General features: G+C 50.8%; 1 protein-coding gene across 1 annotated transcript; it reads right to left on the bottom strand.

Moving 5' to 3' along the window:
* Positions 1-15157: 15157 nt before the first annotated feature.
* Vav1 (vav guanine nucleotide exchange factor 1) lies at positions 15158-65362 on the bottom strand. Its single transcript, XM_036170880.1, is given in 28 exon segments — positions 15158-15488; positions 18687-18838; positions 23059-23173; positions 25324-25411; positions 28933-29049; positions 31153-31184; positions 34040-34105; positions 34720-34856; positions 35532-35577; positions 35746-35768; positions 35855-35952; positions 36287-36388; positions 37103-37212; positions 39052-39184; positions 39973-40058; positions 40161-40247; positions 40389-40457; positions 41026-41121; positions 43039-43138; positions 43953-44056; positions 44216-44284; positions 45486-45581; positions 45669-45777; positions 46136-46204; positions 46291-46349; positions 46796-46912; positions 65087-65227; positions 65229-65362. Coding segments are annotated over 28 exon segments (2538 nt in total). The 5' UTR covers positions 65292-65362; the 3' UTR covers positions 15158-15434.
* Positions 65363-72089: the final 6727 nt, after the last annotated feature.

The raw sequence follows: 72089 nt of genomic DNA, 5'->3' as shown, positions 1-72089 counted from the left end.
AAATGCAGAGTTGTGGAGCCCAGTCCCATTGGATCCTTCTACAAAACACTCCTGCACCTAAGGCTCGGGGGACGTTGTAGGAGAGCGAGCAGAAAAGTTGGAAGAGCCAGAGCATCAGGGGGTTTGTTATAAGATCGAGTAATGTCAGAAGCTGTACCCAACATGACTGTCTAGACATGAGCCGAACAAGGACAACTGACGTGCCAAAGTGGACAGAGAAAAGACCATGGGGCCTCGACCCCACACAGAGAACTACAGGCACTAAGGGACTCTGAGAGCAGGAGAAACAGTCTTCTCTAGGGAAGAGCACACTGGCTGGCTGCCTGATATCATGTGATCAGCCCTGAAAACATACATACAATAACATTATACAGACTGAGCAGGTTATGGTTAGGAGTGTGTGTGTGTGTCTGTGTCTGTGTGTGTGTGTCTGTGTCTGTGTGTCTGTGTGCCTGTGTACACACATACGTACACATATCTGCATGCATGTAATAACAGTTAATGAAAAGAGAGTCCATGGATCTGTGGAAGAGCAGGGAGCGTTATATGGGAGGGTTGGAATAGAGGAAAGGGAAGGGGGAACTGGTGTGATTATATCATAATCTCAAAAATATAAAAAACTAAATGCAACCCAAGCACTAAATGGAAGAAAACAAGAGGAGGTGGGAGGAGGGAGAGAGGGGAAGGAGGGGAAGTACGGGGAGATCTGGCGGGACTTGGAGGGGAAATGGGAGTAGAGATCATCATATTTTATTGTGTACATCTCCAAAATTCTCAAAGAACTTTTTCAAAGGCTTGGCTTAAATAAAGGACACAGCTGCCCATGATGGTTCATGCACCCAGGAGGCTGAGGCAGGAGGATTGCTGAGTTCAACTCCAGTGGAAGCCAGACAGGGCTACAGAGCAGGACCCAATCTCAAAAACAACACACCAAGCAAAGTGCTATATTTTCTGGGTTTGCCGGGCTAGGTTTCCAGCCAGGATTAGTTACACTGTAGGAGTCTGCTCCAGTGGCTATAACCATTTGTCCCATAGATAGAAAGGCCAGAAATGAGGTAGCAGCAAGTCTGTTACCGGAAGAACCAACCACTTCTTGTTCGAGTTGAGACTCGCAGTGCGAGGGTGTTTCATGTCTGACACTGTTAATCCAGCCCAAAGCCCACGCTGGGGGGTCTGGGTCTTGGAGCAGAGGTTGCTGCTGCTGTCGTACTGAGTGGACACGACGTGTCCATCACACCGCCTCCTGAGCAGCTGTTTGTGTGCCCGTAGATTGCTGTAGCTCTCAGACGAGCTAAGAGAAGCCTCTGTGCCGCAGGAGGGTAACAGCAGAGAGTGGTGGCCAGTCAAGACCATTGAGTCTCAGGCATAAATAGGACCCTTATATCACCTTCCCAAGACCGGAGAACGCTGTGGGAGGGTCGGCAGAAAGAGTGTGAGTCAGAGGAAGAAGAGGTGCAGGCCCCTGGCTCCTGGGGGTGCAGTGAGCACTGCACTCGAACTCACAGCAGCTTTAGTGCCCTTCACCATGCCGTCCCAGAGGGCAGAGGGGCTCACTGGCCCCGCCCCCGCCGGGGGGGGGCTGTTGTAGGCAGTTCGTGGTTGCTGGAGGAGGAGGAGACATTTTCTTCTTCAGGGGCGTAGTCATTGGTGAGGTGGCCACACTCCTGAATGACTCCAGTTAAACTCATCGGGTCACTGAAAAGTAAGGACGTGAAAGCAGAAAGGGAATGGCTGAGAAAAGAAGGAGAGCCGCAGGAGTCGGGGCAGGGGCAGGAAGGGGCCAGGGGGTGACTCTGATCAAAATGCACTGTATGTGTGTGTGAACACATCATAAACCCAGTATTGTAATGAATATAGTAAATAAATGCTAATAAATAAATACTCCAGAATCTGGAGAGAGAGAGAGGAGGAGGAGGAGGAGGAGGAGGAGGAGGAGGAGGAGGAGGAAGAGGAAGAGGAAGAGGAAGAGGAAGAAGAAGAAGAAGAAGAAGAAGAAGAAGAAGAAGAAGAAGAAGAAGAAGCAGCTGCCTAAAGATGCAGGATTATAGAGAGGTCACTCGATGAGCTGAAAATGACTGGACAGGGCATGGTGAGACATTACTCCAGGAGATGATGGTGATCAGGAACAGGCCAGGACACGCAGGGGGGAACTCCAGAAGAGAGTTAGTAAGGCCACAGGCTGACTGGGAACAGGGCACAGGAGGACTGTGAGAGCCCGAGGTCAGGCAGGACCAGAGCAAACCAGTGTCTTCTGGACAGGACACGCACGCACGCACGCACGCACGCGCACACACACACGCACTCAGGAACACACAGCCGCTGTGGTGTCTGCACCAGATCAGGACAGACAGCCTTGCAGCACAGAGCGGGAGGGGCTCATGGCCACAGGCCTGACTGAGGAGCTGTGGACAGTTGATGGGCAGTGAGAGGCAGCTTTCCTAAGAGATGTGATTTGTAGTAGGTCAACCACCCAGGAGTAACTGGACAGTTCAAGTTGGAGTCAAGGGGTTGTGAGAGAGAGACACATGGGGGGGGGGGGGGGGGGGGGCCTGAGGGAAGTAATAGGGATGAGTGAGGAGTGAGTATGACTGAAGTACACAGCAGGAGGGGCTGAGGAGATGGCTCAGAGGGCACACATGGTAAGCAAAACACTCATAAAATTAAAAAAAAAAACTAAATGTCTTAATTTCTAACAAAAAAAGGTACATTGAAAAATACAGAAATGAAATTCTTGAAGAATCAATTAAAAAGTAATTATATTTTGGGAAAATGAAAAAGAACCAACCAAGGAAAGAGGGGCCGTCCAGAATTCTGGGGGAGAGCTGTCCCTTTTTTATTTGGAACCACAGTCGCCTGGTTACCGGACACTCAGAAAGAAGAAGTTTGCAAGTCCTGGTTACCGTTTGTCATCTTTATCAGAGCGAAGCAGGAGGTCATGACCCACGATGAGGCAAGCCTTCTAAGAATCAGAAAGGACTTGGGAAAATGAAATAGAGCCCATCCTTCCCAGGGTGTGTGGGGCGGGCTGGGTGTGCGCTCAAACACGCTGCATGGGCGTGCGCAGGCCAAAAGTCAACCTCAAAGGCCTCCGTCAAGCACCGACCACTTTGGCTATTTCGTTGTAGTTTTTTAATTTATTGATCCTCTTGTTTTCAATACATCCAGCCAGAAGGTCCCCTGCCTCCACTCCTCCCAGTCCTCCCACACCTTCCTCCTCCCCCAGATCCACTGCTCCTCCATTTCCCTTCAGCAAAGGGCGAGCCTCCCAAGGACATCAACCAAACATGGCATAACAAATTACAATAAGGCTAGGCCCAAACCCTCATCTCAAGGCTGGACGAGGTGACCCAGTAGGAGGAAAAGGGTCCAGAGAGCAGGCAAAAGAGTCAGAGACACCCCTACCCCCACTGTTAGGAGTCCCACAGGAATACCATGCTAACAACTGTAACATACGCAGAGGACCCAGGGCAGAGACGCGAAGGCTCCATGGTTGCCGTTTCAGGCCCTGTGAAGCCCTATGAGGCACGCTCAGATGGTTCTGTGGGCCGTGTTGTTGTGTTTTTACCAGTTCTTGAGAATTTCCTGCATGCGTGCAATGACTTCTGACCACGAGCATCACCGCCGCCTGCTCTCCCCTAACTCCCCTCATTCACCCACCCTTACCAACTCGGTGGCCTCCTCATTGGCTGGCCTCCTTCCTTCCATGTCAAACTTGACCTGCTCACATAAGAATGGGTACGCTTCCCTAAGACGGGGTCTCTCACCAGCCTAGAACTCAACAAGTAGAAATGTGGGTCCTCATGCTCGAGAGGCAAGTGCTGGCCGGGCTGGTCTACTCTCCAGTCCCCACTTTGCCCTTTTATGCCACAACCCTTGGTAAAAGCACACCATTCAGAGAGACGCTGGCTCCTAGTTGCGACTTCAAAAAGATCCAAGATCCCACATCCGCATCCCTCTCCTCCTTGCGATGCCTCCAAACCACACAGGCTGTGTGGTTATTCTGTTCTTTGTTTTGTGTTTTTTTTTCCATTGTATGATGCATACCATAGTAATTTGGGACACATATTCAGCGTGAAATGATAGAAACTTGAGGCAGTTAGCATCACCAATCCCTTCAGCGGGTTTTTTCCTTTCATTTATTTATTTGAATGTGCCACTGCGGAGCTCAGAGGACAACTCGCAAGAGCGGGTTCTCGCCTTCCACCTCGTGAGTCCCTGAGATCGAACTCAGGTCGTCAGAATTGGCAGCAACACCTTTACCGTAGAGCCATCTCCCCGCCCGCCCACACCCCTTGGTTTTGGTTTTTGAGACAGGGTCTCTCTGTTTAGCTCTGGTGTCCTGGAACTCGCTCTGAGCCCAGGCTGTCATCGAACTCACTGAGAGCCGCCTGCCTAAGGCGTGTGCCACCGCGGCCGGCTCAATACACTATTTTAATGACGTTTTGTGTGTGTGTGCCACCACGCCCAGCCCAAGATTTTATTAACACATAAAATGCTCCCGTTAGCTCCCCCTCGTGGTACAGGTTTGTAATCCCAGGTACTCAGGAGGCTGAGGCAGGAGGATATAGAAGTGCAAAGCCAGCGTTGATTGGCTACATGAGACCCAGGTTCACAAGACAAGGGAAAGAGGAGCCGAGCTCAGTCAGGAAAGTGTTTGCTGAGCAAGCATGGGAACCTGAGTGTGCTCTGCAGACCCTCATTTAGAAGCCCAGGTTTGTAATCCATCCCTGGGGAGGGGCGTGTGGAGAGGTGGATCCTGGAGGCGCAGGCACGGGGCTGCGGACTCTGTAATCCAGCCCTGGGGAGGGGGAGGGGGTGGAGACCCAAGCATCCCACTGGCCGGCCAGCCTACAACGCCGGACCCCTGGAAGAACCTGTCTCAAAAAATAAAGTGGAACCCTCTTCCCGAGGCTTAGGAGACAGGAGGACTGTGAGGGCCCGAGGTCAGGCAGGACCGGAGCAAACCAGTGTCTTCTGGACAGGACTGGACCCCAGCACTCAGCTGTGGTGGCTGCACTGGATCAGGACAGACAGCCTTGCAGCACGGAGCGGGAGGGGCTCGTGGCCACACCCGACTGAGGAGCTGTGGCCAGTTGATGGCTGCTGGGGGAGCGAGAAGCAGCTTTCCTAAGGGTGTCCCCAGACCCCTGTAGGTGGACCATACTCCAGTGGATTGTCACTCACCAAGGACTACGTGGATGCACCAAATTGGACTGGACGGGTTATTTTAAATTTAAAATAAATTTAAATTTAAAAAAAAAAAAAAGGAGGAGGGCACTGTGTTGGGAGAAGGTTGCGGGGTGTGGATCTGGGAGGAGCTGGGAGGGGTACAACCCAGCCGTCATACCGCTCATGGACGCTAGATGACAGCACACAGCTGCAAGAGAGCACGGTGGGGGTAGACATCTCTCAGTGTCCCCGAAAAGAAACCAGGGCTTCCCAGCACTAGAGAGGGAGAAAACACGCCTGCCCGAGTCCTGGGGACAAGCCGGCCCCGCGCCTGACTCCATCGCGTGGAATTCCACCATCAGATGGGTCAGTCCTTTGATAAATGCACTTCTCTTAAAAAATATAAAATTGCCCAGGGCACCAATTCAACAACTGAAGCTCAGACTCGCCTAGAAGTCACTAGAGACAAAAGTAAGTTTTAAATGCTTTTTAAGGAAAAATATGTAATGTTAAAATATTTGGAGGGCGGTGTGATGGCCCGGCGAGTAAGGAAGCTTGCCACCCACCTAGTGACCTGAGTTCAGCCTAGATGGGGGGAAGAGAGAACTGACCCCCACGAGTTGTCCTCTGACCTCCACGCGCTCCTGTGACAAATGGAGGCGCCAGAAGTACCAGGGTCCCTTTCTGACGGCCTCCCTGGGCTCATATACAGACTTGTGAGCACACAGGTGTGCACACCCACAGATACACCCACAGACACGCGCAATCTCTCCCGTTTGTGAGCGACCGCCCCGCCGCTGCCGTGCTAGTTACCGCACATGTCCACCAGGGGGCGATGGTGCCTTTAATTTCCTGCCGTCTGCCTTGGACGCGTCCTGCCTGCATCTGCATTTGAAGACTGTATCTGGATTTCCCACGTCTTCATGCATGTTTTTAAATCCCTACAATGAGTAGATTTGTGTCTTTGAGGCTGTGTTCGCCAGCTATGCACACATGCATGTGTGTGCATGGGGGGGGGGGGGGGGCGCATGCTCACATGTGTGTATGATGCCATTCCTCAGGCTCCTTCCTCTTGTTTCTTTGAGGCAGGGACCATGCTTTGTCCACCTCACCAGCTCCAGGATTGCAGGAGTCTGTGTCATCACACCTGGCTTTTTTATGTGGGTGCTGGGATCAGCTCGGGTCCTTTTATGTCCATGCAGTGAGCACTTTACCCTCTGAGCCCCTTATGTACTTTGTGAACCTGGTTTTGATGGGGGGGGGGGAGCGACAAGTACAGAATTGGAGTCTAGAGGCTTCTGACTGGTTGCCATGGGGACAGGGCTTTTGATCTATGTCTCTAAATTTCTATGGGCTCTTGTATGTGTTATTTTTCTCACCAATGGGGCAAAAGCGACATCAGGAAAGATTTACATAAAGTCTCACCAACATGGCCGCATAAATGTGATAACGTGATGATGTAATGGCCTGAGAGTGGGGGCACCCCAAGGCCTCCACGCTACACAAAGAACTACATGCAACTAAGGAATGCTAAGAGCAGAGAAATATTCTTCCCCAGGCAAGAGTGCAGCAACTGGTTATGCAACACCAAACGGTCAGCCCTGAAGACATACATTATACAGACCGAAAGGGATATATATGTGTGTGTGTGTGTGTGTGTGTATATATATATATATATGGGGGTGGGTGGGTGTGTGGGTGTGTGTGTATACATATATATATGTATGTATGTGTATATATGTATATATATGTGACAATTAATTTTTTAAAAAGGAGATAAATTTGAAAGGTAATGAGAAGGTATATGGGAGGATTTGGAGGGAGGAAAGGGGAGGGGTGAATGATATAATTATATTGTTGGGGATTTAGTTCAGTGGTAGAGTGCTTGCCTAGCAAGTGCAAGGCCCTGGGTTCAATCCTCAGCTCCAATATATATATACACACACACAATTCTAGAACAATAAAAATAAGAAGGAAGGGTTTGTCTGGGCTCACGGTTGGAGACTACTGTCCACAGTGAGGAAGGCATGGTGACAGGGGCTGGTCACATTGCATCTGTGCTCAGGAATCGGATGAGAGACGGATGCCAGCCCACTTTCTCCTTTTCACACTTCCTGCCTCTGTCCACTTACTCTTGAAACTCCTCTTGCATGCATAGAGATGCTTATCTCCCAGCTGAGTCCAATCCTGTCACGTCGACAGTGTTAACATCGGTGTTTGGCTGTTGTATCCATGCGAATACTTGGAACTTGTCTGGATCTGTAGCCTCCACGGCATCTGGCTCCAGATGTGTGGGGTGGAGTAAAGGACCTTCCACTCTGAAGGTGTGTTTTTGCTGAATGAATGTACATGCCCGTGTGTATTTCTTTAGGGCTGTGTGTCTTATACTTAGATAATGACCGCCTCTGTGCCTGGTGTGTACAGGTATTTTTATGAGTGCCTTTGCATACTGTGAATCTGTGTGATGTGGTAAAGCTGCATCCCTTCCCTACATAATCCCCACAAAGTCACACGTTGAAAGCCCAATGTAGGGAGTCTTTCTTTGTACCACCAGCTCCAAAACAATGACATGGAGACTTACTACTAATTATGAAAGCTCGGCATTAGCTTAGGCTTGTTCTCAACTAGCTCTTCTAACTTAACACATTTATATTAATCTACGTTCTGCCACATGGCGTTACCTCATCTCCATACTGCCCATCCTGCATCCTCCAAGTCTGGCTTGTGACTCCCTGCATGCCTAGATTCCTTTTCCTCTTCCTTTTTTTCTAGAAATCCCACCTATCCTCTCCTGCCTGGCTATTGGTCACTCAGCTTTTTATTACAGCAATCACAGCAACACATCTTTACACAGCGCACAAATACTCCTCAACAGCCCAAGGTCCACAACCTGGGAATGTGACTTCATTTAGAACAATATCAATGGCGGCTGGCTAGATTGTCGTTGTTCCAAATATCCATCATGTTGCTTGGGATTCTCATTGCTGGGATGAAACACACCCCAAGAACCCACTTCTGGGAGGAAAGATCTTGGATGTGTTTGTTTTGCTTTGTTTTGGTTCTCAGCTCCAGGGGACCCAGTCCATTGGGGTGGAGGAGGCATGGCTGCAGGAGGAAGAGGCTGCTTGCAGTCAGGAAGCAGAGAGTGGCCAGCCCTAGTGAACTAACTCCCGAGCAGGGGCCCCATCATCTAAAGGTTTTCGACCTTCCCAATCAACGGGAGCCCACACAATGAAACACTGAGATAACTAACACAAATTTCTGCCGGCCTGAGCCTTAAAGATGGAGTAGACACCCCAGGTGTGGCTGGAGTTGCTCCAAGAACAAATCCATGGCCTCCTCAACATCACATGGTCCAGTCTCTGCTTCCCATGGAAGTACCACGGAGAAGGGCAGCATCCATTGCCACGATCCTTGCAGTGATTAACTTGGGCTGTCAACTTGACTAGAACTGGAATCAATGCTTCTGGGGGAGTCTCTGGGGACATTCAGGATCACCTTGGGGTGGGAGATCCCGGACAGGGGCTGGCAGCTCCAGAGGGAAATGCTACTGATTTTTGCCTGTTTGTTTTTTCCCCTTGCTGGCTAGTGCATCTACTCTGTTGCTACCTCTGTGTTGCTCCTACTATCCTCTTCTGATGTGGAATGAAAACTTGGCCCTGTCCCAGAATCCTCCAGCCCTTCAGATCTGGACTCTAAGACATCCACCTTGTAGACCGAGCTGCTACCAGGTTCTCAGCCTCTGCAGCACGCAGGAAGCCATGGTGGACAGCCTGGGTTATACTGTGTAAGCCAAACTGATGAATCCTCCCATGTTCTATATTCCTTCTGTCAGTCCTGTTCTCCCTGAGAACTCTAATGCAGTCCTTGATGCTTGTGAAGCCATTGCCTCGCCCAACAGGGCCTTCCCAGGCCCCTCAGACACAGCAAGCACTTCATACCAGACTCCTGAGCCAAAGCCTGTCCTCGGCCAGGTGTGTGCATGAGGCACTGGCCTTCCGGAGAGAGAACCAGGCAGTGCTGTGGCCTGGTAGCCACTAGAGCCGTGGTTCTCACCCTTCCTAATGCTGTGACCCTGTAATGCAGTTCCTCAGGTGTGGTGACCCCCAACCACACAGTTATTTTGTTGCTCCTTCATAACTGTAATTTTGCTATTATTATGAACCATACTGTAAATATCTGATAGGCAGGATATCTGATATTGGACCCCTGTGGTGGTCATTTGACCCTCAAAGGGGTCATGACCCACAGGTTGAGAACCCCTGCACTGAAGTGATGAGAGAGTAACTTAGCACTGAGATTTGGCTTTGTGTGTGTGTGTGTGTGTGTGTGTGTGTGTGTGTGTGTGTGTGTGTGTTGTTCACACCTATATATGTAGGTGCCCACACCCTCACAGGTGTGCAGGCCACAGGAGGCTGTCATTCCCAATGTATTCCCCTGACACGTGGTCTCTTGCTGAACCCAGAGCTCAGCTGACAGTCAGCAAGCCCCAGCAAGCCCCTGCCTCCACCCCTCCGAGGGCTGGCACTATGGATGTATATGACCAAGCCCAGCTCTTTACTCATGTGTCAGGGATTCTAACTCAGTCCTCATGTTTGTGCAGAAAAAGCTCTCAACCTCTGAGGCATCTCCCTGGCCACACCATGATGCTATGTCTTCAAAGAGTATGACTCTGACTCCCTGGTACAGAAAGGCACGGTCATCCCCCAAAATGTGCAGTTAATTTCCCAGGGGGTGAGATGATCTCCGAGTCTCCATGACGTCTCAGCCACCATTCTCCACGGCCTACAAAGTTGGATCTGACATTGGGCCACAGGGACGCTCAATACAGTGGCACCTTCCTGCTTAAAGTACACTCTGAGGTCCTGTCCTATCCCTGACCCCGCACACTAGCCCTTCTGTTATTTGTGCATGGTAAGGGTGATCCCTGCCGATGGAAAGAAATCCACACAAAAAGCCAACTTCTGAGCTGGAGAGATGGCTCAGCCGTTAAAGGCTAGGCTCAAAACCAAAAAGCCAACTTCTGGCTCTTGACTTAGCCTTAAAGTACTGTGGATAAAATCTAACCAGATAGGAACTGCCAAGACCTAGGGGCAGAGGGCAGAGGGTTATGTAGCACAAATGATGAGAAAGTTCTGGAAGGTGGGCATTGGTGCTGGAGGCATATATATATTGAATATAACCATTGAATATACTTAGCAATGGTTAAAACGCTCAGCATGATAGGGGTGGTAAAGTGCATGCTCTGTTTAACCACAATCTTAAAAATAAAGTATTCAATAGCAAAGTGTCTCCAGGGCATGAATAATATATGTTGAAGAGAAGCAGTCTGATGCCCAGGGCCTTTTCTGAAACAAGACCAACAGTGCACAGCCCCTTGCTGATGCCTGATGGAGTTATCAGTTTGGAGGGGAGGGGCTTGTGAAGCCCCGCCCTTTCCTGGGATTGATAGACAGTTGGTCTCCTGGAGAAGGATAAACATTTCTTGAGTGGTGTAAACACTCCTGTAAACAGCTTCTCATTTCGACCCTGATGGAATTCAGTGTTCCATCAAAAACCAGACCTGAAAACAGAAAACCGACCAGGTGGGAAGAGGAGGGGATAGCAGGAGTGGGCGGGGCAAGGAGGATGATGGAGGATACAATCAAAATACATCATACATGTAGGGAAACGTCATAACAAAACCCATCGTTTGGTATAAGTAAGAGCCCTAATAATAACATGTAAAAAAATAAATAAATAAACAGACAAACAGACCGGAACCTGAAGCCAAGGGGACAGACAGACAGACAGACAGGAGAAAATGAGCTATAGTATGAGGTGGTAAAGAGATGGAACCCTGTACCCACAACCCAAAGAGGGCGTCATGAGAAAAGACATTCCTCTGGGCTGGGTGAGGCAGGTAGAGCTCTCCCAGGAGAGCCCTGTTTCAATCCCCAGCACACAATAAACTAGGTGTGGTGACACAGGCCTGTCATCCCAGGAGTTCAAGGTCATCCCCAGCTACATAGTGAGTCCACAGCCAGTGTGAGACTCTTGAGACCCTGTCCCCAAAACAAAGGATAACTAAATAAATAAAAGTTAAGTTCCCTTCCACGGGAACAATTTCCTGCCTAGAACTGTGACCCTGATCAAAAGCTCTCAGCTGGGAGGTCATGGCTGAGGAAGGGATGGAAGGTCATGGCCCAGGGCTTGGAGTCACAGCCCACAGCTGGGAAGTCATGACCAGGTCATGACCCAAGTCTGGGCGGTCATGGCCCTGGACCATCACCGGGCTGCTGTTGTTTTCCGGAATGGTCATGTTACCAATGTACCTTCTAAATATTTGTGTGCACACCACAGACTGGGGCAGCCCTCAGGCTGGGTCACAGAGCCTTGTCCCTGCAGTGGACTGGTCAGTACAGAGATGCATTATTGGTCAAGGTGATGGGAGTGCAAAATGGAGTTCACTCCTAAATGGAGCCACCACATCAGCCCACCACCGAGGCTCAGTGAACATCAGAGCATCGGGGTGGGGAAGAGCGCACTGAGATGCTGTCTTGGACATGGCATGCCGATGACACTCAGGAACTCACAGCAGCAGCGGGCACCTGTGAAAGACCAAGCCAGCCACAGTCCCAGCTCAGACACAGAGTTCTCCAGGCCTCACCCCTCGCTGAGGGCCTCTTGGCAGTGGGGCTGCTGGGGGAGGGAGAGTCATTCCTTGCTGAGAGTGTGGCTGCCCACAGGTGTTCTACACTCCAGTGGATGGCCACACGGCCCTGTACATACAGGCAGCAGTAACTGGACTTGGTGGTGGATTGTTTGTTGTTTGTTTGTTTGTTTGTTTGTTTTGTGACATGAAGTTAAGAGGGGGAAATGTGCAGTCAAGTATGGATGGAGTTGGAGGGAGGATGTGGCAGGGTAGCCATGGTCATATCTCATTGTATGCATATATGAAATCCTCAAGAATAAAGAAACGTGTTTAAGGCTGGGCAGCAGTGGTACATGCCTTTAATCCCAGCACTCAGGAGGAAGAGGCCGGGGAATCTCTGTGAGTTTGAGGCCAGCCTGGTCTACAGAGCAAGTTCCAGGGCATCCAGGAGTACCCTGTCTCGAAAGAAAAGAAAGAAAGAAGACATTTTTGAAGATTGTTTTATGGGTGTGTGGGTGTTTTGCCAGTCTGTGCACTGTGTGTGTTGTACCTGCAGAGGCCAGCAGAGGGCATCAGAGCCCACGAACTGAAGTTACAGGTGGTTGTGACTTGCTGTGTGGGTGTGGGGAATTAAACCCGGATCCTGTGCAAGAGCAGACAGTGCTCCTAACCGCTGAGCCAGTTCTCCAGCCCTAGAATAAAGAACTTTTTTTGTTGTTTTGTGACAGTGTTTCTCTGTGTAGCTCTGGCTGTTCGGGATCTCGCTCTGCAGTGCTGGGATTAAAGGTGTGCGCCACCACTGCCCGGCTAAGAACTTTTTAATTTTTTGGAGGAGCTTTGCCATCCCTCATCCTCCCTGCGTGAAGAGAAAGCACCAGGGCTGCAGCCCTCCCGCCTAAGATGTCCTCCTGCCTGGCAGCTTGCTAGCAGCAATTCGGACCAGTGAGAGACCCTACCTCAAAAAGACAATGGATGACACATGAGAAACAACATTCGAGGCTGTCCCCTGGCCTCCACACAGCCACACACACACACCTGCAAGCAGATACATTCATGTGTGCACTGGCATACATATGAACACACATATGCACATGTGTGCATACATGGACAAAAAGGAAAGGAGACCGAGTTCATATGGCATTCTCCAACTCTATTCTGGAGACACTGTGAAGCCTCCCAGAGAAACCTTATAACCTCAAATCCTTGTCTTGGGGTCTGACTGCAGATGAGATAGTCTAGGATAGCAAAACCGTGATGGTGACACTGTGGACTTGCAGGGCTCTAGCATCACACGTGAAACCATTCTCTGGTCATGCCTGTGAGAGACTATCTATGTTAGGTAAACTGATGTGGGAAAACCCACCCTGAATATGGATGGCCCCATCCCAAGGGTTGGGGTGCTCGACTGAGCACCAGCACTGCTGGGGATGTATGAATGTGTTGTTCTGATTTATGGATAAATAAAATGCTGATTGGCCAGTAGCCAGGCAGGAAGCATAGGCAGGACAAGCAGAGAAGAGAATTCGGGGAAGAGGAAAGCTGAGTCAGGAGTCACCAGCCAGACACAGGGGAAGCGAGATGTAAAAGTATCAGTAAGCCACAAAGCCACGTGGCAACTTATAGATTAATAGAAATGGGTTAATTTAAGATATAAGAACTAGATAACAAGAAGCCTGCCACAGCCATAAAGTTTATAAGTAGTATGAGTCTCTGTGTGTTTACTTGGGTCCAAGTGGCCGGCTGCAAGGCCACAGGAGCTGAACAGAACCAGGAAAACTTTAGCTACACAGCACGCATCTCTCCACTTCCTGGCTGTGAATGCCCTGTGACCAGGTGTCTCACACGCTTGTCACCATGCCTCCCCTGCCATGAAGGACTGTGCCCAGCAACCATGAACCACAACAAACCTCCCTGCCCTAAGCTTCTTTAGCCAGAATGTTTTATCCCACCAATGAGAAGAGTACGTGCCACACAAATGTGACACTCTGGAGACTGAAACAATGTCCTAGACAGCTTAGCTGTCCACTGACACAGCTACTCTCAGGGAGTCTAAACTGAAGGACTAACCAGATCAGACTGACCCGTGACTGTGTCTGAGAGAGATCATCTTGATTGGCGGTGTCTGCTGTGGGCAGCACCATGCCTAGACAGGAGGTCCTGGGTTATAAGAAAGCCAGCTGAGCCATAAGAGCATCCTCCATGGCTTCTGCTGCAGTTCCCAGCTCAGCTCCTGCCCTGACTTCATCAGTGATGGACTGTGACCTGGAAGTGTAGCCAAACACAGATCCTTCCCTTCTAAGTAGCTTTTGGTCAGGTTGTTTACCACAGCAATGAACGTCAGGCTAGGACACAGGTTGTGGTTAATAACCACACCAGGGCAACAGAAAAACGAGCCTGGGTAAACCAGAGTACAGTTGTTCTATGAGGCAGGCAAAGAAAGCTCTGGGTCTAGCATGTGCCAAGGGCTCCAGTGCAACCAGTGATGTCTCTGCAGGAGGCAGTATGATAGAAGAAAGCCAGACGTCCCCCAGCACGCCGCGGTCACTGTTTGTAGGATTCAAGCTGGATTTTTGGAGAGTATATATTGAGACTGCTTCCCTTGCTCAGTGTAATGTGGAAGGAGGGAATGAAAATCATTAACTCTATTACTACAAAAGCAAGTGATGGTGGAGTCCTGTCATTTAGGCCCTTCGAAAGCTGAGGCAGGAGGATGACAAGTTGAAGGCCAGTCTGGGCTATAGAGTAAAGACCCCGATTTTAAGGTGACTGGAGTTGTGGCACAGCAGTGGAAGCCCCGCCTAAAATCAATCCCCCAGTGAGGAGGCTGGAGGAGTGTCAGGGTGGAGCCCCGCCTAGAATCCCCAGTGAGGGGCTGGGGGCGTGGTCAGGGTGGAGCCCCGCCTAGAATCCCCCAGTGAGAGGGTTGGGGGCGTGGTCAGGGAGGAGCCCCACCTAGAATCCCCAGTGAGGGCTGGGGGCATGAGAGGGCTGGGGGCGTGGTCAGGGTGGAGCCCCACCCTAGGGGGGTAGGGACCCTACCCCAGTGAGGGGCTCAGCAAGAGTGTCTGCCCACAAATACTGGCCACACCCTCCAAAAGGTCCATCTTCAGCACCAAGGACAGAAAAGAAGAAAGGGAGAGGTGTAGACTTGATCTCTAATCCTGGACCTGTAAGCACAGCACTTTCGCCTGCTAGGTAAGAATCCCAGGTCTCCTTCAACCTGCACCATAAAAGGCAGAGAAAGGAGACCTCGCTGTGAGGGGGCAGTGCTGAGTGAACTTTTGTCGGTGTGCACCCTTCCTGTAGCTCCCCTTACAGACGGTCTGGAGCACGCCAATTCCTGCTCTCCTCATTTTATTAGAAGCAGTTGCCTCAAGCCCCATCTTCCTTGGGGGACTGGAGACAATCAATGTGTTATAAATTAACCATCTGGGCTTCATCCTGGGAACCCTGCCACGTGGCTACCGGCTGTCTGCTCTCCATCCAGATGCTCTGTCATCGAGGACAGCTCATGGCCCCTCAACCCTGCTGGCGTCCTGGGCTCAGCATGCCTCTGCCTCTTCTCTCTCTCTCTCTCTCTCTCTCTCTCTCTCTCTCTCTCTCTCTCTCTCTCTCCTGCAGGGCACCAGGCTCAGCAGTATTCAGAATAGTCTTCCTCCACGTAGTTGGAAGGGAACCAGCCAATCTGGAGACAGAAGAAAACCCCATGAGAAAAATCTGTCATCTTCACCCCTCATCACAGCATGCTAGACCCCTCATGCCTTGAGGCCTTCACACCTGCTGTTACTCCACTGTGCATGCCCAAGGATGGCCCTCTGCTCATGTGCCACCTCGTCAGTAAAGTCTTCTAGTCACCCTGCTTAACACAGTAAGCCCCACCCACTCCACACACATCTAGCCTTGCCCTGACTGTCCTCCACAGAACTCATCATCGTTGTGATATAATAATGAATGATTATGTATTCTGCTGCTTGACAGGATTAACTGCTAAGCCAACTCCTCTTCCATCACATGAGGGTGACAAGGGCAGAGTTTATCTCCTACTCACCAGACTCCCAAGAGCCTAGAACGGGTCCCAGCACTCAGTAAACACTTCATTAATATTTCTTGGAATGTTGAGTAGACAGATGGATAGATGGGTGGGTAGGTAAATGATAGATGGATGGATAAATGGATGGATGGACGGATAAATGAGTAGATGAGTGCATGAATAGATGGATGGTTGTAGATACATTAGTGGATGGGATAGATAGGTAATGAATGGATGTATGGGTGGATGGATGCATGAATGGGTGGATGGATGGATGGATGGATGGATGGATGGATGGATGGATGGATGGATGGATGGATGGGATGGATGGATGGATGGATGGATGGATGGATGGATGGATGGATGGATGGATGGATGGATGGATGGATGGATGGATGGATGGACTGGTGGATGGATGGACTGGTGGATAAGTGGATGGGTGGGTGAATGGCTGGTGAATAAATATGTGAGTGGATGGGATAGATGGGTGGCTAGGTGGGTAGGTAAGTGGATGGATGCTGAGTGAATGGATGGGGTGAAAGATGAATAAATATATAGATGATTGATAGATAAGTGGACATATGGATGGTGGTGGATGATAGCTTGATGAATACATGGTGGAAGGATGGGTGGCTAGAGAGACAGACACATAAATAGAGAGAATGGTTGCACAGACATGGGTGACTTGTAAATGAATGCTTGGATGAACCCTGTCTGCCCCAGACCTGCTTAAACACTCTAAATGACTCTCGATGCCTAGCTGTGCACCATAACTCACTAAATGTGACAACAAATGTGTTTATCATCTAAGCATTTCTCTAAATCATGGGAGCTTTGTGACATGTTCCCCCCCAATAGAACAGAAGTTCCAACCAGTGTCCTTATCTTCACTCAAAAAATACTGAGAGAACTTTCGAGCAAAGAAGAACGCTAAATGCTCAAGTTCATCAGAGGATGACATGGGGAAGGGCCTCCGGCCACACAGTACAAAGAAGGAACTTAGCCAAAGCAAGCCGGCCTGCAGCACCTTCAGAAACATCTTTCTCCTTCCTACTAGAGCCAGAGTGGGCAAAGAACCCTGTGGTTCACCCCAAGTCTACCTCTCCACACATCCAGTAGTTACTGAGCACCTCCATGTGCCACAGCAGTGAGGGGACAGCATCCTCCTCTGCATCCCCCATCTTTGTCACCACCCTCTCACTCCAGGGCCTTCGCATACACGGGGGAATTTGCCTTCTGTATTTTCCCCAACCTTACTGTACTGGCTAGTTTTATTTCAACTTGACACAAACATGAGTTATCTGAAAGGAGAGGCCCTCAACGGAGAAAATGCCTCTTTAAGATCTGGCTGGAAGGCATTGTCTTCATTAGCGATCGATGGGGAGGGCCCAACCACTGAGGGTGGGGCCACCCCTAGGCTGCTGGTCCTGGGTTCCAGGAAAAGCAGGCTGAGCAAGTCACAGGGATCAAGCCGGTAAGCAGCACCCCTCCATGGCCTCTGCATCAGCTCCTGCCTCCAGGCTCCTGCCCTCACTGCTTTTGATGATGAACTGTTATATGGAATTGTGAGTGAAATAAACCCTTTCCTCCCCAATTTGTTTTTGGTCATGGTGTTTTATCACAGCAATAGTGACCCTGACTAAGGCACTTGCTGATAGACTTGTGTGTGTGTGTGTGTGTGTGTGTGTGTGTGTGTGTGTGTGTGTGTTAACATGGGGTGTCCTTCCTTGGGTACTAGCCACCTTGTTTTCTAAGACAGGATCTCTTATCAGCCTGGAACTCACCAATTAAGTGAGGCTGGTTGTTCAGTGAACCTCAGTTATCTTTGCCTTTCCAGCACCGAGATTGCATGTGGGTGCCTCCATACTCAATTTTCCTCTTGTGTGAATGATGGGTGGAGTGGGAGGTAGAGGGGGGAGTCAATGGATGGATGTACACATGGGCAAATGAGTGGGTGGATGGAAGGGGAGGGTAGGCCAATGGATGGACATACACATAGGGTGGGTGGGTTCTGAGGAATGGCTGAACTGATGGATTGGGTGGGTTCTGAGGAATGGATAAGCTGATGGGTGGGTGGGTTCTGAGGAATGGATCTGATGGGTGGGTGGGTTCTGAGGAATGGATCTGATGGATGGGTGGGTTCTGAGGAATGGCTGAACTGATGGGTGGGTGGGTTTTGAGGAATGGATCTGATGGGCAGGTGGGTTCTGAGGAATGGATCTGATGGGTGGGTGCGTTCTGAGGAATGGATCTGATGGATGGGTGGGTTCTGAGGAATGGATCTGATGGGTGGGTGGGTTCTGAGGAATGGATGAGCTGATGGGTGGGTGCGTTCTGAGGAATGGATCTGATGGGTGGGTGGATTCTGAGGAATGGATCTGATGGGTGGGTGGGTTCTGGGAGATTGAACTCAGTATTTAAGTTTGTAATGCAAGCACTTTTCCAGTTTAGAATGTTTCCAGCCCACCGGCAGCCATTTTATCCCTTGGACCTTTTATTCCTTATCCTCCTAACCTCTCATCACCCTAACCTCTGGAGGGGTGGGTGAGGAGTTCCCCACTTTGGGTCCTCTTTCCCATCACCATCCTGACCACTCCCTGGGGTGACTGCCTGGTTAAAGGTCACATGACCTCACTGCTTCACAAAGATAGCCATTGGACAATACTCCCTTTGCATTCAGAAAAATCTCCAGCTCACAGTATGTTCTCAATAAATAGATATGTGTGGGAAAATGTGTTAAGTCTCAGTGTCCTTTTGCCCCTCAGACTAAGGGTGACCTGCATGGGAACCACACTCCATCCCACCACAGCCAAGCCACACCCCACCCAGTTAGCCATCCCCCTCCTGCCTCACCCGGCCATAGATTTCCCCGCGCCACCAGCCCTGCTGTCCCTTCTTGCTGAGGATCTTGATGATGTCACCCTCCTTAAGGGACAGTTCCGATCGGTCCCGGGCACAGAAGTCATAGCGGGCTTTGGCGGTGCCAAAATACTTGGTGCTCCCAGCTGTGAAGAGAAAATGAGATACCTAAGCATCTGAGATAAATATCAGCCATCATCTGTAAATGATGACTCATCATGTCAGGGAGAGTGTAAAGAGGGACGTGCTCTCGGGACTGTACCACCTAGCTGAGGGTGGTCAGCTTCAATTGTCAACTTGACCCAACCAAGAAAAACCTGGGAGAGAGTCTCCAAGAGGGATGTCTGCATTGTGTTGGCCTGTGGACATGTCTGTGGGAGTTGTCTTAATGAAGTGAATTGATGTGGAAGATCCAGCCCACCGTGAGTGGCACCATTCCCTAGGCAGCTGGGGTGTCTTGGGCTGAATAAGAGTGGACGAAATGAGCGGAGCACGAAAGAGCAAGCACACATGCATCTCTCTCTGCTCCTGACTGCTGATGGGATGTGACCGCTGCCTCAGGCCCCTGCCTCTGTGACTCCCCCCCCCCGGCCCCTGCCGCCCCCGCCGGCCCCTGCCGCCCCCGCCACCCCTGCCACAGGGATGGACAGTAACCTGGAACTGTGGACTAAAGTCCTTTCCCCCATGTATTGCTTTCCACCGTGACATTTTATCACAGCGATAAACATGAAACCAGAGCATCCACTGGGTGACCTCTAAGCTGAAGGGACACAACTCTACTCCCAACACTGTCCTCCCAGGCCAAATTTAGAAAACTTAAATATTTTAAGTAAGGTTTCATGATGTAGCCCACTGTGGTTCCAACTCACTGTGTAGCCCACGCTGAGCCTAAATTTGTCATCATCCTGCTTCAGCCTCCCGAGTGCTGGCATTATAAGTACACACATCACACCTGGTGAGACCAGGTTTTCAATAATTTTAATAGTGTTTCATATATAGTCAATTTCTGTACATCTGCTGTCCTTAACCTTCATATTTAAGCTCAGATACACAGAGAGGGTAGACTATATTTTAAAAAGCCATTAAGGGTGGCTGGAAAGGTGATTCAGGGGTTCAGTTCCCAGCACCCACATGAAGGCTGGCTCCAAACTACCTGTAACTCCAGTTCCTGGAAATCTAACACTCTGCTCTGGATTCTGTGGACACTGCACTCAAGCACACAGAGCCATACACAGACACACATGTTTACACATGATTAAAGATTAAAAATAGGGGCTGGAGAGATGTTCAGTGATTAAGAACATTTGCTGCTCTTCCAGAGGACCTGAGTTCAGTTCCCAGCACCCACATTGGGCAGCTCACAACCACCAGTAACTCCAGCTCCAGGGGATACAGCACCCTTTTCTGGCCTCTGCAGACACTGCACTTGGGTAGTCTGAATGTAACTGGCCTCCATAAGCTCATAGGGAGTGGCACTATGAGGAGATGTGGCCTTGTTGGAGGAAGTACACCACTGTAGGGGAGGGCTTTGAGGTCTCCTATATGCCCAAGCAATGTCCAGTGCCTCAGTCCACTTCCTGTTGCCTTCTCATCAAGATGTGGCCAGCACCATGTCTGCCTGCATGCCACCATGCTCCCTGACATGATGATAACGGACTGAACCTCTGAAACTGTAAGCAGGTCCAATTAATTGTTTTCCTTATGAGAGTTGTCATGGTCATGGTGCCTCTTCACAGCAATAGAAACCCAAACTAAGACAGAAGTTGGCACCAGGGCCAGAGGTACTGTTGTGGTTGTTAGCATTTAGGCATCTGTACTGGCCTGCCCTTAGGGTCCTGACATGATACGTCCTCAGCTGCAGCCACTAAGAGCACCCCTGCACACATTTGCTATGTTTCTTTATGAAAGGTAGGCCTTGTACACCTCCATCTTCTTTCTCTTTCCATTCCTTGTCCTCAGGTCCCTGCTCCCTTCTCTGCCCCTTTTCTCTCCCCTCCCCTCAATAAACCTCCTATGTGAACCCTGTTGTATGGTGCGACTCCTTCCTGCTGTTTTTAAAATACCACAGTGATAGGCTGGACCATGTTTTGTTTGGAGGAGTTTGGACTTTGGGAGTTTGAAAGCAGTGGAATGCTCTCAGCACCACTTAATGTGCCCTACTAGTAGGGGCATGGAAGACAGTGGTGCTAAGAGCAATTTGAACGATGAGAGGCAGACTCAGTAATTTTCAGAGGAGAATAGTTTTAGCATGTTGCCTAGAGATCATTCTTGTGATATTTTGGTGAAGAATGTGGCTGCTTTTTGTCCTTGTCCAAAAAGCCTGCCTGGGGCTAAAATTAAGAGCTTGGATTAACTGTGTTAGCAATTATACAGCCTACTACAGACTCTGTCACATGGTTATTAGTGGTAACTCTAATGAAGATTTATAATGAAAAATAGCAAACTGAGCAAATAAAAACACAAAAGGTACAGATTGAGAAAAGAGGCACCAGGAAGTGAAATGGAGCTAAGTCCTGTGTTCAATAAGATGAATGGATGAAGAAATGGAATAAAGGGAGTGGTGACCTCAGAGCAAGATCGCACCCAGATAAGTTTCCAACTTGTGGGAAGGAACTAAAGAAAAGCTTAGAGCTGGGTGTGGTGGTGCATGCCTTTAATTCCAGCACTCAGAAGGCAGAGGCAGGTGGATCTCTAAGTTTGAGGCCAGCCTGGGCTACAGAGTGAGGTCCAAGAGAGCCAACCTTAGGCAATAAAAGATAGAAAGCTGGTGAAGATGTAGTTGAACAAGAGCGCCATGTTCCAGCACTGCTGGGGGATGTCTTTCTGAACGCTGTGAACATATGTTGTTCCCATTGGTTAATAAATAAGCTGCTTTGGCCTATGACAAGGCAGCTTAGAGACAGGAGGAAAATTGAAGGAGAGAAACAGGATAGAGAAAAGAGGAGTCTGGAGAGAGACACCAGCACTACCAGGAGAAGCAAGATGCACCTGTAAGCCACAACCATGTAGCAACTTATAGATAAATAGAAATGGACTAAGTTATAAGGGCTAGCTAGCAAGAGGCTACACAGTTTGTAAATACTATAAGTCTCTATGTGTTTACATGGGTCCAAGCGGCTGCAGGACCACAGCTCGGCAGAACCTGAGAAAACATACACAGCCCCAGTAAGCAACAGAACTTGGCAGCTTCTGTCACATGAGTCTAGCTTCAGAGTTAAGGATAAAAGAAGTGGGTTACAGAATTTGCCTCTATGCCTAAAGAAAGCTGAGGCCAGGCATGTGTCAGAGGTGTCCCTGAATGGAGGCCTAGTAGAGAGGCCTGAGTGTGAAGCTGCAAAGTTGAAGCCCAGATTGCCTTGCAGATCCCAAGATGTTGGTGCCAGAGTCATGGGATACATGGGAGTGGAACCAGCCCAAGAGAAAGAAGTGTGTTATAGTCAACAAAGCTGAATAGAGCTGGAGATCTGCAGAGTGCTTTGACATCAGACATGGAGACGCAGTGTTTGGAGATCGCCCAGCTGGTTTTTGGTCTTGCTTTGATCCAGTATTTCCTCACTCTGCTCCCTTTCCTGTGTTTTGAAATGCTAACATAGATCCTATGCCATTATATGTTAGAAGTTTATGATCTGGTTTTTTTATTTTATTTTACAGGAGATTACAATTAAGAGAGTGAATGAATCTCAGAAGAGACTTGGAACTTTTGACTTTTAAACATTATTGAGACTGTGATAGACTATGGGGACTTCTGGAGTTAGACTGAATACATTTTGCATTATGATATTGTTAGAAGCTTATTGGAATCAGGGAGTAGAATGTGGTAGTTTGAACGTAATTGGCCCCCACAAGCTCATAGGGAGTGGCACTATTAGAAGATGTGGCCTTGATGGAGGAAGTGTGTGTCACTGTAGGGGTAGGCTTTGAGGTCTCATACATGCCCAAGCCATGCCCAATGCCTCAGTCTACTTCCTGTTGCTTTCTCATCAAGATGTGGCCAGCACCATGTCTGCCTGCATGCCACCATGCTCTTCTCCATGATGATAATGGACTGAACCTCTGAAACTATAAGCAACCCACCTCAATTAAATGTTTTCCTTATCAGAGTTGCTGTGGTCATGGTGTCTCTTCACAGAAATAGAAACCCTAACTAAGGCAACACTCGGGTGGCACACATACACACACAAATCAACCTTTAACAAATAAAAGGAGAAATCTCCAACATCACACAATGGCACATAAATAAGCATTTAAAAATTAGTTACCAAAACCAAAAGTAGGGGTGGGCAGGCAGCCCCTTGCACCCCTGGCTCTCCCTCCACGGAGAGAAGGTGCTGTGTAGCCCCCACCCCCAGCCTGGGGTGTCCCCTACCTGGCAGCTTGCTAATGGCTCTCCGCTCAGGCTCCTTGTAAGGGAACTGCAAGGTGGTGTCCAGGGACTTGAAGCAATCTTTGAGAGAATTCTGCTGATAAAACTCCACCAGCTCCTGGAAAAATAACCGCAGAGCAGTTGTTATTCCAGCTGGCCAGGCCAGGGCAGAGCAAAGCTCAGCAGCCCCTGTCTGTGCTCCAAACAGCTCCTGGGCGGGTCATTATGACAGGGAACTCCTTCCTCTGCTGGAACAGCAAGGACCGTCCGTGGAAGGGACCCTGCAATGGGCAATATTGACCGTCACCTTGAAAGACCTAGACTCACCCTGAGGCACACCTCTGGGCATGGCTGCACTCAGATGAGGTGGGAAACGCCACCTGAATGTGAGTGACACCATCCAAGGCTGCTGTCCCAGGGAGAATGAATAAAAAGATGAAAGCGGGCCGGGCGGCAGTGACACACGCCTTCAATCCCAGCACTCAGGAGGCAGAGCCAGGCAGATCTTTGTGAGTTCGAGGCCAGCCTGGTCTACAGAGCAAGATCCAGGACAGGCACCAAAACTACGCAGAGAAACCCTGTCAAAAAAAAAAAAAAAAAAGCAAGCTGGGCACCAAATTCCATTGCTCTCTGCTGTCTGACTATGGATGCCTCATGCTCCTGCCCCACACCTCCCTCCAGGACAGTCCCCAGCCTCCAGCTGTGAGCTGGAAGAACCTGTTTTGCCATGTGTTAGATCCCAGCATGAACAGAGTCAAGCATAGACTACACAGGCTGAGGCCAGTTCTCCAAACAGCCAGTTCGGTTTACTTCCTGCTGAGTTTACCAAGGAGACTCACCAAATTCACAGCCTACCATCAGTGCCCATGCCTTTGTAATCAATAATCATGTAAGCACCGGCCAATGTGCACATGACACACACATTACCAAGGCCTCCAGGGAACCCTGCGTGTTGAGGAAGTTCACAACTCTTCCATTTTACATTTATTTATTTATTTATCTATTTATTTATTTATCTATTTATTTATTTATTTATTTAGGGTGGAGGGTGCTACAGAGGGCATGTGAAGGTCAGAGGTCACCTTGCAGGACCCAGTTCTCACCTTCCACCATGTGCTTTCCAGGGATCACTAGGCCATCCTGCCAGCCCTCTCTCAGTTTATAAATAGAGACACTAAGTTCTCTGCCCAGGTCCCACGGCAGGGACAAGATGCGTGAGTGGCAGCTGAGATTAGTAGCTCAGATCTGGCCTCTGTGAAAGACTTTAGATTTGATTTCAACTTCCCAGTTTGTTGGCTTTACGGGTATTTCTCCCACAAATGGCTCATGCTGACAACACAGAATCAGCTGGGCCCAAATTCAAGGGTGTTCCACAAAGTGCCCCATTCAAGAACCCCAGGTTAAAAAATACCATTATCATGAAAAAAAAATTGGGGTGGGGCAGGTAGGATGGTTCAGTGGGTCGGGTTCTGTCCCCAGCCCCAGAACCCACATAACGGTGGAAGGACCTGACTCAACACTTGTTAAGTTATGAATCTGTCAGTGTCCTCAGTTTCCCCAAAGATCTACTGATCATGGGTAAGGCCCATGTTACTTAGGCACACCAATCAGTTCAGTTTTAAATGTCTAGAGGAAGATAAAAAGCATTAACAATACATCAAACACTGGCTACGCGCTCATATATTCTCAATGAGACAGGCAGTCGCTCAGGTCATGCGGAGCCAGTTTGGAGACCTGTAACCATCTGGGCCCAGTAGCCTGTGAACCGGGAAGGCAGAGGGTAGGCTAACTCCAGTCAGCGGTGAGGGGTGGTGGTGAGTGTGCACACATCTGTGTGTGGGTGTGGGCATGTGTGTGGGGACCAAGGTTGACTTCAGATGTCCCCTCTATCACACCCCACCTTTTATTTTGAGGCAGGGCCCCTGGTTGCCTAGTCAGGGAGCCAGTTGTCTCCAGTTCCACAGGGCTGGGGTTACATTCACAACCACACCTGACTTTCCTGTGGGTTCTGGGGATCACCCTGAAGCCCTTGGGCACTTTATCTATGAGCCTTTCCCCCAGCTCAGCCTGTTGGACATTAACAGACACCGCTGTGAGTGCCCAGCACTATTATGTCATTAATTGTCTTTTCCACACCGTTGTTTATGGTCAGTGTCTCCCTGGGGAGGGCTTCTTTAAGTATGAAGTGAGGATCCTAAGACATGGGTGCAGACATGTGCTGCGCAGGCTCTGGGCAGCTTCTGTGGGGGCGGGGGCAGTGGCCCTTACCGGAAGGCCTCGGAAAGCCTTCTTCTCCGTGATCCGGTATAGCCCCTCTGATGTCATGATTTTAATATGTTTGACCTCGACGTTATACCTGAAGCAAGGGAGAGAGAGGATCAGACGGCTGAGTCCCGAGTCTGAGGATCTCTACCACGCCACCACCCAGGCTGCAAGCCCCAAGGATGGAAGAATCAAGCTGGACTCCTTTGGGGCTGGGGAGCCCAGCCCATACTCCTGGGGTCTCTGCCACTCTGGGTCTCCCATTCTTCATCTTATATAGAAGTTTTATTCGTCCCTGAGGTAACTCATCCTGGGTGTCAACCTGACAGGATTTAGTGACCTCTGGGCCAGTCTGTGAGGGGGTTAACTGACAGGGCAAGTCCCTCCTGGATGTGGGTGCCAACATCCCTGGGACTGGAGTTCTGAACTAAGTAAGAAAGGAGAAAGCAAGCTGGACCCCCAGCATTCATCTCTATTTTACATCAACTTGACACAGAGTCATTTTGGAAGAGGGAACCTCATTGCAAAATGCCTCAATAAGATCTGACTGTGGGGCATTTTCTTAATTAATGATTGATGGGGAGGCCCAGCCCACTGTGGGTGGGGCCATCCCTGGGCTGCTGGTTCTGGGTTCTGTAAGAAAGCAGGCTGAGCAATCCATGGGGAGCAAGCCAGTAAACAGCATCCTCCATGGCCTGGGCATCAGCTCCTGCCTCCAGGTTCTGGCTGTGACTTCCTTCAGTGATGGAGTGGAATTGTAAGCTGAATTAACCCTTCCCTCCCCAAGTTGCTTTTGGTCACAGTGCATCATTGCAGCCACAGAAACCCTAAGACATTCTGCTGAGTGTGGGTGCGATGTGACAAGCTGCCCCATGCTCCTGCCACGGCTCCTTCCCCATGGTTCTTTCCAGTTGTGAGGAGGGCAACCTCTTTCTCCATTCAGTGGCTTCTGTCAGGATTTTGTAAATCTACTACCTCAGGAGTGTGTTGAGAAGCCAGGAAGAGCCTGCGAGAAGACTATAATAGTGTCATTGAATAGAGAGGGAAGAGTCCGCTGTGCAGCCGGAAAGATGGTGGGATAGGAAGGATGGGAAGAAAGGAGGCTCTGTTGGCCTGGTAAATCACAGAACAACGAAAATGGAAGAGGACACTGGGCATGGCGGTGGCGCACGCCTTTAATCCCCTCACTCCGTAAGCAGAGGCAGGCGGATCTAGGGGAAAGACGGGCATTTCTGCCAACAGGAGAAGCTAAGTAACACAAAAACCCCTAGAAGTGCTTTTTTTGTTTAAGCGTGGAGGGGCCACTGAGATGGCTCAGCGGGTAAAGGGGCTTGCCACGAAGCCTGACAATTTGAGTTCAATCCCCGGACCCCTCATGTTGGGATGGAAGAACAGACTTTGTCACGTTGTCCTCTGGCCTTCGCAGTGCACCATGGTACACGCACACACAGGAAACAAACTTTTGTTAAATTGCTGAGCTCTCGCAAAAATATTGGAAAACCCCAAAGCTAAAAATAAAGATGGAATCAGCGGTGGTGTGACCAGCGCAAATTAACTCCCTGGCTGCTACGTTGAGCTTGGCACCCAAGGCGGCTGTGCCTGGCGATCACGTGCACACGTGGAGTGGGTCCTGGCACTGTGGCCACTCTCCCCATGCTTCTTCATGGGCCCCTCCACAGACAGGCACCTGCACTTTCCACTCTCCAGGGACCTGGAGCTCGGGGATTAGGCCAGGCTGTCCAGTGAGGTCCTGGGATCCTCCTGCCTCTCAGTCCCCCAGGCTGGAGTCACAGGCGCAGCCAGACCTGGCTTTAAGAGGCTGCTGAGAAATCAAACTGAGGCCCACAAGGCGATCTGAAGGGCACTTTTCAAACCAAGCCATCTCCCCAGCTCCTCTCATGGGGTACTTTTCTGAAACTATTGTGCAGATGCAAATCAAAACCATACTGACCCCAGTCATTGCTGCTGTCACCAAGACACAGCCAAAGTTCCAAAGAAGATCAAGGCGTGTGCACAGTCTGCTGGGATCACAAACTCATGAGAAAACTAGGCTAGAAAAACGCCAGCTCTCAGCTCAAGGAGATAAGATATATGTAGGAGCTTAGGAAGTGGCTCAGTCAGTGAGGACTTGTTGCTCAAGCATGAGGACCTGAGTTCAATTCCCAGCACCCACTTAAGAAGATCAAGGTGGGGTAACACTTATAACTCCAGTCCTAGGTAGGCAGAAGAGAGAGGTGGGTCCCCAGGCTCACTGGCCAGCCTGCATAGCCTATTCTCAGGGGGAAATGATGTTTCAAAACTCAAGGTGGAGCCGGGCCATGGTGGCGCACGACTTTAATCCCAGCACTCGGGAGGCAGATGCAGGAGGATCTCTGAGTTTGAGGCCAGCCTGGTCTATAGAGTGAGTTCCAGGACAGCCAGGGCTACACAGTGATATCCTGTCTCAGAGGTCAAAAAACAAACTCCAGGTGGGGGCTGTTGATGGTTCAATGCATAAAGGAGCTTTCCACAAAGCCTAACAGTGTGAGTTCAATCCCTGAGACCTACATGGTAGAAGGAGAGAGCTCCTGCAACCACTACATGCCTGCTGTGGCACATGTGCGCTCGCTCGCTCTCTCTCTCTCTCTCTCTCTCTCTCTGTCACACACACACACAAAAAAAATAAATAAGTGTAATTTTTAATTTCTTAAAAACACCTAATGTCAGACTGCCACCTCCATACCCATGGGTAAATGCCCACAAACATTAAATAATGTAAGTAAAAATCCCAGTTCAATGGCGGGATGTAAGTTAGTGCAGCATGGAAACCAGGAGATCTGTCCTGAGGCCGCTAGGTTTTATATCCCATGGACCAGTGGTCAGCATATCCACGTGATACCAACGAGCCTGTATTCATTGCAGAACTATCAACAACACCCAGGACACGGAATCAACTAAGGTGTCTGTAGACAAAGAAACTATGACAGACACACACAGTGGAATATTATCCAGCCATGAAAAGGATGGCATCCTGTCATTTACAGCATGGGGGAAGAAGTGGAGGATGTTATAAAGTAGAGTAAGCCAGACACAGGAAGACACAGACCACAGCTTCTAACTCACACATCAAAGCTAAAAGTGCTGGCTGCAAGAGTACAGGCAAAAATTGCAAGCGAGGGAGAAAGGAAGAGGAGACAAGACAAGGGAGAGAAGAGGAGGGAAGGAAGTAAAAGTCGGTAGAATGCAGTAATTCGACAAAAGGTGTGTGTGGACAGTGTACACTTTTATACAGTAAATGCCTCCACACGCTTGGTAAACCCAGATCGGAGGAGGCGTGGTCATGGAGGGAGGAGCCCAGGTCAGAGGGGCGTGGTCAGGGAGGGAGGAGCCCAGGTCAGAGGGGCGTGGTCAGGGAGGGAGGAGCCCAGGTCAGAGGAGGCGCGGTCAGGGAGGGAGGAGCCCAGGTCAGAGGGGCGTGGTCAGGGAGGGAGGAGCCCAGGTCAGAGGGGCGTGGTCAGGGAGGGAGGAGCCTAGGTCAGAGGAGGCGTGGTCAGGGAGGGAGGAGCCCAGGTCAGAGGGGCGTGGTCAGGGAGGGAGGAGCCCAGGTCACAGTAGCTTCAAGGAGAGAGAAGTTACTTAATGCTGATGGCGAATTCCGCTGTATCTTTCACCCTCTGCCGCACCAGGTAGGTCCCATCAGAGCGGTTGGTGAGGATGCCCTCGGCTCCTGCTCGCTCCATGGGGCCAGCATACCTGCAGGGACACACCTGAGTCAGTCATGCCAAGGGGTGCAGGGTTGGAGTGAGCTAAGACTTTTGGGGATCCCTGGAATTTGGCCGTTTCCTTTGATGGGCATTTTCCTGAGCTCCCAATGGATACTCATCTCTATGTGCACCAGAGTAGAAACCCAGTGAGGTGTCAGCCTTGTATACTAAGGTTAAGGCTGTCAAGAGAGCTCAGAGGTAAAGGAGCTTGCTGCCAAGCCTCAGGACTTGAGTTCAATCCAGGGGGTCCTCTGGATGAATTGAGAACCAGCTCCCACAAGTTTTCCTCTGACCAACACATACATGCACACACACGGACACATGCACATACATACACACACACATACACACATGCATACACACCTATACACACATGCACAATAAGTGTAAAAAAACACTTAAGTAAAGGGAAGCCTTAAAAATAGATTAATAGTATTTAATGCAATGTTTAAAAAAACCGAAAAATGAAGTCAACTGAAAAAGGAATGAAGCCTATACGTGACCACAGTGTGGCCTATACCAGGCTCAGTGTAAGAACCAGACACCAAAGAATGCACAGCGTGGAGCTCCATGTGGGGAATGGCCGCAGCAGGAGAGTCCAGAGGCAGGGAGCGGATCTGTGGGTGCTGGGGCTAGTCAGGAGAATCCCTCCGTAGGAACAGGACTGGGGAGTGGGAAGAAGGTTCTGGAACTAGAGGCTGCAGTCCATTCTGAATGCACCCAAACATACCGAGCACCAATGTAAATACAAATACACTGTCATGTGATGTCCTTATGCCCTTTGAATTCCTTTATTACTGTTGTGTTGCATGTGGAGCTTGGCATCAGTCTTCGCCTCCAGCTGTGACACAGAGGCTTGTTTTGTTCCCTGAACTCAGGTTCTCCAGCTCAGCAGCAAGTACTCTTATCCTCTGAGCTGTTTTTACTGGCCTAGTCATCACCACCGTCATCACCAGCAACACCATCCTCATCACCACCATCAACATCACCAGCAACACCATCCTCATCACCACCATCATCACCAGCAACACCATCCTCATCACCACCATCAACATCACCAACAACACTATCCTCATCACCACCATCATCACCAGCAACACTATCCTCATCACCACCATCAACATCACCAACAACACCATCCTCATCACCACCATCAACATCACCAACAACACCATCCTCATCACCACCGTCATCACCAGCAACACTATCCTCATCACCACCATCAACATCACCAACAACACTATCCTCATCACCACCATCAACATCACCAACAACACTATCCTCATCACCACCATCATCACCAGCAATACTATCCTCATCACCACCATCATCACCAGCAACACTATCATCATCACCACCATCATCACCAGCAACACTATCCTCATCACCACCATCAACATCACCAACAACACCATCCTCATCACCACCTCATCACCACCATCAACATCACCAACAACACTATCCTCATCACCACCATCAACATCACCAACAACACCATCCTCATCACCATTAACATCACCAACAACACCATCATCACCACCACCATCAACATCACCAACAACACCATCATCACCACCATTAACATCACCAACAACACCATCATCACCACCATCAACATCATCACCACCATCAACATCACCAACAACACTATCCTCATCACCACCATCAACATCAACACTATCCTCATCACCACCATCAACATCACCAACAACACATCCTCATAACCACCATTACCACCATCATCATCTCCATAACCCCCATCACTATCATCAGCATCAGCATCACCATGCTCACCACCATCATCAACATCACCCCCTTCATTACTGCCACTGTGACTTTAATACTTACCCAGAGTCACCTTCCTTTCCTCTGTCCCTCCCCAGCAGCTCTTAGCTCAGGGTAAACTCAGACGTGCTTGGGATCCAAATAATAAATTGTTGATTTCCTGAAAGCTTCCACATTCAGCCTGATTTCTCCCTTCACACACACACACACACACACACACACACACACACACACACACACACACGCACACACACACACACACACACACACATGCCACTTTAAAATAAGAAAACATGATTGTACTCACCAGAGATGCACAGACAAGTCCTGAGGAGGACCCTGGGAACACAGACAAAAACCCGGACTTAGAGAAGAAGCCCTTGCCTGGAAGACTTTAGGGACACCCACTCATATCCACTCCACTAGCATCTGCTACATGGGTACCATGTTCCAAGCCCTGGGCCACTGATGGGAAAACAACCCCAGAACCCAGTTGACTTCCCTCGTGTCTATACATTATATATAACACACATATATTAGCCTCAAGCCAAAGGTGCTGGCCACCTTTCCAGCATGACCCAACCTGGGAAAACAGTCTCAAGGAGAGACTGTGTAGATCAAGCTGCCCATGGATGTGCCTGTGGGAGATGTTCTTAATTATGTTAACTGATGTAGGAAGCCCAGCCCACTGCAGATGGATCACTCCCCAGGCAGGGATCCTGAACCATATAAAAGAAGATAAACTAAGCAGAGTATAAGTAAGTGGGTAGGTGACAGTGCACACAGTCACTTCTCTCTGATCTTGACTGTCAACGTGATGTGAGCAGCTGTTTGAAGTTCCTGCCTTGGCTTCCCTGCAAGGATGGGCTGTACCCTGGAATCATAGGCTGAAATAGACCCCTTTCTCTCCCAAGTCACTTTCTGTCAGGCATTGTATCTCAGCAACAGACATAAAGCTTGGACACCAGGAATGGTGTTTACTTCCTCCAGAGGTGGACAAAAGTCTACACACTATGACAGATGCATTAAGTGGCAGGTCTACAGAGGACATGGAAGTAGGAACAAGAAGGCCTGGAGGAAAGAGGGGATAGCTAGACTGGGGGGGGGGGCGTAAAAACAGTCAAACGACGTGGCACACATGACTGACAATGGCTTCATGAATCCCATGGCTGCATGCAATGAGTATTCCCCACTTAAAACTATATTGAAGGAGGATTTTCTGACTTGCGCAGATCATAGAAATCATGCCTTCCAGCAATGATGGGTAGGCAGTGGCGGGTGGACACATGGATAGAGAAAAGGGACAGTGCTTCCTAGGCAAGCTGTCCACCACTCAGCTATATTTTCAAACCTAAATGATGGATATTTGTGTTATTGTTTAGAATTTTTGGGGAGTGATGGGGATGTTCAGGGCCTTGTACATAAAAAGCAAGTACTCTAAACCCTAGTTACATCTTAGCCCCTCACTGGGGGATTCTAGGCGGGGCTCCACCCTGACCACGCCCCCAGCCCCTCATTGGGGATTCTAGGCGGGGCTCCACCCTGACCACGCCCCCAGCCCCTCACTGGGGGAGTCTAGGCGGGGCTCCACCCTGACCACGCCCCCAGCCCCTCACTGGGGATTCTAGGCGGGGCTCCACCCTGACAACACCCCCAGCCCCCTCACTGGGGATTCTAGGCGGGGCTCCACCCTGACCACGCCCCCAGCCCCTCACTGGGGATTCTAGGCGGGGCTCCACCCCCAGCCCCTCACTATAGAATTCATGCCCTAGACCTTGAGACGCCTAATCATTATTACCCAATCAGGAAGGAACGGAGTTTGAAACATAGTTTGACATTACAGAAATTTTAAGATCACACTGAGGGCATACATATGTGGCATGAAAGTAAAGGAGGACTGTTTGGGAAGAAGATAGGGAAGAGGAGGAAGGGGAGGAGGGAAGGGAAGGCAGTTAGGGGTAAAGGTGAACAAAAGATAATGATGTAAACAGAAAACCATCATTAGGAAGCCCGTTGTTTTGATGTTAACTGGAAGTTAATTTAGGGCTAGCAAGATCATCAGTGAGAAAAGGTTCTTGCCTCCAAGTCTGACCACCAAGTTCAGTCCCCAGAATCTGTATAGCAGAAGGGGAGAACCAGCTCCCATGAGTGCCCTTCAACCTTCACATGTAAGCCATGGGAGGCACACACACACACACACACACACACACACACACACACACACACACACAATAAGTGACTGGAACATGAACTCTTTTAAAGGTGAATCAAAACTACTGAACTCAAAGGCTGCAGCCCCTGGTAGATGAGCCAAGCTCCAGGCAATGGCCTCACACACATGAGTGTATGGGCAGCACAAATGGAACTCTGGGTTAATTTTAAAAGAATAAAAAGAACACAAAGTTTCTAGGAATGAGAGCGGATTTGAGAGGAATTAAGGGCATGAATGGCGGGGGAATATGATGAAAATATATTGTATGCATGTACAAAATGTTCCAAGAACTGATTTTTAAAATTATATTTTTAGAAGAAAAAGGGAAAATAATAATGAACATGGAACCACTGAGAAGAAATGACAGCTCTGTCCATCAGGAGAGTGGCCAGAAGAAGGAGGTCATGATGCCTTCAGAAGAAGGAGGCCATGGTGCCTTCACAGGACTCTGTTCAGTGCTTAGGAAAGAAGCCAGGGACTGGCCCACCTTCTGGGCCTCTGCCTGCCCCATACAGTACCCTAAGGTTTTTGTTGTTGTTTGTTTGTTTGGTTGGTTTTTTGAGACAGGGTTTCTCTGTGTAGCTTTGAGCCTTTCCTGGAACTCACTCTGTAGACCAGGCTGGCCTCGAACTCACAGAGATCCACCTGCCTCTGCCTCCCAAGTGCTGGGATTAAAGGCATGCACCACCACCACCCGGCGCAAGATATTTAATAGAAAAAGCAAGAAGCTCCCACAATCAACAATCATATGTTGACTCCAAGGTGGCTCAGTGGAGTAGACAAAGCCTGGCAAGTAGACACATCTGGAGTAGACACATCTGGCAAGGTGTGACCTGCCATGATGGACAGATGGGAAGGGGCATGACAGATGGATACATAGATGATGCATGAGGGATTCTCAAGGTGTCCTCCCTGGTTGGTTTTGTCCGCCAGGCCTCTATCTGAACCCTTAACCCTCACAACCCCGAATTGAAGCACTCACGTGGACGTAGGGACGCACTCTGCTACAGGGGAACCAGCCGACATCATTAGTAGCAGTATTTCTTCCCTAAAAATGCAGGAGACAAAAGCATGAGCAGAATTTATAGGTATCCATTCATGTGTATGTGTATGTGTGTGTGTGAGAGAGAGAGACAGAGACAGAGACAGACTATGCACTTACCTATATGCATACATCCATTTCTCCTCTCAATGGATACTATGTTTAGTCATCTCTCACTCACCATGAGGAATCAGGGACATGTTTCAGAGGTAGAGCCCTCACCTAAACCCCCCCAGTGAGGGGCTAGGGTATGGCTCAGCAGATAGAGTTGCTTAGCACCCTTGAGTCCCTGAGATCCACCCCAGCACCACAAGATTAAAAAATCTAATCCATAGAATTAAAGATATTGTGATGGCCTTTGGAGCTGTCAAGGAGTACCAGGCTCCTAGGAAAGTGGTCATCCCTGGATATCTCCACTCATATACCCATCCCACGGGACCCACTCGAGAAACTCATGAGACTTTGGCCCCACTCCCCCACTGCACCCATAACCATGACCTCATCTACACTTGTAGTCCTCAGGAAGCACCTCAAGAGCCTCATGAGGCTGGGCCCTGACCCCTCCATGTCACCTGTACTTATAACTTCATACTCATGCCTTGCTCCTACACAGTCCATACCTCCCACCAGTTGTGTTCAGCCTCTGCCTTAGTGAGCTCCACAATGTCCCCAAGGTTGAGCCGCAAAAATACTCCAAAGGCTCCAGGTGGGGGAGGGATCCCATAGTACTCCTGAAACACTTCCATCTTAGGCAGACCTGGAGGTGGAAGGAGACAGAACAACATGGCTAACAGAACACTCAAAGTTGTGTCTAAGATGAGAAAGACTGATAGTACTGAGTGGTGGTGAGAATGTGGAGAAACTAGAACTCAAGCTGAGCAGCATCTACTGAAGTGTATCTTCTGGATCGCAGCAATCCTACTGCAGCTTACACACTAGGCAATGCATTTACAGCTGCCTAGAAGTAGAGTCCCCACCTAAACCCCACCCCCAGTGAGGGGCTGGGGGCGTGGTCAGGGTGGAGCCCCGCCTAGAATCACCCAATGAGGGGCTGGGGGCGTGGTCAGGGTGGAGCCCCGCCTAGAATTCCCCAGAGAGGGGCTGGGGGCGTGGTCAGGGTGGAGCCCCGCCTAGAATCCCCAGTGAGGGGCTGGGGGCGTGGTCAGGGTGGAGCCCCACCTAGAATCCCCAGTGAGGGGCTGGGGACGTGGTCAGGGTGGAGCCCCGCCCAGAATCCCCCTTGAGGGGGCTGGGGGCGTGGTCAGGGTGGAGCCCCGCCTAGAATCCCCCAGTGAGGGACTGGGGCGTGGTCAGAGGTGGAGCCCCGCCTAGAATTCCCCAGAGAGGGGGTTGGGGAGTGGTCAGGGTGGAGCCTTCTACCCCTCCTAGAATAGCATCCAGTTGCCTCCCTCACAGCACCCTGCACACTCACCCAGTTCGTTCCTTTTCTTTTCCTGGGCCCTTCGATGTAGCTTGTCCTAGAGGGAGAGATGAAGAAAGTAAGCACCTATTCCCAGCCAGGTGATTCCTTAGCTCTTCACTGTCCTTGCGCAGCCAAGGATGGTGATGCCCATTTCTAGGGTCTCCTGGTTCCTCTCTCTTGAGCCTCTGTGATTTCCCAAGTACAGAATGAAACTGGATCTTACCTTCTTCATAGTTCCTGAGAAATCTATGGAAGGGAAAAGTGCATAGTTCAGAAAGAAAATTCCCCCACAGAGAAGCAAGCCTACCTCCCTCACATTGGCCGAGAAATACCTTGCCCATGGCGGCCACATGGAGGCACTCTCCCCAGACACTCCTTGTGTGCAGGTGCCCTGCACCTATGACAGCGATATCCCTGGTAGAATGTGCCTCTGGAATGCAGGAGAGATAAAGGAGAGTCATGGAGTGTTACTGGTACCCTAACCATCAACACATGTCCTTTGGAAGAAAGCAAAGGCCAAGTGTGGTGATGGACATCTGTCATCCCAGCATTGGAAGGATAAAGCATGTCAAGTCTAGCCTGGGCTACTAAGGGAGACACTATCCGAAAGAAGGAGAAGGGAGAAGAGGAGAAGGAAGACAGGTGGAGGAGGAGTAATGGATCATGATCGGGCTTCCCTTCTCTCAAGCAGGGGACCAGTGAAGGATCTCTCTACAGAGGAAAGTCTGAGAAAGCCCAAGGCTCAGGATCTCCCGCATACACACCTGAGTAACATCTGGCAAGCCTTGCAGGAAGTGGTCTCCTCAAAGGAGAACATCTGAAAGTCATGCCCATTAGCTGTGGCATTCTCTGGGTAAATGTTGGAGCTGGAGAGAGAATTGGAAAGCAAAGAACCAATATGTCATCCCACACATGGACGAAGAGCATTCTACAGAATAAAGGTATTGCAGTATCCATGCATGGATGGTTGAGTTGCATCCACCTTCAGCTACTGTGAGTCAGGTGCTGTGAGTATTAAGAGAGAGGAAGCAGGTGGGCAGGTACCATAAGGCTACAAGGAGGAAGAGTAATGGTTTATAGGGTACAGGGTCTCCTTTGAGGTGACGGCAGGGTTCTGAGCTAAGAGGTGATAATTACACATCTCCGATGTGCTAAGTGCCATGGAAGTGTAGCTCTAAGATGTTTGGTATTTTGTTATACAACTTTCACCTCAGAAGAATGAAGAGGAGGGGACAGCAGAGGAAAAGAAGGAGGCGAAAAGAGAGAAACAGAGGGAAAAGTGGGAAGGGAGTGTGTACAGGAGGAAGAACAGGAGGAGGGAGAGGAAAAAGTAGAGAAAGAACGGAGAGGTGGAGGAGAAAGACTATGAGAAGGTCTTTGTTTTTATTTTTGTCCTTCTGCGTTTAGTTTGTTGTTACTGCTGTTTCAGGTTTTTTAATTTTTATCTTTTGGAGGTTTTTTGTTTGTTTGTTTTTACTTTATTGTTGCTGGGGTTTGTTTGGTTTGGTTTGGTTTGGTTTGGTTTGGTTTGGTTTGGTTTGGTGTGGAGAGTGAACCACGCAACAGGAGAAGGGACTCACATGGCCATTTCAAACTGTTCCATCCACTTCTTCTTCAGCTCCCGAGTCTTGAAGAACAGCTCATAGCCCTGGGCACCTTGATCCTCAATGAGAAGGAACATGTGGCTCCACTGTATGTGGAGAAATGGATCTCAGATTGAACCCCCTGCAGAAGGCAGGACCACATCCCACCTTCCCCTCATCCCTCAGGGTAGCAAACCACTCCTGCTGCTGGATATGCGCATGGATGTGTTCGCACGGGGCCATCTAGACCATCCAAACACACATCCGCAAGCCCAAAAGCCATGCACAGCCTTCTGCACAGCAAGCCACTTTGTATGTGTTTATTCTCCAAGGGGTAGAGGGAAGAGAAGAGGAAGGAGACAGGAGAAAGGAAGAGAGAGCTGCTCAAAGAGGAAGATTTCAACTCTGTTGTGGAATGTTACTTGAACTATGTAAAGGTGTGTTACTTTTGTTTATGCTGCATTTGTTTAACGATGTAAGGATGTGTGTTTAATTCTGTAAAGATGTGTTGCATCTGTTTAGCCTTGCTGGCCTAAGGCACCTGACTGGCCTAAAAAGAGCTGAATGGCCAATAGCTAACCAGAGAAAGGATAGGTGGGGCCAGCAGGGAGAGAGAATAAATAGGAGAAAAAAATCTAGACTCAAGAGGAACGAGAGAAAAGAGAAGAGAATGAGAGAGACACTCAGCACCAGAAGCCAGGCAGCCATCAACCAGCCAGATATAGAGACAACAAGAAAGTAAGAAAAGGCAAAAAGCCCTGAGGCAAAAAGCAGATAAAGAGAAACAGGTTAACTTAAAAGAGCTAGCCAGAAACAAGCTGAGCTAGAGCCGAGCATTCAAGACTAATAACAAGTCTCTGCCTCGTGATTTGGAAGCTGGATGGTGGCACAAAAGAAAAAGCCTGGTATACAACTCAGACATCATGTCCACACTCTGACCAATGGAATCTTGTAAACAGCCCACCTCCCCTCTCCCTCGCCCATCACTGTCAGGGATCCTGTGTTACTTTCTTTGTAGAATCCCTTACCTTTCCATCTTTAGTGCCTATGATGTAAGTTCGATGGCAGAGGGGACAATGCCTGGGTTTTTGCTTTTTTGTTTGTTTGTTGTTTTGTCCCTTGAGGTCTGTGTTTCTAGTTTGTAGTTGCTCTTGTTTTCGCAGTACAGAAACTGAGCCCAGGGCCTCCCACAATCACTCAACCACTAAGCTCATCCGAAAACTCCTTTTTTAACTTTTTGAGATAGGTTCTCACTAAATTGCTCTGAACTCACTCTGTAAACCAGGCAGGCCTTGGACTTGAGGTCCTCCAGCCTCAGACTCCCAAGTAGCTCAGATTACAAATCTGCACCGCCAAGTCCACCACCATGTCTGTGCTAGCACCCTCATGAATGATGCAGATATATAAGGGTTCAGCATTGGGCTTGGGGACCTGAGTTCGAACCCCAGAACCTACATTAAAAATATCAGGAGTGGCCAGATGGTGATGGCATACACTTTTGGTCCCAGAACTCTGGAGGCAGAGTCAGGCAGATCTCTGTGAATTTGAGGACAGCCTGGTCTACAAAAGGAGTTCCAGGACAGCCAAAGCTGTTAGCAGAGAAACCCTGTCTCAAAAAAAAAAACCTGTGTGTGTGTGTGTGTGTGTATGTGTGTGTGTGTGTGTATCAAGAGTGATGTCTTATGCTTGTAATCCCAGAGCTGGGGAAGCAGAGATGGGTGACTCTCTGGGTCACCCTGATCAGCTAGACAGCCTAGCCTAAGGAGCAAGTCCAGGTTCAATGAAGAAAAAACAAAACAAAACAAGGTGTTGGGTGTCCCCTGAGGAATGACAGACACCTGACCTTACCTCTGGACTCCAACTTACACACAAAATAGAATTTTTACCACATGCAGGCAACCCCAAGGCCAAGCTGCCTGAGCACCAGTCCTGCTAACAGAACCCACCTTCTTGTTGTCTCGCTCCCCAGAGGAGTCATCCCGAACTTGGAAGCTGTGCAGGTTCACCGAAGCCTTGAGGTCATAGGAGTCCCCACGGCGCTTACAGATAAGCAGCGCTTTGTCCAGCAGGAAGGCATACCTGCAAGCCTCCAGGTCAGGGACCCAGGTCTGACCCCTCACCCTTCCAATTTCTCCACCCCCCCACCCCACCCCCGTATCCCAGGCCTCTCCCCTCCTGCAAGGTAGATTCTCACCCTGACCTTGACCAACTCAGTCAAGCTCAATGGTGCATGCTAACCTCACCCACGTGATCCAAGTTGGCACAGCCCTGTCGGACTTCACTCAACCACACATCCATCAAGACTCCACGTGACAGTTCAGGTGATTCCACCAACCTTTCCATCTATCAATCAGGCCCCATCCCCTATTTGACCCAGGCTCCTCTCCAAATTTAGGGACTTCGCCCACACGTCTGTTCGGGAAGCTGGCCCCACCAAGAATCCTTCAGGTATATCTTGGCTCCACTCATCTATCTAGCTGTCTAGCCACGCCCCCTAGCCAGACTGCACCCCAGATCCATGTTGATTCTGCCTACTTGCCTGTCTAAATACCTGGCCTCATATGGGCATGGTGTCTCTTGACTTTAATTCCAGCACTCGGGAAGCAAAGGCAGGTAGATGGATCTCTGTGAATTCAAGGCCAGCCAAGGCTACCCGGTGAGACCCTCTCTCACAAATAAGAGACCCTGACCCTACACAGGTTCATCTCAAATCTATGCTGACCCTGCCCAGCTATCTAGAAATCAGGGCCCACTTACTGCCCAAGCCTCACCCCCATACTCAAATTGACTCTGGTCCCCCTTCCACCAAAGCACTGGCCCCGCCCACACCCTCTGCTCCTCCCTTGGTTGGAGTTGGCTCCACCCACCTGTCCGTCTTGGACCGACGTTCCACTGAGGCAATCTTGAGCTCACCGTCAATCTTAGGCCGGCCATAGTTGGCCAGAGACTGGTCCTACACAGTAGGCAGAGTGGAGTTTAACCGTGGATCTCCAGAAGGGGATCAGCACCTTGCCCGTGGGTCCACACCCTTGGCCCACTGGACTTCACCCCTCACCAGGTTCTCGATGGACAGCTGGAAGTTCGTGATCTGCCGCAGGGTCTCGTTGTCCCTCTTGACCTCATTCACACACTGTGCCAGGTCCTGTGGGCAGGAAACGGTAAGACAGGCTTCCTTGCCTATGCCCTGGCCGGACCCCTTCCGTGGGCAGTAGAGGATCAGCCCCCACCAGGAGGCAGGTTGCTGCCAGCTTGGGTACCCAACCAGCAGCACCCACTCTCTCACCCTCATGGCATCCAAAGCCAACCGCAGGTTCTCCTTTTCCGTGGCATCCTGCGTGTGTTTCACTAGCTCCTGTGTGGACCAAGGAGTCAGGTGTCACTTGGGCCTGTCCCTATCCCCCAGAAAAACTTCCAACCGATGCCGACCCACCAGGTCCTCCTAGAGGCTCTGGGGCATGACCCAAAAGCTGATGCATCCAACCCCAGGAAGCCAGCTCTTCCCTATCTTCTAGGCACAGCTTAGGATGCTGTAATGACTCGTTTTAAAGGTCATGTTGACAGTCGAGAATCTCCTGAGAGTCTCAGTGCGGTCTAGATGGGGTTGGCCTGTGTGTAAGTCTGTGGGGATTGTCTTAATTGTGTTCACAGAGGTGGGAAGACCTGTCCCTTGTGAGCGGCACCACTGCCCGGGTCTCGTTCCTGGACCTGCGTCCTGCAGGCTCTGCGCTTGATGCGGGGCGTGGTTAGGCACTTTGACTTCCTGCCTCGACTTTCCAATATGGTGGACTGACTCGGAAGTGAGCTGACTAAGCGCTTCCTCCCTTATGGTTGCTTTTGTCTGAGCATTTTCATCTCAACAAGACAAAGGAGACTAGAGCAGCACCCAGCCACAGCCCAGGGGCCCCGCCTTGTGCCGGCACCTGGAGGAGGAGGTGGTATTTCAGCACCCGCTGCATGGGCACCATCAGCAAATCCCGCAGGGTGAATCGGCCGTTGTTGGCTCTTTGAGAACATTCCTGGCAGGGCAGAAAACAGGAGCATCATGGGAACCAGATGGACGCAGGAAGGAGGGAGAGAGGGAGGCAAAGGAAGGGGAGGAGGAGGAGAGGCAGGGGAGGACAGACAGACAACAGATGGTTCAGTCTGTAAAGTGCTTGCCACACGAGGAACTGACTTCCATCCTCAGAACCCACAGTTGAAACAAATAAAAACTGAAGATAAAATAAACCGGGCGTGTTGGTGCAGGCAGCTATGAGCTCGGCGCCAGCCAGCCTAACCAAACGAGCAAGCCTCAGGTCCCAGTGAGAGACCCTGTCTGAAAAACAAGGTGCCGGGGCTGGTGGGATGGCTCAGCAGGTAAAGAGGCTTGCCAACAAACCTGACAATCTGAGTCTGATCCCTGGTACCTCCACAGACACACTGTGGCATGTGCACACCGAGAGAGCAAATACATAAATAAGATATAGACGTAAAAGAGGGGCTGCAGAGACGCCCGGAGGTCAAAGGCACTGGCTGCTCTTGCACAGGACCCGGGCTGGATTCTCGGCATCCACATGGAGACTCACAACCATCTGTAACTCCAGTTCCAAGAGATGGAATGCCACCTTCCAGCATCCACAGGCACAGCCAGCAAGTGGTGCACATGGTCATACTTGCAGGCAAAACTCACACCACATAAACAACAAAAACAAAATTGAAAGGTGGAATGTGATAGGGGTATACCCAGTGTTGACTTTGGGCCACTACATGATCATGTGTGCATACACACACACACACACACACACACACACACACACACACTTTGAACAGACATATATTTGAATAGCCTTCTATTCCCATGCCTTTCACCACACAGCCCACCCAAAGCACAACATCTCCCAGCAAGGAAATAAGGATGGGGATGTTGTGGGCTAACAGAGGCTTCCTATGTGGGGAGGAGAGGGAGCCTGGGGGGGGGGGGGGGAGGGGACAGCGTTGGATTTAGCCAGTGGGGGAGGGAGAGGGACCCATGGGCCACACTGGGATCCAATTCAGATGAAGGCTCAGCCTTGGCATCAGGGCTTTCCCAGGATCAAGGTCTTAGGGTAAAGTTGGGGCATCATCCCAAAACCAGGGTTCAGTGTGAGGTGAGACCTGGGTTCAGGATCAAGGCAGGTCATCCCAAGGTCAAGGCTCTGCTAGGGTATGGGCTCAGAGTTGTGGGCCATATCTTCCCTAATCCATTTTCTCCGCATGGCCTCTGGAAGCCTCTCCCCTCAATGACCCCAGCTAGGGTCTGGGGAGATGACTCAGTTGGAAAAAATGCTTGTCATGCAATTATAAAGAGTTTGAAAGCCTAGCACCCACGTGAGCAGCCAGGCATGATCACATATGTCTAACTCTAGCACTGGGGGCAGGAGTTAGCAGAGGACAGAAACAGATAGATATGAACTGTCTGACCAGCAAGTCTAGCCAATCAATGAGCTATGGGCTCAGGGAGAGACCGTGTCTCAAAATATAAGATGAGGAGCTATAATGGAGGACACCAACCTCTGGCTTCCAAATATACACATGCACATACACACACACACACACATACACACATACACACGCACAAAATCAGGCATGGTGGTGAACACTTGTAATTCCAGCTTTGGGAAAGTAGAGATACACAGGTCCCTGGGGCTCCCTGGCCAGCCTAGCCCACTAGGTGAGTTCAATAGCAGTGAGAGACCCTGTCTCAAAAATCAAGGTAGGTTGGTGAGACCCAAGGCTGTCTTCTGACATCCACAAGCAGGCACACACATGTGCACGGACGGACAGACACATATGCATGTGCACACCTCATGCTCAAAAGATTGTAAATTGCCAAGTGGACCCAACTCCATCTGTCCCGTGCTCCCCAAGACCCATAAAGCAGAGGGGGGAATCCCTCCAGGGCGGCACAGCCCCACCTCCAGCTTCATCTGCACATCCTCCCTCGCTGTGGCCACTTGATCCAAGCGCTTGCTGGCCGACTCCACCTGACTGCAGTAACGGCCATAAACAAGGAACCTGTGGGCCAGGTGGGACACCGCAGAAGAGTGATTATGAGGTCAGAGATACCTAAGCACCCATTCTGGCCTCATTCATCCCAAACGCATAACCCTGAGCCACAGTTTCCCCATCTGTAACACAGGCCTGGCAGCAATACCTCCCGGAGGGTTACTTTAACAGTAGACTGTAGAGTGCAGCTGAGGCTCTTACCAGACTGTTGCATACAGTCTGTGCCCAACGGTTGTTGACTTCACAATTATTGAGCACCAACTGTGTACCAGCCCCTGATCTAAGTACCTTATACAATGGTTTAGTCGATCCTTATTGTAACCCTGACAGGACGATTCATAGATGAGGAAGCAGAAGCTTCCCAGTGACACACAGCAGAAGTAAAAATTAAAGAAGACCTGGAAAGCCAGCTGGGGGCGTGGCTAGGGGTGGAGCCCCGCCTAGAACCCCACAGTGAGGGGCTGGTGCGTGGTCAGGGTAGAGCCCCGCCTAGAATCCCCAGTGAGGGGCTGGGGCGTGGTCAGGGTAGAGCCCCGCCTAGAATCCCCCAGTGAGGGGCTGGGGGCGTGGTCATGGTGGAGCCCCACCTAGAATCCCCCAATGAGGGGCTGGGGGCGTGGTCAGGGGTAGAGGTTCCACCTGGAATCCCCAGTGAGGGGCTGGGGGCGTGGTCAGGGGTAGAGGTTCCACCTGGAATCCCCCAAGTCCTGGATTCACTCAGCCTTCATCCCCCATTCAGTGACGAACCCTGCCCAGTGTTCTCTAATGTCTCTCATGCTCTGGCATGGCTGTGATCTCCAGGGTCTGGTCAGCCATGTCTCACCTCTCCTTATACTTGATGAAGACCTGGTACAGCATGGTTGCTCCTGGGGCAGCCAGGGCATCCTTCAGCTCCTTCAGGAAGTGGGTGTGCACGGAGAGCAGCTCCTACCCCAAGGGAAAAAGGAAGGCAAGACAGGGCTGGAGCCCGGGCACAGACACAGAGCAGCAGGACAGGAAAGAGCTGCACACGTGTTCCAGGGTGAGTGAGGCTCGAGATTATCTCCGTGGAAAGAGGCAAAGAGGTCTGGGGGCCCGCCGGCTCACCTCGATGTTGACGAAGATGGTCTCCATGTCTTGAGGCTTGAGGAATCTCTGTAAGGGCTTCATGAAGTGCTGAGGAGAGGGGAGAGAGAATAAGATGAAGAGGATCCCCCATCCAGCCCGCCCAGAGGGACAAAAAAAAGAAGATGAGGCAGGGGACACACAAACAGCTAGAAACAGACACAGAGAGAACAGCAACAGCACAGACAGACACGGCAAGGAAGAGACAGACAGACTGACAGACAGAAAGAGATGAGATGGAGTCAGAAACAGAGATAGTACAGAAAGACACAGGCACCTGCATAGTGATAGCAACGGGGACACACACACACACACACACACACACACACACACACACACACACGGACACACACAGAAACACGGACACACAGAGAGGGGGGAACAGTTCAAGAGCAACAGAAACATAGAGATGGGCAGAAACAGAACTGGAGACAGGCAGAGAATTAGAGATTGATACACACACAAACGGGAGAGGGGAGGGCGAGCAAGAAAAACAGAAGAAAGACAGATAAACAGAGACAGAGAGACGAAAGAAATGGAAGCCTAGGCATGGTGACACGTGCCTGTCATCCCAGTGCTTCTAGGCCAGCTACATAGTGATAAAATGAATAAATTTAATTTTAAAAAATAAAGAAGAATCAAAAGGAAGGGAATGTCCATACAAAAATTGCCTCCAACTGTTCCAAGGCAGAGTTATCACCAATCACCCCAAAGTGGACACCATCAAAGTCCAACCAGCAGGCGAAAGACCAAGTATGGTCCTTCCACATGCTAGAATATTACTCTAGCAATGAACAGGCTCTGACACATGTAGAGGGACCCCACAGACATTGTGCTAGGTGAGAGAACCAGACACAAAAATGACCATATGGTGTGGAACTCTCACAGAAAGTGTTCCCGTGGGTCCCGAGGTTCTGGGAGAATGGAAAACTGAAAGGTGACAGCTGAGGTATATAGTATGTCTGTCTAGAACAGCACCATGTTCTATAATTAGACAGTGGCGTTGGCTGCCCATCCCTGGATTTAATAACTGACTGAGTGGGTTGTTTGGTGTCTTTATCCATCTATTAAGCTGGGCTTTTTAACAGTGGAGCTGGGGTTGGGGGGTGGCACATACTTCTCATCCCAGCCCTCAGGAAGCTGAGGCAGGAGTATTGTGAGTTTCAGGGCAGCCTGGGCTACCTAGGAAGACCCCCTGTGAGGGGGCAAGGAGGAGGAGGCCCCCCTGGCGGGACTCATGGGTATAGCGCACCTGGTGGATGGAGCCCAGCGTGTCTGTATACTTCTCCTCCGTCTGTTGGATCTCACGCAGGCAGCAGCAGCGCTTGTCATACTCTGTCATCTTGGGCTGTGGACAGGGGCCACAGAGGCTGGTGAAGCGCTCTACAACTGTCCCCACCTCCCCACCTGCCCAGCCCTTCCCACACCCACACACCGGCGTAGGCACCGTCTCTGAACGCATGAGGTCCTCATAGATCTCATCCCCCTCTGCCTCCTCATTCTCCACGCAGTCATAAAGGTCCTCATCTTCCTCCGCAGTATCACTGGGGGGACAGATTCAAGCCATGTCCCCAAGCCAAGGACCCATCAGATCCATTCAGAATCAAGGCTGAATCCACAATATGCCCCAGGCCTTTCAATGTGTCCCCCTCAGAGCCCAGGACAGATACATGTCCCCTCAGGCCCTGGGACAGATCCGTATCCCTCAGACCCCAGGATGGGCTCTACATCCCTCAGGCCCTGGAACATATCCATGTCCCCTTAGACTTCAAGAAGATCCATGTCCCCTCAGACTTCAGGAAGATCCAGGTCCCCTCAGACTCTAGGAAGATTCAGGTCCCCTCAGACTCCAATCTCCACTGTGTCCCACAAACCCTGAACACATCAGGCCCCAATACTCACTCAATCTGGTCTGAAAGGCCACTGTAGATATCTTCGTCGCCCATGGTGGTGTCGTCTGTTGGGAAGGGCCTGGAGGACAGAAAGGCTTATAAGCAAGGCAGTGGGACAGGGGGCTGGAGACAGGCCCCAGAGCCACAGCCCTGACTGCTACTCACATGATTCCTTTGTTCTGGGCGATGGGCGTCCATGACAGAGCAGACAGGGTGTAGATGACCTGCGGTGAGGGCACAGCTGCTCGAAACCCCTTTCCATCCTACCCCCCAGGATCCCAGCACACAGGCTAGCCCTTGAGACTTTGGGGAGCACTGTTCAGCATCTCCCCTACATCCCTGCACCACAAACAAAGCCTCCCCACTCTTGGGTCCACATGAGCACTCAGGCAGGGCAAGGCAATAATTTGTTACTTGGGAGTGATTGGGGATCAGAGAGGCAGAGCTCAGCTGAGTTCACACAGGAAGCGGGTGGGCAGATCCCTGAACTCGTCCCACATATCCCAAGCCCATGCTGCGGGCAGCATACCGGAAGGCCAACCTGGTTCCACTACCAGCCCCCGAGTGGGCGCACACACACACACACACACACACACACACACACACACACATCAGGTACTAATGGGAACAAATTGAGGTCCAACCTCTGGGCACTAGGAATCCAGCTCACCTTTCCAAAATCCTGTACATCAAAGAGGTCAAAGGCCTCAAAGAGTTCGCTGCGCTTGAGGCCGAACTTCTCACAGCAGGTAGACAGGAAGGTTCGGATGTTCTTAAGACAAAGGAACTACAGGGAAGAGAAATGAGCCTGGTGACACACCATGGTATGTGTGCACATACACACACACACACACACACACACACACACACACACACACACACAGGCAACCCGGAAATACAGATGTAAAAATAAATACAAGTGTAAGTAAAATGAAATAGGGCCAGCTGTAGTCGGAAGGTTCTCCACTCAGCCCAGCCCAGCAGTCCCACATTCCTAGGGTCCCACCCAGCCCCACAGTCCCTCAGTCGTTTATAAAATAATCATTCAGAGGCTTAATATTAATTACCAATTGCATGGCCTGTGGCAGGCTTCTTGCTAGCTAGCTCTTATAACTTGACCCATTTTTATTTATCTAAGTTGCCACATGGCCGTGGCTTACTGACACTTTAACGTCTTGCTTCTCCTGGTGGTGCTGACGCCTCTCCAGACTCTGCCTGTCTCCTTCCTTTCTCTCTCCTTCAATTTCCTGCCTGCCTCTAAGCTGCCTTGCCTTTGGCCAATGCAGCTTCATTTATCAACCAATCAGAGCAACACATATTCACAGCATACAGAGAGATATCCCACAGCACTTCCCCTTTTCTGTCTAAGCAAAAAGCGAGACACCAGGAAAAGCAACTACTGAACTCTGACAAGACAGGTAAGAGGGTCTTCCAAAATTCCTGCCTCTGAAAATGGTCTGTCAGATATGCGAGGTCTGTAGCAAAATTGGATGCCCCAACAACGCTGAGAAACTTTAGGTAACTGTCCAGGATGCCAGCTGTCTCTGTCTATTCTCCCAAAAATTATGGAAATTGCTTGCTTGCATTTTCCATTTTCCCCGGGTATTAGTATGTTCCTTCTCAGGTCTTTGATGGAGTTGAAGACTAGATAGTTATAATTATAATTTTCCTAGGTTATGATAAAAAATAAATTAAAAATAAAACCTTAGATTCACAAATATAGGATAGATGATAAAATATTTTCTTTAATTTTGCCAAATACAAATAGGCTAGATATTGTAATTGTAATTCTTGCTTGATAACTTTTTGTTATATGTAATTTTACTATGATAAAGTTAAAACCTTCCTTTTTGATTAGATAGAAAAGGGGAAGATCTGTGGGATGTCTTTCCGTATGCTGTGAATATATGTTGTTCCCATTGGTTAGTAAAGAATCTGCTCTTTATTATGGCAGGGCAGGTTAGAGCAGGCAGGAAATCCAAGGAGAGAGACAGGAAGAAGAAAGGCAGAGGAAAAGAGACGCCAGCCTGCCAACCAAGGAACAACATGCCAGCAGACCAGTGAGCCACAGAACACATGGAAAAACATAGATTAATAGAAATGGGTTAATTTAAGATATAAGCTAGCTAACAATAGGCCTGCCATAGACCAGGCAGTTTGTAAATAATATTAAGCCTCTAAGTGGTTATTTTATAAGCAGCTGTGTGACCATGGGGCCAGGCAGGAGCAGAGAAACCTAACTACAGCCAGCAGCATGGTTCAGCAGATGAAGGCACTTGCTGGACAACCCTGAGGATCTGAGCTGGAGCTCCAGAACCCACACAAAGACGGAAGGAGAGAACGGATCCACAGTTGTACCTCCACACATGCACCGTGGCATGTGCATGCACTGTGGCACATGCATGCACAGCCACACCCACAATGACAATGATAATGATAATAAACAAAAACTATGCCAGCCTTGAATTCACTATGTAGCCCCAAATAGCACTGAACTTATAGAACCCTCCTGCCTTCAGCAAATGTTGCGTTTTTATTGCATATGTGTGTGTGTGAGCAAATGCACACATGGAGGTCAGAGGACAATTTGTAGGAGTGGGTTCCTTCCTTCCAGCACACGGGTTCAGGGGATCAGTCATCAGGCTTGGTGGCAAGTGCCTTCGTTTTTTTCTTTAAAGATGTATTTATTTACTATTGTATACACACATTTTTAAGATAAGATAATGTTTGCCCAAATCCTAGAGCAAGCACAGTGACGAGGCTTAGCAGCAGTTGCATCAGGCAGGGAGGGTGAGGATTGACTCCGAGAGGCAGAAAGGATGGACTCGTTCGTTATCTCGGGAAGGATGTGGGCTGCCCAAGAGTTTGCAGTAACGAGAAGTGATTGTGTGGAGAACCCAAAGACTGGAGCATCTTGTAGGAAAACCGGACTCTGTGCTGAGAACAAGAGACTGAGTGCTCGGCCCTACACGAGGCGTCTATATTTAACCCCATCCCAATCGCGGCCCAGGGAATGCCCTGGGGTGTGGAAAGACCACGGGGGATGGGGAGGAATGCTGTGAGATGCTGTCTGCTGGAAGTGACACCGTCATCGCTAGGGAACTGATAGCAACTGTGGGTGCCCGCGGCATCAAACCAGCCTGGCCCCAGCTCAGACTGTTAGATGACCTAGGCCCCGCCCCTGCTAAGGAGCTCTTGGCATTCTGGCGAGAGAGAATCATTGTTTGCTAACAGTATGGTCATTGGTAGGCTTCCTGAGCCCAGTAGATACCCCACACACGGGCAGCACTCACCGAGTATACTGAATTATAAAAACAGCGTGAAGTTGGGAGGAAGTGTATTGGATGGGATATAGGAGGAAAAGGAGGGGTGGATGGAGGTGTGATAATATCTCATTGTATCCATGTTTAAAATCTTCAAGAATTGGGGCTAGAGAGATGGCTCACTGGATAAGAGCACTTGTTGCTCATGTAAAGAACCAGCACCCACATGATGACGCACAGTTGCAAGGGACTGATGTCCTTCATAGGCACCAGGCATGCTCATGACACACTGACAGACAGACACACGAGACACTTGATCACAAAAAACAAAGCAGATTTTGTTTTGTTTTTCGAGACAAGGTTTCTCTGTGCCATTTTGGTGCCTGTCCTGGATCTCGCTCTGTAGACCAGGCTGGCCTTGAACTCACAGAGATCCGCCTGGCTCTGCCTCCCGAGTGCTGGGATTAAAGGTGTGTGCCACTGCCACCTGGCCAAAGCAAATAGTTTTAATACCAAGAGTAAAGCAGCATTTGTCCATACTTATTTTTCTCTTAATATTAATTTTTCTTTATTCTTGAGAATTTCATACATGTATACAATGAAATGTGATTGTGTCCACCCTGTCTATCCTTCAAAATCTCCTCACAACTTTGTGTCCCTTTTGGTTTTTTTCACAGCCCACTAAGTCCAATTTGTGCTGCCCATGTGTTGCCTGGGTGTGAGGCATTCACTGGAACATGGGAAACCCACCAGTGGCCACACTCTCAGCAAAGAATGACTCTTCACCCATAGAAACTGTGTACCATCAATAGCTCCTCAGAGAGAGTGGAGCCTAGCGCCATCAACCCTCCCGTCCATACTGGCTTCACCTTGTGCAGACACCCACAGCCACAGTCAGTTTACAGGTGGTATGGCTTCGTCATGTCCAGAAGACCATTTCACAGCACCCCTCCCCAGCTCATACATTCTTCCTGCCTCCTCTTCTGAGACGTTCCCTGAGCCTTGGAGTAAGGGAAGACTATTTCAGCAATTTCCAAGACTGAGCCACAAAGACAATGCAATTTCTACTAAAATCAGTTTTTAAATTATTACAGCTGGCACATGACTCAAAAGATTGTGTAGAAAATCATAGAGTTACAAACACTATGCAAGATGTTCTGACAATGGCAAATTCATGTGGGGCTGCTGGCCTTGCAAGAAATTGAAAGTTGTCAGAAATGTTGTATGTTTGTTTATATGTGTGTGCATGTGTGCTGTGTGTACGAGTGGACAGCAGTTGGATACTGACTGTCTTACTCCATCACTTCCCAGTTTCCTTACTGAAGCAGAGTCTCTCTGATGAACCTAGGCTGGCTGGCTGACTCCACCTCCCAGGACTGGGGGATTACAGGTATATTCCCAGCTTTCTATGTGGGTCCTGGGGATTCAAACTCAGGTCCTTACACTTGCATAACAAGCACTTTACCCACTATCTCTCCTGTCCCCAAGAATTTTTTGTTTTGTTTTGTTTTGTTTTTGTTTTTTGAGACAGGGTTTCTCTGTGTAGCTTTGCGCCTTTCCTGGAACTCACTTTGGAGACTAGGCTGGCCTCGAACTCACAGAGATCCGCCTGGCTGTGCCTCCCGAGTGCTGGGATTAAAGGCGTGTGCCACCACCGCCCGGCCTGTCCCCAAGAACTATCATCACACATCGACAGCTATTCCAACAGTGCGATAATGGCCACCAGTCTTCAAGATGGCTGCCGGGCTCCAAGATGGCCACTACGGTGCTCAGCTCCCAGTGTCCATGAAGATACTGCAGCCCTCTCTCCTGTAACCCCCTCCCCTGCTGAAGCAACTGTGTGACTAAGAGTATCAGTGAAAGTAATGCTAAGGGACTCTTCAAGAGTGGCACGGCGGCCTTGCTGGTTCTCCTTGACTTCTTGCACCATTTGACCACAGCCGTGTTGTAAGGCTACCCAATCAGTGCTGTGGAGGAGATCTGAGGTTCCTCACAGCTGAACCACCTGGGAAGTGGATCGTCAAGTGACAGTGCCTCGTCCAACATTTGACTGTGGTCTCACAGGAAACCTTGTGGGTGAAGTGCAAAGCTAAGCCACTTCAGAACTCCTGACCCAAAGACCCTTTGAGAATCGTACCGTCAAGCCACAGAATCGCTTGTTACACACTGATAAGCAGGTAAGTAGAGATAGGGCAAATGCAGTGAGGGCTGTGTCTACTGCATCTTGTGATTCAGTGATAAGGCCATTCAAAGAGCTTGACCTGGTGTGAGGCCTCAGTATCTGGAAACTATTGTGATTGTTATCACAGTCATGAACATCACCACCATCACCACCACCATCATCACCACCATCATCATTATCACTGTCATCCACAATCACCATCATCACCACTATCATCCCAACCATCACCATCATTACCAGCATCATAATCACCATCATCATTACCCTCATCAATTGCTATCACCAGTACCATCACCAACATCATCACCATCTCCATCACCACCATCACTATGATGTGCACAGCTCTCTCACCATCTGCCTACTGTTCCAAAGACTAAGCCTCTACTACTGGATACATGGTATTGATCACACCACATCACCCTCGTCTGTGGAACCCCAGTGAACTCCCCGTTCATAATGAGGGCAGAGATCAGGTCTCAGCAACCACTGCTCCCCAGCTCCTGAACCCAGTGGCCTCAGTGTGAAACAGTAGAAGGAATGGGTGAGGCCATCAACTCTTTACAAAGCTATTGAGTAACTAGTGAAGCTAAGCACATTTGCTCTTTGCCTAGAGAAGTCTTAACTCTCATTTGTCTAGGATTTGTATGCGTGCATATATTTGCATGCATGTGTGTGTGTGTGTTAGTTCAGGTACACACGTGTGGCGGACAACCTCAGTGTTGGCACTTGACTTATACCTGTCTTGAGCCAGGGTTTCTCTGTTGCCCCGTGCCTGTGAGCCTCCAGGAACTCCCTTGTCTCCACCTCCCATCTCATCCCAGGACCACCTCACATGCACTTCTGACTTCCCATTGGGTTCCAGGTAGAAACTCCAGTCTGCACACTTCCTTGGAGAGTACTTTCCTCTTGGAACCATCTCTAGAGCCCTTCTTCCTGTTGGTGAGACAGGTTCTTGGGTAGCCCAGGATGGCCGCAAATTCACTGTATAACCAAGGATGAGGACGTGGTCCCGATCCTCCTGCCTCCACCTCTTGGTATGCTGGGGATGACAGGCGCTAACCCCGGGTTGGGTTTCTGTGATCCTGTGAATGGTACCCAGGACTCCATGCATGCCAGACACAGCTGAGACATGGCCCCAGCTCTAGACTATGTTTTGAGCTATTTCGATTGATAGCCACAGGGAGCCTTGTTCTCACATGCACAGCCTCCCCACCATCACCCCACAGAGGACTGGTCCACTTGTAACAACTGCAACAGCCCAACATGGACACTTCACCATCGCCTAAGGGCCACACGTCACTCAAGGGCTCACTCTTAGATATGAAAAGGTATTTAAAGACCTGGGGCTGGAGGGCGGGGATCCAGAGAAGTTGTATTGGAGGACGGGGAGGGCCGCATGAGGACTATGTCCCTCTCTGGGGAGCTGTAGGCAGCTAATGGCCTCCCAGGAAGGGAGAGGGGTTTTCTTCAGCATTGAAGCCACTGGTACATCATGGCCCCTCACCCCCACTCTCTAGCAATCCCAGCACTGGGGAGGTGGAGCCCGAAGGATCCCTGGGGCTCCCCGTCTAGCCAGCCTTGCCAGGCTGTTACAAGAATCCCTGTGCTGCTATGGAATGCAGAGGGCTGGAGAAATGGTTCAGCAGCTAAGGGCATCTCTACAGAATCCAAGTTTGGTTCCTAGCCCATATCACAAACCAGAGATGAAAATGGCTGAACAAATGAGTTCTCTCTGACCGGTGGGATAACTGAGGCCCACCCAAGGGACACACGTGTGAAAAGCAGGAGCATGGAGAAACCACGGAGCATGAAAGCCAATCCCTGCCCCTGCTCCTCCCTGACTCGATGAGCCACACTGAGCCATCACACCCCCCTCCTCAAGCCCTCCCAGGGACATACTAGGGACCAGCATATCACAGGAATTATTCATACCACCCAGAATTCCTGTGGGCCCTGGACTAACCCCAGACATCCAGACAGGGCCAGCAGGCCAGCAGAGGTGAGAGGTGTCTGTCTGGCCTAAAACAGGAAACTCCCTTCTAACCTCGGAGGATCAGCTGAGCTTTGAGACTGCCTTCCCTTCAGTCACATGACCCCTCCAAAGGGAGTATGATTCATCACGCCTTCCTCGACTTCAGAGTGGCCAGTTAGAGAACAGAGCTCCTTCAGAGAGCAGCAGCCACTGCGGTTAGACCGCTAGAAGAACTTCCCAGTATCATGAGGTATGTTAAAAAGGTGATGAAGGACAGGAAGCCGCTTGCTGTAGGAGGCATGTGGGAGAAGAGTTCCTCCTTGCTCGGTGGGGACAATCCCTCAGCTTCCCTCCTGCTCCAGGATGAAGAGAGCCATGCTGTCGGGCGAGGAACAAGGCCTTAGGCAAATTAGGAGCCAGGCACTGTGGTCAAGTCAGAAGTTGGCTCTTGGTGCCTCTGCCCAAAATAGAGAGAATTCTGGTCAAGGAAGCAGCATGGGGACTGGAGGCCTCCGTTGAGGGCTGGGGAAAAGCCACCCAGACTCAACACAAATTCTGTCCTCTGCGCTTTCCACACCCACAACCCCAGCCCAGGAAAACCACCAGAAACAGGAAATGCCTTACTAGGCCTGGCTGGGGAAGATAGAAGAGGCAGAGTGATGGCATCTTCCAGGCTCTGCCTGGCTCACTGAGGCAGCCCCATGATGGTCCAGAGAGGGTAGTCATGCTGTGCATCCTACCCAGAGCTTTGGAGTGGAGGAGCTGATGACACCCTGAGTCCAAAGCATTTTGGGAGTGGGGCTGCCTCTCCTCTCTCCTCTCCTCATAGCCCAGTCTCCCAGCCAGTGTGGGGGCGTGTTAGGTTAACAAAGGTAAGCAGGGGACCTTGGGCAGGTTATCTTAACCTCCATGCTTTGGGTTCCCCAACCAAAAATCAGGAATGAAATTGTAGTGTGGTGGTATATATACCTGTAATCTCAGCATTGGGGAAGCTGAGGAAGAGGGATAGCTATAACTGAGATAAGCTTGAGCTACATAGTGAGTTCCAGGTCAGCCAGGGTTACACATAGAGACCTTGTATCAAAAATGGGGGAAACAAGGGAAAGGAAGGGAAGAAGAGGGTAGGAGAGGGAGAGAGAGTGAAGGAGGAGAGAAGAGGGGGCTGGTTAGCAATTTCCTCTAAGACAAAACCTTCCACTTGGAAGGAAGCTCATTAAGACACAGGGCATGCTAAGAGGGTGATACACTCTATCCTACAGAGAAGCATGTTAAGCTCAGGAACTAAACAACAAGAAGTAAACAGGAAGTCCCTGAAACAGACCAGACTCTCTAGGCCCCTCCTCAAACACAAGCTGTAAGGACCACTGGTGGCTGAACTGCCCCAAAGAGGTGCAGATGGGACAGGGCACCTGGAAGAGACTGCCCTGCTTGCAGGCTGTTTGTGCAGCGTGCTCCAGGATTCCAGCAAGTGCCGTCCATGCTGGGCCTCAGGGATGCTGAGATGGATGAGTCATTTCTGCTCCCAGAAGTGACTCCAGGAACACTTGTTAGTTTACCAAGTTGGATTTTGGTGGTGTCCTTGCTTTTCTCCGCTGTCTGGGGTGAGTGCACACATGTTCACATCTCTCCCAGAAGAGTGTCATACAATAAAGAGAAGGGAACGGAAAGAAGAGACAGGCAAAGAGGAAGGGAATGGAAGAGCAGAGGCAGGGAAGGAGGAAAAGAAAGGAGAGAGCCACCTCTCCACTCCAGAACCAAGCACTGACCAAAGCCTGACCCACAAAGGCCAGTCATTAATTGACTCAGCAAGCATACATGAAGTGTTTACTGTTTACCTAGCGCTGAGACCAAGTAGTGGATGAGGAAAATGGGCCCGGATGCCACAGTGCTTGTAACCTGGAAAGAGTGGGTAGATTAACAGGAGAGACTCTCGCAAAACCAACCCGGATATGGGTTGGTGACAGCGCTGGTGAGTGTGTGGTAGGAAGTACAGACAGCTGAGGCATGTGGTACAGTCAGCTGAGGCATGAAGTTACAAGGACAGGCAAATACTGCTTTGGGGTAGTGGAGGGGAAGGCAGGGATCAGTCAGCAGCCACAGCAAGACAGAAAGAGATGGACAGTGGGGAAAGAATACTGGACAGCGTGACCTTCCACGGTACAGGTACATCCACTTTAAAATGTCTTCCAACTTCTACAGCGAGACCCACACAGCTGTGCAACCTATTCTCCTGAGAATCTCTACTCAAAAAATAAGGGATGGGGTGTGGCTCAGGGATGGAGCCCCCACCTAGAATCCCCAGTGAGGGGCTGGGGGCGTGGTCAGGGTGGAGCCCCCGCCTAGAATCCCCCAGTGAGGGGCTGTGGGCGTGGTCAGGGTGGAGCCCCGCCTAGAATCCCCAGTGAGGGGCTAGGGGCGTGGTCACAGTGGAGCCCTGCCTAGAATCCCCAGTGCTGTGTGGTTATGTGCACTTGACTACAGGTACCAGAGAAGGCCAGAAGAGGGCGCTGGATCCCCTAAAGCTGGAGGTACAGATGTTTGTGAGCTGCCTGATATGGGTGTTGGGAACTGATCTGACCCAAGCTCTGAGCCATCCCTTCATCCCCACCTTACTTTGGGGAGACAGTCTCTTTACCTGGAGCTGGCCTATTAGGCTGAGCTGGCTGGTCAGAGAAGCCCAGCAATCCTTTTATTTCAACCTTCCCAATACGACAATTATAGACATGCTCCATCATGCCTGGTCAACTCAGGCCCTCAGGGTTGCATGCCCAGCACTTCACCCCCTCAGCCACCTCCTGGCCCCCACACCCTGTTTTAAAAAGAACACCTACCACTGGTCCGCTGTATGTGCAAGTGGACTGTTTTCAGGACTGCCTCGTCCCCCCAGGTACGAAAGTACACAGGCGTCCCCAGCCCTTCTAGACCCCTCTGTGCATCCAACCTGCACATCCTCCTGTGGTGACTTATCTCAGGTGACAGAATGAAAGGGCTGAGGGACAGCAAGCTAGACATTATGGTGAGCATCACAGGCAGGGTTCCCATCCCTGCTTCCATCTGGTTTGCTGCGCATGCAGAGGCCGGAGGACAAGCTTGAACGTCCTTCCACGGGAGCCGTTCACCTGGTGTTTTGAGACAGGGTCTCCCATGGGCTGGACCTCATGGACTCAGTTAGACTTGCTAAGCAGTGAACCCCGGGGGATCACCGTCTTCTTCTTCCAGTGCTGGGCTGACAGGTGGACACCACACCTGGCATTTTTCCCTGCTGGGTGCTGGGAATTAAAACTCGGCTCCTAGTGTTTTCAGGGCACTGACAGAGCCATCTCCTCAGCCACACATTTTAAAAGGTGGACATCTCCAAGCCATGGTTGGTTAAGCTCACCAACATAGCACAGTCAGCTATGGGGGAAGAAATTAATCATTCATTCGTTCACTTTACATTTCATGTTTGTGTGTGGAAGCCACTTCTTCCTCGCACCATGTGGTATTCAGACATCAAATTCAGGTGGTCAGGCTTGGCAGCAAGTAACTTCGCCCACAGAGCCATCTCACTGGTTGTCATACGTTTCTGTCTCTTTCTCTAGCAGTGTGTCCCTCGGGAGGGCGCCGATGTATTCATCTTCTTGCAGCTGGGTCCCCCTCACCCCGACCTGGAAGGCACTCAGTAACGTTTGTTGAATCAGTGATGAGATGGCCGGCTGAGCAGGGGCCTCCTGGGTGCTCTTCCTGCCAGGAGCAGTTTTGAAGCCCCATGGCACTAAGAAAGATTGATTTGCATAGCTGTACATAGTTCCCTCTGATTTGGGCTATTTATTAGCAGAGGGACAGAAATACGGACAGACTGTTTTGCATTACTTGTCGATGGTGGCTTCATTCCCTCCTTACCCCATACCCATCCCTCGCTCCTGTGAAGCCTGGTCAGCCTTTTTTTACTAGACTGCTGAAGTTAGGCGACACAGAGCAGGCTGTAGCTACTTCCTTCCTGCCTTCCTGCCTTCTTCCGCTTTCTTTTTAAATTAGATTTAATTCGGGGGTGGGGGGTGCAGTGTGTCAGTGTGCATGTATGCACGCACATGCATGTGAGTACAGTATGGTGCATGTGTGCACGTGAGTGTATGTGCACATATGTGTGTGCGCGCGCGTATGTATGTGTGTGTGTGTGTGTGTGTGTGTGTGCATACATGCATGCACACATGCATGTGTGTAGGTCCAAAGAAGTCAGCATTGGGTTTCTTCTTCCCTTGGTTGCTCTTCATCTCATTTTTATTTAAAAACAACAGTTAGGCATGGTGGTGCACGCCCTTAATCCCAAGTTCAAGGCCAGCCTGGGTTACAAAGGGAGCTTCAGGACAGCCAGGATGTTTACACAGAGAAACCTTCTCTTGGGGTAAAAAATTGTAAATAAATAAAATAATTTTATAAAAAAAGCATCCTTGGCTGCACAGGGAATTCAAGGGTAACCTGGGTTACATGAGAGTCTATCTCAAGAGTTGTTTTGTTTTGTTTTGTTTTTTAATAAATTGTGCTGTACTCAGCTCACAGGATGTAGTGGCTCGTTCCATAGCATATGCATTCTACCAGCTGAGGGGAGTCACCTATGGGTGATTTAAAAGCCAAAGGAGGGTCTGAGCAGCTTCTACCAAAATAGCAGAGCATTTTCTACAAGAGATCAAATAGCAGGTTGAGCTGGACTCCTTGGATCTAGTCTCTCTCCTGTACCAAGGGAGCACATACAACTTGTCAGCAGATGGTGGGCGGCGGCATCATAGGAGAAAATTAGGGGGGGGGGGTGGGGCTGGGGAAGTGACTCAGTGCATTAAGCATTTGCTGTGCAAGCATGACGATATGAGCTCGAACCCAAGCACCAGCATAAGCTCTGGGCGTAGTAGGGATGCCCACGATCCCAGCACTGGGGTGGTACAGACAGGGATCGGGGTGATGGCAGGCCAGTCTCAAAATGACAGCGTGGCTGGAGAGATGGCAAAATGATTCTTTAGAATCAAGTCCGGCTGCCAGTAACTCCAGCTCCAGGGGGACGCAGTGCCTCAGGCGTTGGCTGGCCTCTGCACATGAACGCACACGTCCTCACAGAGCGCGTACTCAGGGTTGAAAACCTTAAAAAATATCTTTCTAGGCAGAAGAGCGCTTGAGGAAGACACCATATACCTCCACAGGTACGTGTACAAGACTGCACACATATGGGCACACACACAAGTGCACAGACGCACAAGGAAAAAGACAATGGGTGCCAGGAAAGGTAGGATTTCGGTCAAGTGTCAGAAGCCTTGTTGAGAGAGTGACATTTAAACAAAGACCTGAAGGAGGTGAGAGGGCAGCCAGGTGGACTCCAGCATGAACAGTGTCCCAGACAGAGGAAACAGCCAGCGCCAAAGACCTGAGGCAGGACTGTGCCTGGTGCATTGAGGAAGGCCAAGGGGCCTGTGGCTGGAGTAGACTGCCAGAGGAGCGTGCAGGAGTCTGAACCACGTGTCCGAGGAACTAAATCTAGGGTGTGTGAAACGAGCACAATGCTTGTGATTGTCACCCCAGCACCCAACCTTGACATTTGTCCTTGAAAGGAAAGCAACAGTGACTGAATGACAAGATTCACAGTGAGGCACTGGGGGCGTGTTCAGGGTGGAGCCCCACCCAGACTCCCCCAGTGAGGGGCTGGGGGCGTGGTCAGGGTAGAGCCCCGCCTAGAATCCCCCAGTGAGGGCTGGGGGCGTGGTCAGGGAGGAGCCCCGCCTAGAATCCCCAGTGAGAGGCTGGGGGCGTGGTCAGGGTGGAGCCCCGCCCAGACTCCCCCAGTGAGGGGCTGGGGGCGTGGTCAGGGTGGAGCCCCGCCCAGAATCCCCAGTGAGGGGCTGGGGGCGTGGTCAGGGTGGAGCCCCGCCCAGAATCCTCAGTGAGGGGCTGGGGGCGTGGTCAGGGTGGAGCCCCGCCCAGACTCCCCAGTGAGGGGCTGGGGGCGTGGCCAGGGTGGAGCCCCGCCCAGAATCCCAGTGAGGGATGGGGACGTGGTCAGGGCGGAGCCCCGCCCAGACTCCCCCAGTGAGGGCTGGGGGCGTGGTCAGGGTGGAGCCCCGCCCAGGATCCCAGTGAGGGCTGGGGGCGTGGTCAGGGTGGAGCCCCGCCCAGGATCCCCAGTGAGGGCTGGGGGCGTGGTCAGGGTGGAGCCCCGCCTAGAATCCCCAGTGAGGGCTGGGGGCGTGGTCAGGGTGGAGCCCCGCCCAGGATCCCCAGTGAGGGCTGGGGGCGTGGTCAGGGTGGAGCCCCGCCCAGGATCCCCAGTGAGGGCTGGGGGCGTGGTCAGGGTGGAGCCCCCCCAGGATCCCAGTGAGGGCTGGGGGCGTGGTCAGGGTGGAGCCCCGCCTAGAATCCCCAGTGAGGGCTGGGGGCATCTCTCAGAGGTAGAACACTGGTCTAGCTCAGGAAGTCCCCTTGCAGCTGAGACAAAGAGAAATGAATAGGGAACTGAGTCATGGAGATTTTCAGTAACTTCCTGTAATGTTTAGTGTCATCAACTTGACTGGATATGGGGTCAGGTAGGAGCCAAGCCTCCAAACACACCTATGAGAGATTATTTAACCTCTGTGTCTGCTTGTGGGGGTTTGTCTAGATTGGGTTGTTTTGAGACAGAGAGACACATCTTCACTGTTGAGCCGCACCATCCCATGGGTTGGCGGCCCGGGCTGAATGAAAACACCAGCATTCGTGTCTCTGGTTCCAGAATGTAGATGTGATGTGACACCATGCCTTCCCTGCTGTATTAGTCTGTACCCTGAGACTCTGAGCCTGGATAACCCTTCCTCCCCATGATGGTTTGAATTAAAAAATGCCCCTCATAGTCTGTGGCATTTGAACAGGTGCTCCCTAATTGCTGGCACTGTCTGGCAAAGTTTAGGAGGCGTGGCCCTGTTAAAGAAGTGTGTCACCAGAGGTGGCTCACAGTGCTTGAGCTTATTCTCCCCAGCTTTTCCTAGAGCATGACTCCCACCTTGGTGGTGTGGACTCTTACCCTCTGAATCATAAGCCCAAATCAATTCTTCTGTAAGTTGCCTTGGTGATGATGTTTGGATTTGTTTTTTGGTTTTTTTGTTTGTTTGTTTGTTTGTTTTTCGAGACATGGTTTCTCTGTGTAGCTTTGCACCTTTCCTGGGACACACTCTGTAGCCCAAGCTGGCCTCGAATTCAGAGATCCGCCTGGCTCTGCCTCCCGAGTGCTGGGATTAAAGGTGTGCACCACCACCACCCGGCCTGGTGATGATGTTTTATCGCAGCAATAGGGAAGTAACTAAGACATTTTCCCAAGATCCTGCAGCTGGAATTGGAACTCAGGGTGTACCAGACCACCAACCTCAGGGCCACACACTGCATTCCTCCATTGAGCCTGCATTGAAATCTGGGAGATGAGATCCATTCACTGTGGCATACCCAGAGCATCCTTGGCTTGTACACTGGACAGCAACAGCTCCCCAGTCTCCTCCCAGCACCACCAAAAACCCCCTCAGAGGAGAACCATGTCTCCCTCACACTCACAAATACCTGGGGTTAAGACCTCATGCTGCTTCTGGGCCTTGGTGGGTAGGTCTAGCATGCATGTGGCCCTGGGTCCATCCCCAGCACCACATAAACCAGGTGCGGTGGTGAACCTGTCATCCTGGTACATGGAATGTGCGACAGGACTGTCATCTGAACCAAAGTGCACAGTCCTCATGAGCTCAGCTGTGGCGTCTTACAGACTGTTCCCTCATAGGAGAAGGGCCAGGAGAGGCCATGGGACCCTTAACTGAGCATTCAGCCACTGACCCCTGCCACTGTGTGCAACTCTGCCCAGACTGCATGTGGTCTTGGGATCTCCGGATGGACATAGCTGGGAAGGACCAGGAAAAGGGCTCCACCTGCACAGCCATAGCAAGGCCATCATCCATGAGGGGCACAGACCTTCTAGTATGGCTGCTTTGGGGTCACCCACACTCCTGCCATAACCACCAGAATTCCTAATTGCTGTTTGCACACATACACTCAAGGAGACGTGATAAACGACAGAGGCCATTGCTGAGGGACGGCGTTGGGAGTTGCATTTCCACGCACCATTATACCATTTCAATCACACAAATGTATCATTTAAGCGAACACCTGACTGTCTGGAAGGTCCTGTTGTGCTTGCTGACCTCCAAACCCTGTCTGACACCCCAAAGATAGCACCACACACTGTCCACACTGCAGTGTGTGTGTGTGTGTATGTGTGTGTGTGTGTGTTTTCCACAGTCCTGTTTCAATTGTGTGTGCACATGTGCACCTGTACATGCATCAGAGGACAGATGTCCTGCACTGTCACTATCCACCTGATTGAGTCAGTCTCTACCTGAACCTGGAGCTAGGCTGGCAGCCAGCAAGCCCACAGCACTGGGGTTATAGGAAAGGGCTCAGGGCCATACCTGGCTTTTTAATGTGTGTGCAGGCCCTCAATTTGCACAGCAAATGCTGTTACCTAAGCCACTAAATCTGAGCCAATCACCCTGTTAGCTTTTATTTTCAGTTCAGACTTGCTACCAAGGGCTCTACCAGTGACAACACCCTCACACCCACCTGAATGGTTTGCTGGGACCAGAGGTTTGGCAATGTCTTTTACCCCAAACCCTGCTGCTCCCAGAGTTTAACGAACCTTACATCCTGCTGGCTCTTTCCCCAAACTCACCTCTTTCTCTTCAGGCCCTTGGCCTCCAAGTTCCACATGGAAGGACTACACACTCCCACAGAGGAGGGAGGCGCACGTTTGTGATGTCTGGGGCCTCTGTTTCTAACCATGACATTATCATCCTTTCTATGGGTCTTAGACCTCATGGGCACCAGCCAGACTTAAAATGCTCCAATCTGACCTCCACCAGCAATTCCAGAACAGCCACTATATCTGCCTGCCCCTACCTCAGGACCTTTGCACAGGCAGCACCACCTGCCAGGCAGGGCCACCATCCCCACATCCACAGGGCTCACTGCCCCCAGGCTTCTGCTCTAGGAAGGTTTTCTAGACTCCCTGCTCAAAAGTGCCACCAAGCTCCCTTTCCAAACATAGCTTTCTTCAAAGTGTGAAGCGCTGACAAAAAAACCTGTCCTTGTTTTCTCATTGATGCATTTCCCTCCTTCAGGATATGGTGTGTAAGAATGTGAGCATGTGTGTATCGCTCCCATAGTTCCCAGCGCCAAGGGCAGGGCTTGCCCTGCACAGTAACTGTTTGACAGATGGGTGGAGGGTGGGTGGGTGGGTGGGGTGGGTGGATGGGTGGGTGGGTGGGTGGGTGGATGGGTGGGTGGATGGATGGATGGGTGGGTGGATGGATGGATGGATGGATGGATGGATGGGTGGATGGATGGATGGATGGGGGTGGATGATGGATGGATAGATGGGTAGATGGATGGATGGATGGATGGATGGATGGATGGATGGGTGGATGGATGGGTGGATGATGGATGGATGGATGGATGGATGGGTGGATGGATGGATGGATGGATGGGATGGATGGTGGATGGATGGATGGGATGGGTGGGTGGGTGGATGGATGGATGGTGGTATATACATTATTTCTTTCCTTTTTGATGGACAAAGGAGAGTGATGAAGAAATGGAGGAACTAAGTAGTCTTCTCATTACAAATTCTACACTTTCATTTCTCTTGTTTCCACACTCCTTTCCTTTTCCTTTCTGCCTTCCACATCCCATGAACCACTCTGTCCCTGGCTTCCTTCTGCTAAAAATGGCCCAGAGGCCCAGAGGCAATCTCCCCGAGGCACCACCCTCTGGCATATTGTGCATAGCCCATTGGTTCTCACACACAACTCCACCAGATACAGAATTTCCAAGGAAGGCAGAAGGAACCGAGGCTGGAAGCCACAGAGAAGACAGATGGGGAGGGTTAGGTGGACCCTAACCCAGCCTGAGGCTTCATATAAGGTATAGGGTATAGGGAGCCAGAACAATGGGAAAACTCCTACTGACTCTTCAAAACCCAGCCTAAATATCCCTCTCTTACATAAGTCCTGATTCTCCCAGGCAGTGTTCTGCCACACACCCAGAGCACATGGGCCTGGGACATATCTTTTTCTGTCTCCTTAAGTTTAAGAGCTCTTTGGGGGCCAGAGCCAAGTTCCCAGCATTGCCTGGTACATATTAGGACTAGTGTTGGAACACAGCTGGTCCTCTGGGGATTAACACCATGCACACTTGCCCTTCAGAAAATCAGCCTTAGCGATGATGCACAGAAGTGGAAGTTCATCCTTAACTCTGTTTTCCCAACACTGTGATTGCCACATCGTAGGGCACCCTGAGTCCCGCCAGAGCTGGGGCCCAGCACATCCCATGGCTACTTCCTCAAGCCCTTGAAGCTACTGGAGTTCAAGCAAATGTAGGCAAATCTGTGATGGCCTGTAGCCAGCCAGAGGAGCGGTCCATGGAGAACAGTGGGTACTGTGTTTTATGTTCCCTTCAGGGAACATGTGGTGGCTCACCCACTGACAACCCCAGGGATAACCTAGAGACCCCAGCATGCCGTTCTCAAAGTGACTTCCTTCTTCAACTACATGGGACCCCTCCATGAGGGAAGAGACCAGTCCCCAGCCAACCCACTGCTCATCATTTCCAGGGTCAACCTCCTGAGATTTGGAAAAACCAGCTGTGCTGGCCTCAAAGACTGAGGGGAAAAAGGAAGGTACCCCCTACACCAGGGTTGTATCCTTCAAACCACAGGGCAAGGCCATATTCCCTTCAATACAGCTCGTGTCCCTCAGCTTCCATGGTAAAACTATGGACCCCTCTGACTTGAACCTATATCTTCCTCTTCTAGGGCTATCAGACCCCCTCCCCCAAACACAGCGCAGCATCCGTGGGGAAGCAGGGAAGAGAGAACAGAGGCACCAGTCACCAACACTCCAGCCACATTCAAATAAGGATTTGAATACATTTCCTAAGCTCACCAGGGAAGGTCTGAGCATGCCTCCCCTTGAAGGGTGGAGAATGCAGAAATGCTCGGGGACACCAAGGACCGTCTTGGGATACCAGGCCTGGGCCCTGCATTCACTGGGCCCTTCATGGGATGGGCAGAGCTAGGAAGCCACAGGGGATAACAGTGCAGCCCCCCACCCTCCATGACACACAGCCCAGAGCCCTAACAGGAAATGGGGGTGAAGGAAGATGTGAGGAGGAAGGAGGGGACCAAAAGAGGCGGAAGAGGAGGAGCCACAGGTGGGGGGGAGAAGCTGCTGAAGGCCTCTCTCTTCAATGCCTGAATCTGGTGGCTCCAACCTCATGCACCTCTTGGCTATCCACAAGGCACACCGGTACCCCTCAGGCCCCTCTAGATGGGTCGTAACAGTTAGCCTGGGGTTGGGGGGGGTTCCCCCTAGTTTGCCGAGGCAGATGCAAGCCAACCTAGAGTCTGTAAACCCACGCAGAGCCCTGATCTGCTCAGCACCTCCCCTTAGCCAGATCCAGGCCTAGAGAGGTGCTCCCCCAACCCAGCCCTGCCCCGGCATCACCCAGCAGGCTCACCTGGGACATCTGGGGCCGTAGGTTAACCTCCCGCAGGTTGATGGCTTGGGGAAGCAGGTTGTTAAGCAGTTGACACAAGAGGACACCATCCCGCAGTGCCTGCGCCAGCTCACACACCTGGGCTCCCTCCCAGGTCACTCGGGTGGCTGGGAGGCAGCACCCGACACTGGATTAGCCAGTGGGTGCACTGCCGCCAGAGCTCCATGGTGGCTGCCTGCCTCCCCCTCGGGGAGGCCCCGTGCACCCTCGCGCCTCCACCACTGCTGCCACTGCCTGCCCCAGTGGGGACAACTACAACACCACTTCCTCTTCTGTGACTGTAACTGTCGCCCTGGGGGTGGGGGGTGGGGAGGAGCTGTAGAGGGGAGCACCTGCAGTTCCGCCCCCACGCCTTCCACGCACTGGTGTGACCTCCCTCCCTCGCCTTTCCCCACCCACACTGAGCCGATGGGGCACCTGCAAAACCAAGCAGTCACTACCTCATAAGCTGTCACCCCCTCTGGCTCCTCCAGGTCCCCTGAGTAAGGCCCTTGTCTCTCACAGTCTGTCTGTGCTGCAGCCCCCAAAGGGCACCCTTGAGCACTGAGTTAAGTCCCAACCATCCCTCCTCTACCCATAGCCCTTTATGGTTCCAACTTCCTTCTCCACAGGGTCAAGACCCAAGTCCTCCCTAAACTCCATGAGGCCCTGCTCACCCTGCCCCCACCCCTCCCAGACTCCCGGTCCCCTCATTCTGTCCTTCCCTGTGCTCAAGCCACAGGGACCTCCATCCTGCCCCAGGCCCTTTGCACTCATGTCTACCACCTCACATAAGTTAATTAATGACTGACTACCTTGCTTCCTACGTGTTGCTTTTCGACTAGTGAGTGCTCAGCCACAGGGGAGACATCTGTATGGCCACCACCCCAAGGCTCAAGGAAGAAGGGGTGGAAAGGGGAGCTGCAAAATGCTGTCTCCCGGGCGTGACATGAGGGCTCTGCTCATGAACTCAAGACATTCCCACAGGCAACAGTAATGACGAAGTGGATTAAAAAGAACAGGTAAGTGGGGAGAATGTGAAGGGGGTCCGGGAGTCCGGGAGCCTAGGGGAAGTAAGGGGGAATTGAGGGTGGGTAGGACCAAGAGAGAGTGCAAACATGTAGGAAACTGTCGAAGAATATTAATATATACAGTGGAAAAGATACTCTGCCTTTACAGTTGTTTTTCCTTTTATTACATTTATTTGCTCAGTGTGTGTGTGTGTGTGTGTGTGTGTGTGAAGACACATGTGGGGCACAGTACATGTGTGGAGGTCAGAGGACATGAGGGAGGGAGTCTGTTCTCCATCCACCATGTTAGTCCCAGGGGTTGAACTCAGATCCTCAGGCTTGGCAGCAATCACCTTAGTCCACTGAGCTCTCTCACCACCCTCCCCCCCCCGTTTTTTTTCTTTTAATCTTTGCTGTGAATACCATGTGTTGGTGCATGTTTGGGTGTGAGTGTTGGTGCACACACACTGTGGCCCACGTGCTGAGGTCACAGGACAAGCTCAGCGCGGGTCCCTCTTCACACCACTCAAGGCAGGGTCCTTCTCTTGCTCCTGGCCAGCTGGTTCCTGAGCTTCCAGGATTGTCTCTGCCTCCCACCTCATCCTAGGAGCACTGAGAATAATGAGCCCAGGCTACCTCCTCCTGCTTTAAGTGTGTTAAGGGGATTTGAACTCAGGTCCTCTCATTTGCATAGCACACACTTGACTGAGCTGTCTCCTGGGCCTCCAAATGTTTTTCCCCCCTGAAGTATTCCCAAATTTCAAACCACAGCCCTTCTCCACTCTTCCCTGTCCTTTTCCTTTCTTCAAACTCTGGTACCCAATAAACCTGACAATTATCATATAGCCCACCTTCCCTGCTCTGAGTTCCCCCTTCGAGTTAAAGCCACCATTGCCCTTTCCTGTCATCCATTAATTCATTTTTTTAACAAATATTTACTGCCCTCCTGAGCACACTTATTATTTAGCTCCTATTATTAGGAGCTAAAACTACCTTGGCAAGGAAACCTCTCTCCGATTTAGCCTACCAGGTTCAAGGGGGCTCCCCTCCAGCTCCGCCTTTTCATCCTTGTGGCCACTAGGGAGCGCTAGACCGCTTCCCTGGACCAGCCTGAGTCTGATTTACATAGCGGGGAGATCGGGAAGAGGTGGGCACAGCCTGGAAACCCTCCCTTTTGCAACTCTGCAGGCGAGGACAGTTTCCATCCCCTATTTTTGGCATCTGTGACTTCCTACGCGTCCTCTCCCTCTTCTGTAAACTGGGTAACAATTTACTTTCTCTGCACACGGTCAGGGTCGGAGACAGAGGGGGCGGTCAGGCTGTGAAAACGAGACTGGAGAGTACCCACTAGGACTCTAAATTCAAATTCCATCCCCACCACTCCCAAGCCGAGGTATATTTGCACTAATGGCTTGGCTGCCCCACCCCGTGCCTCAGTTTCTCCACTGGGAAAATGGGGGTGGGTGACGTGAATAGTACCGATCTCATTCCTAGAGGGATGTGAGTGAAAATTAACCCGTTGAGGCAGGGCTAGCAAGCTGAATTGTCTTGGTATACAGTAGGTGTTCAATAAGTGCTGCCGCTATTATATAGAATACTTTAAAGAATCTCATATCCCAGGCTGGCCTTGAATACAATGTAGCTAAGGCTGACTAAACTGATCCTCCTGCCTCCACCTCCTGAGTGCTATAGTGAATGGTGTGCGTCTCTACACCTCGTTTAGACCGCGCTGGCCTTGGAACGCAGTTCGTGCATGCTGGGCCAGCGCTCTTCCCATTGAACCCCTGCCACAGCCTGACTTCCTAGTGAGCTTTGAGTAAACGTGGCCTTTTAACAAACGTAGTATTGCCTCTCTTGACGAAGATTTCCCCAATTTCCTCTACCTCGACTCCAGGCATCAGGATCGAGCCCACCGCCAACCTGAGAAATCATCAGAACCCTCCGTCCTCATTCTGGTCCCAAACTCCCGCCCGACTCCATCTTTGATGGAGACTGTCTCCTTTTCCCACAGGTCTCTCAACTCCAAACCCGGGGTGGAGGACCGGCCTGGAGGAAGCAGTAGGTGTGATGTCACAGCCCAGGGCTGCCCTGAACTGACCTGGATCCCTGGGGATTTGGAGAGACACTCTCAACTTGGCCAGGTCCTAGAAAGACATGGCATGCGGTAAAAGTCATTCTAGAGGTTGAGGCTGGGGCTCAGTGGGGAGCGCTCTCCAGCGTGCACGAGGCCAGGGGTTCAGTCCTGAACCAGATATGGCATAAACCAGATATGGCACCAGGGGTTCAGTCCCTGGCACCGCATAAACCAGATATGGCAATGCACAGCTGTCATCCCAGCACTCGGGAGGTGAAGACTGGAGAATCAGGAGTCCAAGGCCGTTCTCAGATACACAGCTGAGTGCTATAAAAGGGGGGGGGGGGAGCAAGGAAAGGGAAGAAGAATCTCGAACCAAAGTACTAAGTGGGGCGTGGCCGTGAGCAGAAGGGGTGCCTGTCTAAAGAGCAGGGCAACTTTGAGTTGTTAAGGACGAGGAGTCTTTAGAGAATAAGACGCGCGCGCGCGCGCGCGTACACACACACACACACACACACACACACACACACACACACACACACACACACACACAGGCACAGGGGCGCGGCTACACGAAAACACAGGTTCCAAGGGGGCGGGGTGAGCGCCTGGGAGGTTCCTTTGGGGGCGGGGCCTGCAGGGAGGGGAGGGGCTGAAGGGGCGGGGCCAGGTGCCGGGGCGGGGCTCCAGCCAGGTGCAGCGCCTGCGAGGCTCTGGGCCTGGCTGACACGAGCACACCGCGCTCCTCGGCTGCTGAGCCCCTAGATTGAGTCCCTTCGGATACCCCAGAGTCTGGCCCAGGTGAGTGAGGGCGTGGTCTCTGGTAGATTCAGGGGTCCCTACTGATCCGGGTGGGGTCGTCAGCCCTCAGGGAGAACCCGAGGATCCATCTAAGAGAGTCTGCAGCGGGGCGGGGGGCGCGGAAGAAGTCTCCAAGTGAGTGGCTGCGCGTCATGCGTGTCCGGGTACCCGGGTGTGCCTTGGGTGGCCCTCGCGCAGCTCCCAGCGTGTTTCCTGCTCTCTGCGGAAACACTCTTGGCTTCCACTTTCGTGTACGCCATCGCAAATCCGGATCTGCCCCTCCCTGGCTGGCTGGCTGGCTCCAAACCCTTCCTAAAGTCGCTTGTGGTCACTGGTTTAAAATGGGTGCGCCCCTTACTGTGAAGTCTTCCTTCCTGGTCTCCTTGCCTTTCTCTCTGGTCCGCCCTCGCTTGCATCAGCATCTTGGTCCTGTGAAAACGTCAAAAAGCAGCCTGTCTAACCATCTCACCCTCACCCCACTACACCACACCACCCGGGCATCCCAAAGCTCTGCCTTGCTGCCTCAGCCTGAACCTAGGTCTCAACTCCCAGGTCCTTACCTCTTGGAAAGGGCCTTTTGTTCTTAAAGAACAGCAGCCCCTGATGGCCCAGCTGATAAAAGGCGCTTATCCCTGAAGCCTCCTAGCCTGAGTTCCTTCCTGGAACTCTCATGAAGACAGAACGTGTCCACTGACCTCCACCCTCGAATCTTGGCACTCCCGCACACAATAAAATTTAAATTAAAAAAGAGTCCTGCCCCTCTATCCTTCCTTACAGAAATCTTTCTGTTTCACTACTTCGTTCATCTGTTGGTTGTTGGTTGTAGCTGAGGATGGGGTAATTGGGGGTCCAGGGTCTATCTAGGACAGGTTGGTACCCAGTAGGTCGGTTTTTGTTTTTGTTTTTGTTTTTTTTAAGATTTACTTATTTATTATGTATACATAAGAGGGCACCAGCTCTCATTACAGATGGTTGTGAGCCTCCATGTGGGTGCTGGTAATTGAACTCAGGACCTCTGGAAGAGCAGTCGGTGCTCTTTAACCTCTGAGCCATCTCTCCAGCCCCCCAGTAGGTCTTAAATCACTCTATCAGCCAGGGTCGAAGGTGAGACCCCCAGAACCCCAACTCCACCTGCGTCTGTGAGGTGTCTGCTGGCGACTGCACCCCTGAACATGTGTGCCGCTGTACAGAGACACACGAGACCCACAGACCTTACTCAAGTTTTCCTGGCCCCTTCTCTGGTTCCCCTCCCCTGCCCAAATGAATTATCCTCCAAAAGACCCAGAGGACAGCTTCCTTGACCTGGGGCTGACTTGTCCCCTCCTTGAGCTCCCAAACTTGAACCAGAGCTTGGTCCTGCTCGCCCCTCATTCCCGCCGAAGGTTGCTGGAGAAACCGGAATTTGTGAGTCCTGAAGTTCACAACCATAGCCGCGGGCCCCACCAGGAGACAAACAGGAAGTGTGCACGTTCCAGAGCACACCTGATTTCAGGTGCGCAGTGCCTGTGGCAGCTCCTCCCCGCCCCGGGGAGCCCCAGGTTCAGCTGGCGCTGAAGTTGAGGACGCCCCGCCCTCCTTCCAGGAAGCAGTGACTCAGGAGGCAGGAATCTTGTGCATCCCTCTCCACAGCCCTCAGCCACTTCTAGACTACCAGATTCTGGAGACAGGTAGACAGAACAGACACACAGATACAAAGATTCAATCGTTCAACTCATTGGATGGATGGATGGATGGATGGATGGAATGCATGGATGGATGCATGGATGGATAGACAGACAGACAGACAGACAGATAGATAGATAGATAGATAGATAGATAGACAGAAAAGTAGCCAGCCCTCCTTCTCACCCAAGGTTATTTTTCTAACCGATATTTGATACACAAGCTGGGACCTGTGGAATAATGTCTGAGATCTAAAATCTCGGCTCTAAAACTAACAAAAAAGCTGAGTTTCCAAATACAAGGAGAAACTCAAAATGTAAAATCGCCATTTGCAGATCAGTCTCCAAGACTGACTGTTAAACCACGGTGAATGCGGGAACTGGGCAGGAGGGTGGGGCTGCTGGTCAGTAGTAGAGAGCTCAATTAGCTTACATGAAACCCTAGGTTCCATCCACAGCACAGCACCAAATAAACCCAGCCTAGGGGTTCAGGCCTATCACCCCAACACTGGGCAGCTGAAGACAAAAGGATCAGGAGTTCAAAGTCATCCTGGGCTATATATATAGTGAGTTCCAGGCCAGCCTGGGCTACATGTGACCATCAAAACAAACAAACATTGTGTCCTGTTGGAGAGTGATATATATGTGACATACTGCACCTTGGCCAGGAAGCCCACATATGTTCAGTTGTCAGTGTGAGATGACTCTAACTTTATTATTTGATTTTAATTTTACTGTTTGGAATTTTTTTTCAGATTAGATCTCACTCTGTAGCCCAAGCTAGCCTTGACTCATGACCCTCCTATATCAGCCTCCAAAGTGCTGAGTTTATAGACATATGCAGCTGTACCCAAATTAAATAATGGTAACTGAAGTAAACAAGCTACTATGGCCATTTATGTATGTATTTGTTATTTCTATATATACATTGTTTTCCTTATGTGTGTGTGTCAGCCCACAGTGGGTGGTGCCACCCCTACACAAGTGGACCTGGCTATATAAGAAGTCAGTGAGCAACCAGTAACCAGTGTTCCTATGTGGTTTCTGCTTCAGTTAATATATATATAGTATGCGTATGAGAGAAAGAGAAAGTTGGTGTGTGTCTGTATGTGTGTGTCTGTGTGTCTGAATGTGTGCCACATGGGGGGTGTGGATGTGTGTGTCCTCTGTGTCTGTGTCTGTGTGTCTGTTGTCTGTATGTAAGTGTCTGTGTGTCTGAATGTGTGCCACCTAGGGGTGGGGATGTGGATGTGTGTGGATGTCTGAAGAAGTTGTGGAATCCCCTGAGCTGAGGTTACAAGCTGTTGTGGGGTTGCAATGTGGATGCTGGGATCTGTATCAGGTCGCTCTGTAAAAATGACTCTGCACTCTTGACTGCTGGCCCTCTCTCCCACCCTCTGCTGCATTCCTGCCTTGACTTCCCTCGGGGATGGAGTGTG

This window comes from Onychomys torridus, chromosome 21, assembly GCF_903995425.1.
Source record: "Onychomys torridus chromosome 21, mOncTor1.1, whole genome shotgun sequence".
NCBI lineage: Eukaryota > Metazoa > Chordata > Mammalia > Rodentia > Cricetidae > Onychomys > Onychomys torridus.
This window is presented reverse-complemented; position numbering and strand designations above follow the sequence as displayed.